The 72089-nt window shown below is 40.2% G+C and overlaps 1 protein-coding gene across 2 annotated transcripts; it reads right to left on the minus strand.

The window, feature by feature from the left end:
- Positions 1-16776: 16776 nt before the first annotated feature.
- Positions 16777-57084, minus strand: KIT (KIT proto-oncogene, receptor tyrosine kinase). 2 transcript variants are annotated; one of them, XM_072124250.1, is made up of 21 exons: positions 56930-57084; positions 38137-38421; positions 37631-37912; positions 35092-35225; positions 31701-31860; positions 30461-30656; positions 29893-30008; positions 29686-29800; positions 29153-29340; positions 28425-28528; positions 28205-28331; positions 27670-27774; positions 27476-27586; positions 24561-24711; positions 22893-22972; positions 22469-22596; positions 21133-21255; positions 19852-19963; positions 19328-19427; positions 18951-19053; positions 16777-18197 (listed from the first exon to the last, which is right to left on the minus strand). In XM_072124250.1, exons 1-21 carry the CDS (start codon positions 56976-56978, stop codon positions 18075-18077), a joined length of 2892 nt encoding a protein of 963 aa, XP_071980351.1. In that variant the 5' UTR covers positions 56979-57084; the 3' UTR covers positions 16777-18074. The 2 variants fall into 2 exon arrangements, with proteins under 2 accessions (XP_071980351.1, XP_071980341.1); XM_072124240.1 differs by having other exon boundaries at positions 28425-28531.
- Between the last annotated feature and the right edge of the window lie 15005 nt (positions 57085-72089).

Raw genomic sequence — 72089 nt, forward strand, 5'->3', positions numbered from 1 at the left:
TTCTGCTTATGTGTATTGTTAATAGTCCTTCCCATATGAATACTTAGAAATTCTTAGATTAAAACCAATGCCAAATCTAAGTATTTAATTATAGATCTAAAAACATGAGGCTTCTCTAAGAGTATATTTTTATCTTGTCCCGATTACCCCTGAGTATATATGTGGTCAATTAATGTATTTGTTTTTAACTGAACAGTATATAAATTATTGATGCTTATATCTGGCGTATAATGTGATAATTGCTTTTTAAATGGTGCAGCCAAATGACTGTTCACATGGTTGAGGAGAACTTTCTTGGCAGCTAGTCAGACGTTAATTATTGACAGTGATCAAACACTTTAATTTAACCCACAAACAGAAACCACAAACAAGGCCAGGAAGGTAAGTCTGGTTATGTAATGAGATTAGCAGTGGGGTGCAACATAATGATATTCTATATTGAATGGGAATAACCAACACAAACCATGATTAGAAAATTGGAAATTCTAAAAATATATTAAATATTATATAACACACCATTCCAGATATAAACCTAACTACTCTAGGATATCCCATCACCATTCATCACACTTCAGATTGTATTCGTAACTTGAACTTAATAAGTGCCGTTTTTACCAAATATTTCATTAGTATCTATGTGTTCTCTTTAATTTATTCTTTCCTTCACTGTTTTAATAGTTTAGTCTTATTATTATTGTTTACATGTCTACTTATGTGTGCCCATGATGCAACTAAAGTACTTGTGTCTTATGTCATCTAGAGCTCTAGATTAGAATATTTGAGTAGCTAGAAAAACCTTCTGTGATTAGAGATGAGCGAACACTAAAATGCTCGGGTACTCGTTATTCGAGACGAACTTTTCCCGATGCTCGAGTGCTCGTCTCGAATAACGAACCCCATTGAAGTCAATGGGAGACTCGAGCATTTTTCAAGGGGACCAAGGCTCTGCACAGGGAAGCTTGGCCAAACACCTGGGAACCTCAGAAAAGGATGGAAACACCACGGAAATGGACAGGAAACAGCAGGGGCAGCATGCATGGATGCCTCTGAGGCTGCATAATCGCACCATTATGCCAAAATTATGGGCAACAGCATGGCCATGACAGAGTGACAGAATGAAGCTAGATAGCATCTAAAACATCCAATAATTGACCCTGACACTATAGGGGACGGCATGCAGAGGCAGCGGCAGCAGGCTAGAGAGTGTCATGGCGACATACCCTAAATGGACTCAGGCTTCAAACCAATGGGTGGCAGAGAGGAACCAAAGGAGGTGAGCAAGAAGCGCTCAAATAATATCGGTACATGATAAAAGTTTGCCAGTATATTTTGTGGATTACACAGCAGGGTGGCGACAAAGTTAACATGGAAGCCATGAAAACAACCCAAAATTCTGCCTGACACAGCTCGTTTGATAAGGGGACCATGTATGGAGGCAGTGAACTAGTAGTAGATTAAAGGTGCTGCAGTTAAAACTATGTTAGTTGGATCTTGGCATGGAGCTGGCGCTCCGCTGCCAGGCGAGCTTTCGCCAATCCAAGCCCCTGTCTCTAGGCTACTCCCCAAACAGCACTTCTAAGAACCTTTTGTATAAGATCAAGTGTAGTAGCGTTCTTATAAGTTTAGGATATGCCGGGTGAGGGGAATGTAAACAGATGCGCAAGAAGCGCTGAAATAATATCCCTAAATGGTAAAAGTTTGCAAGTATATTTTGGGGATTACACAGCAGGGTGGCGACAAAGTTAACAACTTTGATGTGGAATGCCCTGTAATAGCTCTTGGGCGGTGTGCCTTTTATCGCCTAGGCTCAGCAGTTTCAGCACCGCCTGCTGTCGCTTAGCGACGGCACTGCTGCTGTGCCTAGAGCTACCGACTGATGGCGCCATGCCCACGGATGGTAATTCGGAGGAGGAGGAGGTGGAGGAGGGGTGGGAGGAGGTATAGTAGGCCTTTGAGACCTGGACCGAGGTAGGCCCCGCAATTCTCTGCGTCGGCAGTATATGACCAGCCCCAGGGTCAGACTCGGTCCCAGCCTGCACCAAGTTAAGTGTAGTAGCGTTCTCATAAGTTTGGGATATGGCGGGTGAGGGGAATGTAAACAGATGCGCAAGAAGCGCATGATGCGCATGGAGCTGGCGTTCCGCTGCCAGGCGAGCTTTCGCCAATCCAAGCCCCTGTCTCTAGGCTACTCCCCAAACAGCACTTCTAAGAACCTTTTGTATAAGATCAAGTGTAGTAGCGTTCTTATAAGTTTAGGATATGCCGGGTGAGGGGAATGTAAACAGATGCGCAAGAAGCGCTGAAATAATATCCCTAAATGGTAAAAGTTTGCCAGTATATTTTGTGGATAACACAGCAGGGTGGCGACAAAGTTAACAACTTTGATGTGGAATCCATGAAAACAACCCAAATTTCTGCCTGACACACCTCGTTTGATAAAGGGACGATGTATGGAGGCAGCTATATGGACGACTTTTGGAGGTAGCAATGGAGACAACGTGTGGAGGCTGCTATGGAGACAATTTAATTTGGATAGTGCCTGTATGTGGCAGTCCCAAACATTTTTCAAACCAGAGGAGCAGGTAGGTGGCCCTCCAGTAAAATGGGATAGATTGAGTGCCTGTATGTGGCAGTCCCAAAAATGTTTCAAACCAGAGGAGCAGGTAGGTGGCCCTCCAGTAAAATGGAATAGATTGAGTGCCTGTATGTGGCAGTCCCAAAAATTGTTCAAACCAGAGGAGCAGGTAGGTGGCCCTGCAGTAAAATGGAATAGATTGAGTGCCTGTATGTGGCAGTCCCAAAAATTGTTCAAACCAGAGGAGCAGGTAGGTGGCCCTGCAGTAAAATGGAATAGATTGAGTGCCTGTATGTGGCAGTCCCAAAAATTGTTCAAACCAGAGGAGCAGGTAGGTGGCCCTGCAGTAAAATGGAATAGATTGAGTGCCTGTATGTGGCAGTCCCAAAAATTGTTCAAACCAGAGGAGCAGGTAGGTGGCCCTGCAGTAAAATGGAATAGATTGAGTGCCTGTATGTGGCAGTCCCAAAAATGTTTCAAACCAGAGGAGCAGGTAGGTGGCCCTCCAGTAAAATGGAATAGATTGAGTGCCTGTATGTGGCAGTCCCAAAAATTGTTCAAACCAGAGGAGCAGGTAGGTGGCCCTGCAGTAAAATGGAATAGATTGAGTGCCTGTATGTGGCAGTCCCAAAAATGTTTCAAACCAGAGGAGCAGGTAGGTGGCCCTCCAGTAAAATGGAATAGATTGAGTGCCTGTATGTGGCAGTCCCAAAAATTGTTCAAACCAGAGGAGCAGGTAGGTGGCCCTGCAGTAAAATGGAATAGATTGAGTGCCTGTATGTGGCACTCACAAAAATTGTTTCAAACAGAGGACCGGGTAGGTGGCCCTCCAGAAAAATTAAATGCATGAAGTACTATAGCAAGAGCCAGTGGGCCCTGTCAAAAAATAGCCAGTTTCCTCTGCTTTACTGTACAAAGAGGAGGAGAAGGAGGAAAATGAGGAGGAGGAGGAGGAGTGGATCAATTATTCAGGTTGAGCTTCCTTCACCTGGTGGAGATTGGAAATTCTGAGAAATCCAGCCTTTATTCATTTTAATAAGCGTCAGCCTGTCAGCGCTGTCAGTCGACAGGCGTGTACGCTTATCGGTGATGATGCCACCAGCTGCACTGAAAACCCGCTCGGACAAGACGCTAGCGGCAGGGCAGGCAAGAACCTCCAAGGCGTACAGCGCCAGTTCGTGCCACATGTCCAGCTTTGAAACCCAGTAGTTGTAGGGAGCTGTGTGATCATTTAGGACGATGGTATGGTCAGCTACGTACTCCCTCACCATCTTTCTGTAAAGATCAGCCCTACTCTGCCGAGACTGGGGACAGGTGACAGTGTCTTGCTGGGGTGACATAAAGCTGGCAAAAGCCTTGTAAAGCGTACCCTTGCCAGTGCTGGACAAGCTGCCTGCTCGCCTACTCTCCCTCGCTACTTGTCCCGCAGAACTACGCACTCTGCCGCTAGCGCTGTCAGAAGGGAAATACTGTTTCAGCTTGTGCACCAGGGCCTGCTGGTATTCATGCATTCTCACACTCCTTTCCTCTCCAGGGATGAGAGTGGGAAGATTTTGCTTGTACCGTGGGTCCAGGAGAGTGAACACCCAGTAATCGGTGCTGGAATAAATTCTTTGAACGCGAGGGTCACGGGATAGGCAGCCTAGCATGAAATCTGCCATATGCGCCAGAGTACCAACGCGTAAGAATTCACTCCCCTCACTGGCCTGACTGTCCATTTCCTCCTCCTCCAACTCCTCCAACTCCTCTTCTTCTGCCCATACACGCTGAACAGTGAAGGACTCAACAATGGTCCCCTCTTGTGTCTCGCCAACATTCTCCTCCTCTTCCTCCTCATCCTCCTCCACCTCCACCTCCTCCGATATGCGCTGAGAAACAGACCTCAGGGTGCTTTGGCTATCAACAAGGGAATATTCTTCCCCCGTCTCTTGTGACGAGCGCAAAGCTTCCGACTTCATGCTGACCAGAGAGTTTTTCAACAGGCCAAGCAGCGGGATGGTGAGGCTGATGATGGCGGCATCGCCACTGACCATCTGTGTTGACTCCTCAAAGTTACTCAGCACCTGACAGATATCAGACATCCACGTCCACTCCTCATTGTAGACTTGAGGAAGCTGACTGACCTGACTACCAGTTCTGGTGGAAGTTGACATCTGGCAGTCTACAATCGCTCTGCGCTGCTGGTAAACTCTGGATAACATGGTCAGTGTTGAATTCCACCTCGTGGGCACGTCGCACAACAGTCGGTGAGCGGGCAGTTGGAGGCGGCGCTGCGCTGCCCTGAGAGTGGCAGCATCTGGGCTGGACTTCCTGAAATGCGCACAGATGCGGCGCACCTTCGTGAGCAAATCAGACAGATTGGGGTATGTCTTGAGGAAACGCTGCACTATCAGATTTAACACATGGGCCAGGCATGGCACATGTGTCAGTCTGCCGAGTTGCAGAGCCGCCACCAGGTTACGGCCGTTGTCACACACAACCATTCCCGGCTTGAGGTTCAGCGGTGCCAGCCACAGATCAGTCTGCGCCGTGATGCCCTGTAATAGCTCTTGGGCGGTGTGCCTTTTGTCGCCTAGGCTCAGCAGTTTGAGCACCGCCTGCTGTCGCTTAGCGACGGCACTGCTGCTGTGCCTAGAGCTACCGACTGATGGCGCCGTGCCCACGGATGGTAGTTCGGAGGAGGAGGTGGAGGAGGGGTGGGAGGAGGAGGAGGCATAGTAGGCCTGAAACACCTGGACCGAGGTAGGCCCCGCAATCCTCGGCGTCGGCAGTATATGAGCAGCCCCAGGGTCAGACTCGGTCCCAGCCTCCACCAAGTTAACCCAATGTGCCGTCAGCGATATATAGTGGCCCTGCCCGGCAGCACTCGTCCACGTGTCCGTGGTCAGGTGGACCTTGTCAGAAACGGCGTTGGTCAGGGCACGGATGATGTTGTCTGACACGTGCTGGTGCAGGGCTGGGACGGCACATCGGGAAAAGTAGTGGCGGCTGGGGACCGAATACCGAGGGGCGGCCGCCGCCATGAGGTTGCGAAAGGCCTCGGTCTCTACTAGCCTATAGGGCAGCATCTCCAGGCTAAGCAATCTGGAGATGTGCACATTAAGGGCTTGGGCGTGCGGGTGGGTTGCACTATATTTGCGTTTCCGCTCCAGCGTCTGGGGTATGGAGAGCTGAACGCTGGTGGATGCTGTGGAGGATCGTGGAGGCGACGATGGGGTTTTTGTGGCAGGGTCCTGGGCAGGGGGCTGACTAGCAGCTGACACAGGGGAAGGAGCAGTGGTGTGCACGGCCGGAGGTGAACGGGCTTGTTGCCACTGAGTGGGGTGCTTAGCATTCATATGCCTGCGCATACTGGTGGTAGTTAAGCTAGTAGTGGTGGAACCCCTGCTGAGCCTGGTTTGGCAAATGTTGCACACCACAGTCCGTCGGTCATCCGGTGTTTCCTTAAAGAACCTCCACACTTCTGAAGATCTAGCCCTCGCCGCAAGAGCCCTCACCACGGGAGCTTCACTAGTTGACAGTGGCGCTGATGCACCAGCTCTGGCCCTGCCTCTCCGTCTGGCCCCACCACTGCCTCTTCCAACCTGTTCAGGTCGAGGACTCTCCTCCGTCTCAGAAGCACTGTGTTCACCCGGCCTCTCAACCCAGCTTGGGTCTGTCACCTCATCATCCTCCGATCCCTCAGTCTGCTCCCCCCTCGGACTTCCTGCCCTGACAACAACTTCCCCACTGTCTGACAACCGTGTCTCCTCATCGTCGGACACCTCTTTACACACTTCCACTACGTCAAGAAGGTCATCATCACCCACAGACTGTGACTGGTGGAAAACCTGGGCATCGGAAAATTGCTCAGCAGCAACCGGACAAGTGGTTTGTGACTGTGGGAAGGGTCCAGAAAACAGTTCCTCAGAGTATGCCGGTTCAAATGCCAAATTTTCCTGGGAGGGGGCAGACTGGGGGGGAGGAGGCTGAGGTGCAGGAGCTGGAGGAGTGGCGATTTCGGTGACATGGGTGGACTGCGTGGAAGACTGACTGGTGGTGGACAAATTGCTCGAAGCATTGTCAGCAATCCACGACATCACCTGTTCGCACTGTTCTGGCCTCAACAGTGCTCTACCACGAGTCCCAGTAACTTCAGACATGAACCTAGGGAGTGTAGCTCTGCGGCGTTCCCCTGCTCCCTCATCAGCAGGTGGTGTCTCACCCCGCCCAGGACCACGGCCTCTGACCCCTGCAGTAGTTGGACGCCCACGTCCCCGCCCTCGTCCTCTACCCCTAGCCCTCGGGTTAAACATTTTTAAAATGAGAGTTATAACTTTATTTTTTTTTTTACTTTTTTTTGTTTTTTTTTGTGTTTTTTTTTTTTTTTTTGTGTTTTTTGTTTTTTTTTGAGTTTTTAAAACCAAACAATGCTATCCTATTGCTATGGCTATTTTCTAGCCAAGTATCAAAGGAAGCACAGTACTATGCCAGATGAGATGACACTGAGTTATTGCCTAATAGAAATCCAACCCCTACTGAATTTTGCCACTTCGGCCTTTGCTATGGATATGTGCGCCACTAAGCGCAGAACACAGCGGTCGCAAGTCCCACTACAAATTGCTCAGAATTGGCAAGTACATGCACTGCAGAAACTACAGCCACCAGCAGATCAACCAGAAATCAAATATATAGAACGCTACTGTAGGCTTCAAGATCAAGAAGCTGTTTGTATTCTCCTATGGCTATTTTCTAGCCAAGTATCAAAGGAAGCACAGTACTATGCCGGATGAGATGACACTGAGTTATTGCCTAATAGAAATCCAACCCCTACTGAATTTTGCCACTTCGGCCTTTGCTATGGATATGTGCGCCACTAAGCGCAGAACACAGCGGTCGCAAGTCCCACTACAAATTGCTCAGAATTGGCAAGTACATGCACTGCAGAAACTACAGCCACCAGCAGATCAACCAGAAATCAAATATATAGAACGCTACTGTAGGCTTCAAGATCAAGAAGCTGTTTGTATTCTCCTATGGCTATTTTCTAGCCAAGTATCAAAGGAAGCACAGTACTATGCCGGATGAGATGACACTGAGTTATTGCCTAATAGAAATCCAACCCCTACTGAATTTTGCCACTTCGGCCTTTGCTATGGATATGTGCGCCACTAAGCGCAGAACACAGCGGTCGCAAGTCCCACTACAAATTGCTCAGAATTGGCAAGTACATGCACTGCAGAAACTACAGCCACCAGCAGATCAACCAGAAATCAAATATATAGAACGCTACTGTAGGCTTCAAGAAGCTGTTTGTATTCTCCTATGGCTATTTTCTAGCCAAGTATCAAAGGAAGCACAGTACTATGCCAGATGAGATGACACTGAGTTATTGCCTAATAGAAATCCAACCCCTACTGAATTTTGCCACTTCAGCCTTTGCTATGGATATGTGCGCCACTAAGCGCAGAACACAGCGGTCGCAAGTCTCACTACAAATTGCTCAGAATTGGCAAGTACATGCACTGCAGAAACTACAGCCACCAGCAGATCAACCAGAAATCAAATATATAGAACGCTACTGTAGGCTTCAAGAAGCTGTTTGTATTCTCCTATGGCTATTTTCTAGCCAAGTATCAAAGGAAGCACAGTACTATGCCAGATGAGATGACACTGAGTTATTGCCTAATAGAAATCCAACCCCTACTGAATTTTGCCACTTCAGCCTTTGCTATGGATATGTGCGCCACTAAGCGCAGAACACAGCGGTCGCAAGTCTCACTACAAATTGCTCAGAATTGGCAAGTACATGCACTGCAGAAACTACAGCCACCAGCAGATCAACCAGAAATCAAATATATAGAACGCTACTGTAGGCTTCAAGAAGCTGTTTGTATTCTCCTATGGCTATTTTCTAGCCAAGTATCAAAGGAAGCACAGTACTATGCCAGATGAGATGACACTGAGTTATTGCCTAATAGAAATCCAACCCCTACTTAATTTTGCCACTTCAGCCTTTGCTATGGATATGTGCGCCACTAAGCGCAGAACACAGCGGTCGCAAGTCTCACTACAAATTGCTCAGAATTGGCAAGTACATGCACTGCAGAAACTACAGCCACCAGCAGATCAACCAGAAATCAAATATATAGAACGCTACTGTAGGCTTCAAGAAGCTGTTTGTATTCTCCTATGGCTATTTTCTAGCCAAGTATCAAAGGAAGCACAGTACTATGCCAGATGAGATGACACTGAGTTATTGCCTAATAGAAATCCAACCCCTACTGAATTTTGCCACTTCAGCCTTTGCTATGGATATGTGCGCCACTAAGCGCAGAACACAGCGGTCGCAAGTCTCACTACAAATTGCTCAGAATTGGCAAGTACATGCACTGCAGAAACTACAGCCACCAGCAGATCAACCAGAAATCAAATATATAGAACGCTACTGTAGGCTTCAAGAAGCTGTTTGTATTCTCCTATGGCTATTTTCTAGCCAAGTATCAAAGGAAGCACAGTACTATGCCAGATGAGATGACACTGAGTTATTGCCTAATAGAAATCCAACCCCTACTTAATTTTGCCACTTCAGCCTTTGCTATGGATATGTGCGCCACTAAGCGCAGAACACAGCGGTCGCAAGTCTCACTACAAATTGCTCAGAATTGGCAAGTACATGCACTGCAGAAACTACAGCCACCAGCAGATCAACCAGAAATCAAATATATAGAACGCTACTGTAGGCTTCAAGAAGCTGTTTGTATTCTCCTATGGCTATTTTCTAGCCAAGTATCAAAGGAAGCACAGTACTATGCCAGATGAGATGACACTGAGTTATTGCCTAATAGAAATCCAACCCCTACTGAATTTTGCCACTTCAGCCTTTGCTATGGATATGTGCGCCACTAAGCGCAGAACACAGCGGTCGCAAGTCTCACTACAAATTGCTCAGAATTGGCAAGTACATGCACTGCAGAAACTACAGCCACCAGCAGATCAACCAGAAATCAAATATATAGAACGCTACTGTAGGCTTCAAGAAGCTGTTTGTATTCTCCTATGGCTATTTTCTAGCCAAGTATCAAAGGAAGCACACTACTATGCCAGATGAGATGACACTGAGTTATTGCCTAATAGAAATCCAACCCCTACTGAATTTTCCCACTTCGGTCTTTGCTATGGATATGTGTGCCACTAAGAGCTAAACACAACGGTAGCAAGTCCCCCTGCTAATTCCTCACAAAATGGTAAAAGATGCAAATTAAAATAAAAAAAGTAGAACGTTATTGTAGCCCTAAGAAGGGCTGTTGGGTTCTTTGAGAATCACTCCTGCCTAACAGTAAGCTAATAGAACACCCTAACGCTTTCCCTGAGCAGCAGCAGCTCTCTCCCTAGCGGCATCCAGAGACAGAATGATCCGAGCAGCGCGGCCAGCGGCTAGTCTATCCCAGGGTCACCTGATCTGGCCAGCCAACCACTGCTATCGACGTGTAAGGGTACCACGTCATGCTGGGTGGAGTGCAGAGTCTCCTGGCTTGTGATTGGCTCTGTTTCTGGCCGCCAAAAAGCAAAACGGCGGGAGCTGCCATTTTCTCGAGCGGGCGAAGTATTCGTCCGAGTAACGAGCAGTTTCGAGTACCCTAATGCTCGACCGAGCATCAAGCTCGGACGAGCATGTTCGCTCATCTCTATCTGTGATCTTTCTTCAGCTTTTGTGTTTGATCATCTCCACAGTCCTTTCATATAGAAGTTTCTTTTTGAAAAGTGGACCATACACATAACACTACATTCACATGGCATTTTCTTCATACACTAGGAAAGTTGTGTCAATCTTTCTCCATCCTGCTCATCGACATATATACTCAGCGAAGGCCATCGGATCCTATGGGGTAACAAATTGCATCCACCCGCAGCCTAAGAAGAGCACACACTCTGGGAGGTCCCCAGTGATGGAACTGTCCATGTGAGGTCATTAACATGACTAGGTAAAACACCCCAGCAGCCAATCACACTTTTGGGAATAAAGGACAGATCAGGACGATGTATCACATTGTATGCTTCTTAAAGACATGGTGGGAATCCTTCACCAGCAAGCCAAATGCTTGCTCAGGTTGACATCTATGTCATTCAACTTCCCCAGACATATGATATGAAGGTAACAGAGGCTAATCTAAACAAGAACAAAAAGTATTATCTCCACTTACATCTGTGGAGATCACCAACATATAAGGTGATCCAGGTCTATCAAAATCAGCAGATTCAGTTGATGAGTGTGAGAAGTTTATTGCTAGGTTTCCTATCCTGTCTTTCCTTTAGCAAACTATAGACCAGTGGTGGCTGACTTATGGCACGGGTGTCAGTTGTGGCACTCAGAGCCCTCTCTATGGGTACCCGAGCTAGCACTGAGTTTACCAGACCGAACTCAATTAATCTTCCTGCCGTCCTGCAGATTTTTAAACAATACATCAATGAATGCTTTGGACTTCAGGAAGAGTGAGAATGAGTATACTTAGGTTTTTTCATTGGAAGAGGAAACTAAGCCACTGCCAGGCTCCTCTGGTTATAGCTTATATCTTAGGAAAACACAGAATACATGTTCATGGACAACTTTAGATTATTTGGTGTTTTTTACTGTTGAGCTAGTTGGACATAATAAAGCGAAGTCCATTGTTTTGTATATTCCTCTCTTATCATCTGCTCTCACATACGTCTGCTTTATCACATACGTTTAGACAGCTTTAGGGTGCTTTTACAGATTTTCTTGCATACATGTAACTAACTTCTGCAAAAAAATACATTTTCTAATCATAACAAATAACCTTACAATATTTCTGAAAGGCTAATATAGCAGCTTAGATGACATGTAGTAGGTTGGCCAGGATTACTAGGGTTAGCTAGTCACAGATGAAGTGGATGTCTGATAAAGTAAGGGGAATACATCGGAATATAAATAATGTCTCCTATCCATGTTTGAATGGGGCTGGTGTAGTTGTGCACAAGGCTATCATATGACAACGCAGATGAACATCACACAATCACCATTGTACATCATGTGCCATATGAAGGATGATTTACTTTAATTGGGATAGGGACATTTTGCAAGCAGATTTTTTAAGCTCGTGTTACGGGAATGTCAGTGTAATTTTACTCTTCTGGGCACGCAGTAAATGAAGGAAATGATAAGTGCCATTTCTACAGAATAATTTTAATTTGGAATTATATGACTGCACATCCGTGTATGGGAAGATAATAAGTACAGTGAGATTAAGACAGGGTGCCATAAGACTAACACCGCCCATGTTCTAGTTATTGTATTAAAGGGAATGTCCAGCACAACCAGTGATATTTTATTGTGGTTGAAACATACAATACATAACCATTATTGTTTATCCTGCAGTCATCTTCCAGCAGCTCCACTTCCACTTTGGTCCTGATACACCCCTTTGAGCTGTTGATGTGCTCGAGGCCACTGGTTGTCTGTTTCAGTTCAGCACCAAAGCCACCTCTTGTCTCTGCCTTTAAATGACCCCTGAAAGAGACAGGGGCTACTAAAACTATGGAATATATTGGGCTTTTGAGGTCTTGAAACTAGATCAAGGTTATCTCATCCCAATAATGAGGACTGGCAGTGATACAACATGTTTAATAAGTTTAAGTTATTAATAACAGATCTTTATTTCTATAGCACCATTGTATTTGGAAGCGCTGCACAGATCATGGGAAACATATAAAAAGAAAATAAGACATTACAAAATTAATAACATTGTCGGATGGAACACCAGAGAAAGGGTCCTGCTCACAAGAGCTTACAATCTAAAATCTTTAAAGTTTCACAGGATATGCTATAAATGTCCCAATCATGTCAATCTCCCCTCTGGGACCTTCATCCATTTTGAGAGCTCAGTAATTAAAAAGTGTAGCCCATGCCCATTTTTCTCCATTTACTTATACAAAAGTTCCAAGACTGGCTGAGTCTCCCTGTTAGACCTTATTCAGAGGAGCTTTTTTTTTATAGCCAATATGATATTGGTGATTTTTGTGCACCGCATAGCGACCCATTGTTAGTTATGTGGCTATTCACACATCTGTTTTCTTTCATGGATGTGCAGAACATTATAGATAGTTATGGCAAGTACTATTTTTTTCTCGCCTGCCGTCTATATAACATGGTATTGAAAGGTGCTATATTACATAACTTTATGTTAAACCAATTTTTTTTTATACAAAAACACTTTGGCAGTGTATGTACTATGCTCTGTAGGGACTGGGGGAGTGCTAAGAATGGGTCTCCTGGTGACAGGTTCCCTTTAAGAGAACTATTCTTTTCTTAGTAGAGGTAAGCACATTCTTATTTTCCAAAAGCCAGGGACTTGCATAGGACTGACAACAAAACTTACTGGTGGCCTACCAATATTTCCACTGCAGCTAACTCACAGTAATTAAGTCCCATGTACCCCCTGCGTTTTTCCAATATTTTTTTTTTATTTTTTTCCCAGTAGCAGAAAAGCAAAAAAAGTACAACATAAAAAGAATACCTAACTCAACTTTCATTCATTCAATCCCTAGCTTTAGGGGCTTCTGGTTCAGTTCAGACCAAAATGAAGACTTCACAATAATAATAATTCCTTCATTTATTTAGCGTCTAAACATTATGCAGCACTTCACAAAGCTTTTCAAATTGGTCCCTGTCCTCAATGAGGGTCACAGTCTAATCAACCTACCAGTATGTTTTGGAGTGTGGGAGTAAACCCACACAAACACGGAGAGAATATACAAACTCTTTGCAGATGTTGTCCTGGATGGGACTTGAACCCAGGACCCCAGCGCTGCAAGGCTGTAGTGCTGACCGATCTCTGGTCCAATTGGTCACATGTGCATAAACATGACATGACCTCAGAGGCCAGTGATGGCTGAGCATTTATGTAAATAATAGACATTATTGACCTTTCTATTGACAATACGGTAGCTAGTAAAGGGGATTAGCAATAGGAGTAGAACTGTGTACGAAGCGTGGGGGGGACGAGGGGTTAAAGCATAGTCAATCTTTTAAAGTAGTATCATCTTTGTTCAATGAATCTGTGGTAGTTTTCCTTGCCTACTTACACACCGATGTATGCCTTTTAAAGAATGAAGAATAAAGTGTTTTTATCCCGTTGGATGTGCTACAATTTCCTTCCTTTCTAAAGCAGTTGCAAGTTCAAGCCAGAACCTCGTGTGCACTCCGAACATTCGACTTCCACCACCAGCGACAATAGGGTACGTGAAACCTCTACCTATACGGTTTTTTCTCTGTTTTAGTTTTCCTTGAGTAATGTTGTTTTTATTGAATATTAGTAATGTCTTATGTGGTCGTTTATTGCAAAATACAAGAAGTCCATGCAGTGAAATGTAAGACGGTTACAAGTAAAAGACTTCTGTGGTCTCTGCTGCTTCATCTAACGTGTACTAAAAATGTGCAGATTGCAAACCACTGAAAGATGTCAGGCTTATAAAACATGATCATGTTCCTGTTGTGAAAGCAGAAAAGCCCTTTGCAGGATGCCCCACACCTTCCTTGAGATAGAGATCAAGAACCAAGATATCTGTACAAGACATGTGCCTGTAGCTACACAGTCCACTAGCACTATACCAATGCCTTTATATACATCATTTTACAGTATTACCCTCCACTCTGTCACAATTCATAGGGACGAACTGGCAGAGAGTCTCTTTGGGAAGAGTCTGTGGACCCTCAGGGCCACCGCGGGAGATGATGATGGAACTAGACGACACCCGGGACCGGAGTCTAAGTGGCACCTGGTCTTCGCCAGAGCCAGCGGCAAAGCGGGATGGTCTTGCTGCGTCGGGGTGCCACCAGGTCGTTCCATGGGTGTGACTAGGCCCGCGGTGGCAGCCAAGGTAACAATTGCGGGAGACAGTCCAAGCCTGGAGAGACAGCAGGGGCATGGAGGAACAATGGTAACACAGGAACACGGAGGAACACTGCTAAACACTGGAACCCTGGAAGGCACAGGAATAGAGTCCGGGCCAGGGGGCACAGCGCCACTTGGAAGGGCACGGGTGTACCCGCGATCCGTACCAAGGATCGCGGGTTCGGCCGTGACACACTCTTCACTACACATATGAAATGTTTATGCTGATTAACAGGTCAAGCGTGATATTAGAGATGGAAGAATTTTATGTCAATCCTCGGAAAACAGGCAAGAAAGAAAAATGGTGAAGTGTTCTGTATGACCATAGAGGATTAGACTTATCAATATTAGACAGGACTGCTCTGTAGCTGTGAATGTAATATCATCACCTATAGCACATATAAGGCCCAGTTCAGACCTACCATTTGGACTAACATTATTATTCTCTATAAAAAAAAAAATGACAGATTCGTTAAAATATCCTATGATATGGACTTCCATCAAAATGAATCAAGGCACTTTGACTGTGGTAATCATTTATATTTGTTATCCATGGCCTTCTTCCTTCTAAAATCAACTTTTAAAATTATGCTAATGAGTCAGCAGTACTCTGAGCCCCTCTGTGCTATAACTGCACAAGCTGTTACACTGTGCAGGAGCACTCCTCCCAAAAAAGTGCTTAAACTCCCTGGTGCTGTGAGATTACAGCAGGCAGATGGAAGCAGGGAAGTGCTGATGGAACAGTGGTGTGAGAAGTGCTCCTGCACAGTGTGCCAGCCTTTGATGCTACAGCATGGAAGTGCTATGTTAACACCCCAAAACATTTGTGACTCATTAGCATCATTTTAAAAGTTGATTTTTGAAGGAAGGAGGTCATGGATAACAAATATAAGATGATTACCACATCCTTATTCATGCTTGATTTTGATGGCAGTGACGGCCATTTTGCACTTTCATGCTTTTCTTCTGGCACCAAGACAGCAACTTAATGAAGTAAAAAGTCCCATCCTACTGCATTGTAGGAGGTCAGTTAGCCGTGTGTGAGACAAAAACTACAAAGTTCTTCTTTGCAAGAACTTTCATTGAAAGGTGGATTTTGAACCGTAAAACAGGGTTTGATGTGAGTGATCTGTGTACGGCGTCAGAAAATACGTTGGCGCCAACTGAATTTTAAGTGACAGATGAAAATATGTCACCACATTATTGTGTGCTTGTGCTAAGGCATTCAGAATGCGTACAACGTCAGTGATCCTTTAAATGGTCCACCCTGGGGTGGAAAATACAGTCATTTAACTGCTATGGGGAAGCAGTAAATCATATACAATTTCTAAAATCTAAGTCGAAGATTATTATACACAAACATTTAGATCTTTAAAAAAACGTTTTAGTGTACAGAATTCGATATTTCTAAAAATAGAACATAACTGCTACAAAAAGTCGTAAACCTTTTTAGCCTGGTCTGACTGTGACTACACTGTATTTGGTGCAGTAGAAATAAACAATGTAGCCCACTGACATAACACAGGGCAGAATACATTCGCTCTTCAGTTTTGACACATTTTTATAGATTGTTATTGTGTGTGAGATGTTTTTACTAAATGGTTTAGAGACATTTTTGGAAACCTGGAATGACCCTGCAGCTGCAGTCACATAGATAATATAATACGAGCTGATGCTGTAATACATCCGAGGGTAGTGTAGGTATGCGATGGGAAACATTCCTGCCATTTACTTGTGACATAGAGCTCTAATGTGAACAGAGCCTGAAGCGTTCTACAGGTTCTTTTACCTTCACCAGACACATTGAAGTGTCATTTCTTTCTAAAAATATAAAAATAACCAAGAATAAACAAAATAGCTTATACTCCAATACCCTACTTCTCATGGTGTAGAGATCCCTGATGTGCTCCACTACCATTAGAGGATGGAGTTGAGGTGGTCTTTATTGTCTGCCAATGGTTGTCCATGAGACCTCTTTAGATGTTAGTTAGGATTTTTGCTTCTGCCCACCCAGCTGACCCTAGAAAGGTAACATTGCTCAGTTTTAAAAGTATATTGCATAGTTATACAGTAGCTAGTGTTAGGTCCACGTTACATGCTGGACATTCAATCTACAGACCATTTGATATGATATTTAGAGCATAGTACTTCACCCACGTGAGAAAATAGACTTGTCAACATGAACAGAGAAGCAGGAATGCATCACAAACTAAATATGCAATCCTAGCATATTTCAGGCCATGGGGAATTGAAAATATGAGCATCTTTCTTTGATCTAAATATATTGATGTGCAAAAACAGAAGAAAGTGTAACATGACAAAACAGTTTATTATTAACAACTCTTAACAATCAGGCAACATACCCCAAATATGCTGTAACTTGCAACATTAATTACACCTATGTACATACATACATACAAAAATACTTTTCAGTGAAGGGAAGGGGTTAAACTGAAGATATCGCTACATTATTCCATATTTACAGAAACAAAATAACACAAAGTAAAACCAAAGAACGAAATGTTAACATCCAGTCACATTGTAAAGTAACAGTTGCCGTAAAAATGTACAAAAATATAACATCTTAAACCATTCAAATAAAAGTGTAAGACTAAGTGCCCCCAAAAGTACCTTCTGTATCAATGGTTTGGTTAACAAGCACATTTTAAGAGATTTTTTTCCAAGATCATATAGTGGAATCAATACTTAACCCCTCCCTGAACTGCCAGGACCGACAGGTCATAGCCTTACTTTTTTCTCTTTTAGAAAATATTTAACATTTTAAAGGTGCAAAAACAGATAAATGCAGTGCAAATACAGGGTAGTGCCTCTGTGCACCCTTATGTAGAGATCCAGGAAGCTGTAGAGGATACTTGTACGCTATTCATCGGACTTGTTCCTATTATACAATCATCTAAGGATAATGGTAGTTGTAGTTCTGCATTATGTGATTTGTGCTTTGACCCACTCAAGGCAAGGTATCACTCTGGTACTAAAGATGAAGGTAATATATCTAAATAATTTAACTCTAATAACTATATTTGACGTATCTATCAATGTGAATAAGTGCATGAGAATGGTCAATAAATATTTGCAGGAAATATACTGTATAGGAGCAATGAATCAGTAGCGAGACACTGGAAACATCTGCGTGTCACACAGCAGAAGCGGTTCAGCAGGATTCTGGGTTTGCATTCGGTTTGCAACTGCAAGTCATCTCGGCATTTGTGTATTTTACTAATGCTACAATTTAACAACAATGGTTTTAAGTCTCTTCAAAAGTCCCTGGATCTAGGATCTCAGAAGACTACAATCCACAATCTCAAGTCTTCATCCATAGTCCATCTCTGGCCACTGACTAGATTCCATGTGGTAGCTTGTTTCTATAAAGTCTTTAACAACATGTTAGACTACAGATCGAAGTCAGTATGTCTTCAGGTATCACACGGGTCACATGAGACCCAGAACATTTTTGGATCCATCCCCATCGCCAGAGAACACTCTGTCTTGAAATACAGCAGCTCAGTAGGAATGTGACAATGTTGTAACATTGGAAGATGCGAGTGAAGATAAAGTCCACAGGCAGTGGAGGCGACATGAAGGGGTGCTCAACGTTCCCGGTTTGCCAGTAAGGGTTGAGTAGATGATGTGCTGCTCCCCACTGAATTGATCCTCACAGAGTGATCCACTGGGGTATGGTTTGGACACACAGGAGAGCCATTTGAAATCTTCTGTTTTTGGGGGAAAAAAAGACACTATTTTAATATTGCAAATTATTAGTCAGTTAACTGAAAACTATGCCCAGCCCAGGAAAAAAAGTCTCAGGGCAGAGCCACACAACTTATGAAAATTGACCATGACCATGAACAGATCACGAAAACGAGGCTCCATTGAGATGTATGGAGCAGAACAGTCATGGGGAGCGACAAGGGGTCAGACTCAGGTATATTGGACCCCATCGGAGCCCTCATATTCGTGATCTGTGGATGTCACATCATTGAGACCCCCACGATCAGCGGATAGGGTCCAACTCTGATTCATGGGAAAACCCCTTAAATACATTTAATGGCTCAATGCCCAAGGCTGTTATTTTAATGCACCCTGGGGCTGATCAGTTTAAAAGTAAAGCACATCGTAATCAGAACAGAACACTCAGACTATTGAAAACGTATGCCAGACTGATGCAAATGGGCTTGGGGATAGACTGGAACAAAAAGTTTGTCTGCAAGTAGCCTAACAAGACAATGTACTGTACAACCTCCGAACTATGACCTTCATGGATGTCTATGGACTTATAGCAGCACATCAAGGGGATATGGCCACAGTACAATACTCATAGGTAAATATGATGTATGCAAGAAGATATATGAGCGGTGAGAACCTGAGAGCTGAGTGTCTACAATACAGCTATAACAACCTGTCAGTCTTCATGATCTATTATACAATTTAAAGCATTTTACTCTAGTTAATAACATTTCACTTACATGGCCCTTCTCTGAAAGCTGCTGTTCCACCATCTGTACAATCTGTTTAAAGGTAGGTCGCTTCTCTGGGTCGGCATTCCAACAACTCTTCATTATCTCATAGCTGAAAGTGAAGAAAATATATTAATGACTATTGATATAGTATATGTTGATCCTACAATATTTTATTTTCCATCTTTTGCAGCTGCTAACCAGTGAAGAGCGAAGAGCTACATGCAGGAGTCCTATACACCACAGTGTTTCTAAGTCCTGCATGGGGCTCACTGCCCTAGACTACATTATGTAGGAAACCGTAATTTACTTTAGTAAAGTATTATTTCTGTTTATCATGTTTTTAAAAATTTCTAGAGGAAAAACAGTAATAGGCATCTACTTACAGCTCTGCCGGTGCACACTCTGGGCTCATCATGCGATAACCATCCTTTATCATTTTGTAAAACTTGGAGTCCACCGGTATTCGAGGATATGGGCTGCTTCCTGTTCAAGAAGCAAAACAAAGCATTAAGGACAAGAATTACTGAAGAGAAAGGTATTATTATGGTCACATATAATCATTGAAGGAGTTGTGCAATGAACAAAAACTGACCTCCCAATTACAGTTAAGGGATATGTATCTGAATACTGGGGGTCCTACCCCTGGTGTAAAACATGGCATATGTCTACTGTTTTATCCCATCTCTATGGGACTGAAGGGCAATACCTTATAACAAAAGCACTCATCTCTATCAGTCTCATATAGTTGTAAAGAGTAGCATTGAACATGTGCGACCACTGCTTCCGTCAATAGGTGGACATAAGACCCGTATTTATAGTCAAAGCACTTATCTACAATAAGGAGATAAGTCTTGTTTTTGAGACAACCCCTTAAATGTACCGATAAGTGGGAAAATAGCCAACGTACCTAAAGAAAAGATCTCCCAGAGCAGGATGCCATAAGACCAGACGTCACTTTCAAATGTGTAAACACAATGAAAAATGCTTTCAGGTGCCATCCACTTAACCGGTAGTCGAGCCTATAATACAATAATGTTCAAAAATATAGGTTATTTCCATCATCTAAAAGCACATACAGCTATATAAGTACGTAGAATCATAAGACCACCGAATTTCCTATCAGTGTCATATATACGCTTGCACTACAATGAGGACACTGAAATAGGCCACAAAAGTAACACATGTCAACAATAAAAGACCTAATCTGACCTATTAAATGTACTAATCATTCTAATCTGTACCCTGTATCTTTACTACTATAGTGACCCAGATATACTAGAGGCTACATCATACATGTATATATTTTGGTTACCGGATCTCTAGCTAGACTGCTGCTTTTTGGTCTGTGAAGTTGTGTTGATTTTATGAAGAACTGTAGTTAACTATTTGCTTATGTTACCTGACAAATTTGTTCCTCAAACATCAAAAGATAAGAATTTGTCTGGCAAGCCTCTTTGTTACGAGGCCGTAATTTCATGACATGTTATATCTTTTGAAGGGTTGCTGCCTTATCAAGCATCTAGGATCAAAATATTGTTAAAATGGCTTAAAGGGGCAGTCTGATGTAGAAAGTAGTAAAGTAATGATGAGCACACTAGATAGAGAACCCAAAATGTGGATCCACTAAAAAATTTGGACTATGTTACTCAAAACAGAACATTTCATGGAAAAAAACTTTAAAATGAACCAAAAAATACATTATTCATGTAAAAATATATAAGTCCTATTTGCCTGTATAACAAAACCGATCCCTGCAGATGCACAATAGTTTGGGTGATAGTATGGATTGAAGCAAGTAAAACATTACAAGGTTATATTTTCCTCAATAGGGACTGTGCTAAGAAGCTATACACCTTAACACACATCTCCTGATATATTAATGTCATAGCTGAAATATATTATTACCTTTTCCATCAATCGCTAACCAATTTAAGAAGATCGATACATTTCACTTTTTTTCCTCCATAAAAGTGCATTATGTCCAGTACTTCCATTATGTCCAGTAAAAATGTGCCTAATAAGTCTACTGTAGTGTCATTTCTACATGAAATTCTACATTATATCACCAAATCATTATGTTCTCTCCAAGAGAGTGTGTCCTGATGAGATTTGCCCTCTTCTAAGGGTTTTCTACGGGAATTTGAGAACACTGAGTAACGCTAACTGAATTACACCTGCTTAGACTTACATTTCCTTTAACCACATAATTTGAGTCGTTCTTGATATCTCTAGCGAGGCCAAAGTCGCAGATTTTTGTAATACGCCCGTGAGTGAGGAGAATATTTCTTGCAGCAAGGTCTCGGTGGATGCACTAGATTTTTTTGAAGAAAACAAAAATGACAAAATATTACTTATGAGAACAAGATTGCACACGGTAGGAAACATCATATTTTTGACAACACTACATTTTACAACAATTATGAAAGGTTTATTTGCGTTCTCCGTGGGAAGGCCATGCTCAACCTGATGCCCCGTCAATTAGTGACAATGGGAACTGAGATTGTGATTGCTGGGTGATTGCATTTGGACCCCCACAATCAGATTTATATCGCTTAGGCCTTATGCACTCATGAGGCTGGGTCGACATGGTGTGTGGATGTAAGACATGCCGATGTCCATAGGAAATGAGTGGTTGCCCTGCAAATCGGGCACAACGTGGTGAGGCATGGTACATGCAAAATGGGGGCTGTAAATTAGCTACCGTTTTTACAAATAGCTCACGGGGCACCTCCATTTACAGTTGAGGCCTTATCCCGTGGATATCAATCAAACGTAGTTTAACCCCTTTCATTGTTAATAACATAGAACAACATTTATCTACTAGACAACTCACACAAACCATTGTAAGTTGTTTTAAAGACTTAAAGGGGTATTCCCATCTGGGCATTTACATTTACATAAATTCATTTGCCTTATGTAAACATTTCTTCAAATGGATGTTAATTAAAAAAATGTTCCTGTGTGAAGATAATTTCTCATAAATGTAGTCATGTTGTCCCTTAGAAACCACATAGCTTCCTCGGATACGACCACGTCACACTCTGGCAGCGGTGGCCAGACTTGCGCTATAGAGTCCTGTCTGACCACCTGGATTCAGCAATTATTACCATAGGACGGCTGCGCGACATGTAGCAACTCCCGGACATTTCATATACAATAACCTTTTGTTTCTTTGTGCAATCCCTCCAGCAGAGGTGGCCGTATCTGAGGAAGCCATCTGGTTACTAAGGGACAACATAACTACATTTATGAGAAATTATCTTCACACAGGAACATTTTTTTTAATAACATCTAATTGAAGAAATTTTTACGTATGTCAGATTAATGAAACTGAATGTGAATGCCCAGACGAGAATACCCCTTTAAGGCCCAGTTTCTTATTTTAACATTATTTCTGAAAATATACATTTTTGTACATTTTCTGCTGAATTCAACTAAGCCCATGTGAGCAGATCAGTAACTGGATCTTTGTCTTGTATGTCTGTCAAGTACAGATGTGTTTCAGCATCTGTCTAATAACTCACATTTTTAGACGCCAGGAAGTTCATGCCCTGTGCAACTTGATATGAAAAGCTAATCAGATCTTCTGTATCTAGGGCTAAATCATCTTCTTCAGGCATCGCAATGGTGACATCCTGATCAACATAGGAACCTATTTAAGATAAACGGGATAAACATTTAGACAGAAATTTCAAACACCCGTAATATGGGTCAGAGGAATTACTACTTAATTCTTCCAAGCATCCAAACAAAAGCCTTGCTAGACAAACTATGTGAAACATAAACGAAAAAAGACTAAAGTTTAAAGAAAAGCGGTATTTTGGAAAAACTTGAGCTTTTACTGTTTTGCAAGCTTTATTGATAGCAACTGATAAAAATGTAAATGACTACAATCATGATGGTTCCATCTACCATGAAATGAAATTTTAGAGGAGGAATTCTACGCACCTGATTTTCTTTTGTCTGACTTGGTTGGCACCACGTAGGATACTCCGGGCTTCATATCCATGTACTCACTCATTCCATCACTGTAAAATAATAAGAAGAATTGTTTTTCAGAAACATTGCCACTATTTACAGCTCCTTGAATGAAGGATCCCAGAACAAAGACAAGGATATCAATGTTTTACTTGGCAGAGGAACAAGCATAACAACTCTTGACATCCATGTTCTGTAGGAATCACAGCACAGGATGCACGTATAATTACTAAAGATGCGACTGAGGGCAACAACAACACTAACTGGGCTACATTAGAAAAAGGAAATGCTTAATGTCTAACATATTAAATTCTATACTTTAATCCCACCGACACTTACTAAAATCTCCATACTAGCCATATGCTACTTTATTTACACAAAATAGTGACATCAGGTCCACTACCACTTCTTGACATGATTACATATGTTAGGAGCAGAAGTTATACCCATTACACTGTACCAGGAGGGAAAGACGGCAAGTGATGAACAATAGTCAGTCTCCAGGGAAATGTGAAGTCGCTGCAGCTTACATGAGACAAGACCTTAGACAAATGATGTTCAGAGGTCAAGGAGAGCGCTGATTAAGACTACGGCTATTATAGGGGGGGGCAAGGGTCTGTGAACGTAGCACACGTATATATACAAATGATATTCAGTTTTATTTGTAGACGCAGTAATCCTGTTCTATTATTTAAGCCCAATTTCCTTGTCTACATTAGTGCATTTAATCACTGTGGGAGACTGAGTCACTGAATTTGTTACTTAGAAGTTTCTTAACTTTTAAGGTTCATTTGCTAAACTATATAACACTAGGGTTGTCTTACTTTAAACTTGAATGTAGTCCCTTGGTAGAAATATCACAACTGAGAAACCCCAATTTATCATCAAGACAAATTATGTAGCACAATACATGTTAGAGAAGGTATACATATTTCAGTGGGTAAGGGGTATATGCAATTGGAGTATATACTCTTTTAGCTCAACATACTTAAAGGGACAGCAGAAATTGAGCCAATAAACCACTACTAGTATGTGATCAAGCAGCTAGATGCCTAAATAATCAGATTCTTTTCATTGCATCATCCAGACAATTAACTAACTGTGAAGTAAGATGTACAGTAGTTACAAGTTCAAATTGGTGTGGAGTTTTGCACCAAACCCATGCTCTCCACACCATAGAACACTTCCTTTTTTGTAATTGATGGAACTGCTTACAGGGATATCATAACCAGCTCTCCCGAAGTCCAGTGCATGATGGCAATGGAACAGACATAATTTCGAAGGTGATAATTTGGTAGTGATTTATTAGGTCAATTTCTGCTGACAGGTTACCTTGAAATTGGACACATAAGAAAAAGCTTTGTATAGATTGTGAGTTGACGTAACTTTCTTTAATAATTTTTTTTTTTTTTTTACATGTTATTCACTAACTTTGACTACAAGCAATGCACTTGGTTTCAAGATGTTGGCATATCCTTAGGATATCAGTCTGAGGTCTGAATCTCAGCAATGTTTGAACCACAATGATGCTGACCACCAATCAGATATTTATGGCTTATGCTACAGATACACCAACAATACAATCATGTAAAAAATGTAAAAAAAAGATGATACAGAAAAAAAAAATACTCTGCTTACCAAACATGTTCCCTCGAGTTTAGGAGGTTCTTGTAAAGGGCACTTTCTGAATGGTCTTCAAACTTCTGGCAGATGAAAGCATCACGTTTTCGTCGTAGATAATTCAGAAGATCTCCATAACAACAATATTCAGTGATGACAAGAGTTGGACCTGCAAAAATAGAGACCATTTAAATGGCTATAAGCAATGATTCGGAATATAATAATATGATATGATGATGATAATAATAATCATGCTGGGGTCACAAGTTCAGAACCCCATATAGATATGTGCTTTTCTGTGGTTGCAATTACAGCATGGCAGCAAAGTATCATATGCAGCCATTTCTCATTACTTTCTATGTGATTGAGCTAGAAAGATGTCCCAAGCTGCAAGTGATGACTCAAATCAAATTAACCTCTTATTGCAGATTTGACAGCCATTATCATGGGCTACTCTGATGAAGACTCTATAGCATAGGATACAATGTAGTGTCAACGTCTATTTCCTCGTTAATATTGAGTTAAAGTAGGCATATATGTAGAAAAGAACCCTAACCCTATGACACTTATATATTTCCGTAATATAAATTTTTAAACCAGATTCACAAATGATCTATGCACAGGTAAAAGGCTATGCTAAGAAATCTCTAGCACTAATATATACAGGACTGGATTTTTAGTAGCTTCTTCGAGTAATGAAATGACTAATTGCTTAAGAATGCAAATTATACCGTGTGCTACAATGCAGCTGGAGAGCCACATAACGTGTTTCTATTTGAAGAAGTGATCCACTTAAACAGGCTGCCAACAATCTAAAAACAACCTGCCGGGTCACTGCACCCGATTATATAATGTCATCTAATGTGCTATTCCAAATGCTACATTTACCTACTGTGTATACAAAAATTCTTCCCTTTCAGTGAGCAAGATTCCCCTATGATATCATTTTTATTCGACATATTACAGTGATGGGGGAATGTGACAGCAGCTTATAATATTTATATAATGCAAGGTATCACAAGTAATGTTCATATCAAACCAAAAATGTGTCTGCTTATCTGTGGTTTGGGAGGGGGGGGGGGTCTCTGAGTAGAAATCAGTCCCCTTCCCCATCTGGCAGTCAGCAATGTTATCCCTTCTTATATCCCAGCTATACTGCCTATGCTCAGCTTTTCCTTGACAAGCAGGATAGAAAGCTATTCATATTTACTGTTCTGCAGTGAATTTGCCAGTACTAAGTTTATTAAGTGGACACATGCTACACAAGTCTTTGCTAACATTACTATTTTTATTTTAATAGCAGCCAAATGGAAAACAGGCAATTGATTGAAAAGCTTGACATATGAGTCCCACAGAATACAACCCTGAATTCCTTCATGCTTTTCTGATACATGTCAGAAGAATAGCATCATTACTTTGATCAATCTGCCTCACTGTCTACAGACTGGATCAACAAATATGGCATGTAAATACATATACTATGCCTTATATTATATTTAAATGGGATTTGCCCATAATTAACTTTTATAACCTGTCAATCATATACCTGTAACTCCACCTTAAAAGCAGAGAAGAGGCCTGACTGACGTGACATGAAATTTTATTGGATCCAAGTTTTTAATTAACACTAAACCGCATCTCCAGTGTTTTAGTGCCCAAAACAAACCAATAGTAAGTATGTCTATCCCCAAGTTATTTTAGTGCAGTTTTTAGTAGTTGTATGCACTGAACTCACATTGTGTGCTCTTGCTGAAGGCACAGTCCTGTGACAAAGCTGAAGGCAGTAAACCTGCTCATGCACTCAATGTTGAGCACATGCGCAGTGGAGCAGAAGTGTGTTTACTGTGCTGCTGATGGTTTCCCTTTAAATTAGAGTTTTGTATCATCCATGCCCAGAACAGTGACACTTTTAGGTAGAAACAAATCAATTATCCCGATCATTATCCCAAGTTGCACTTGCCATTCTCATGACAATTTCCCTCTCTATGCAGAGTGTAGGATGGTGGAGTGTTCTTGTTATGTGCCAATGCTCATGTTTACTCAGCACATAAGCTGCCGAAGAGAGACATCAAATTAAAGCGTATCACTGCCTGAATTCTACTGAATAGATGATGTGTCTCTGTCTGACGAAGGATGATTGATAATGCATTCACTATGCTCAACATCAACAGCACAAGTCCACATTAGCAGCTCTTCAGTTGTCCCAGGCTCCATAAAGGCTTAGTCACACATGGAGTCTTAAGCCGTACTCGCAATTAAGCGATTATCATTAACCCCTTAGGCAACCAGGTGGCCTACGTATTATAAATATGCTTCAGTCTGTGCGTGGTAATCCTTAAAAAAAAATATCCCAAAACAAAAAACAACAGAATAATTTATAATGTTATCCGATTCTGATCCCCTACAAAGTTTTAGTCCAAACAACCAATTGCGCAAAAAAAAAACGAATGAAAAAATTAACGCACATTGTTTCCTTCTCAAACTTCCTGAGTTGTTACAGAGTTAGGGGTAATGTTTACCGATGTAATAAAAACTCAAATGATACAATGCATTTCATCATACAGGAAGCAAATGTGGGAACCAAGAGCTATTTAGTGACACTGTCATTGTTTATTTGTTTGTTTCTCTTCAGTTGCATATGGAAGCAAATCGTATACCAATTTTTTGGCGGTAAAATAGAATAGACATGTGGAATTTCATTGTTTTCAATGTGGATAAGTCAAAATAGTGGGGGGGACTCACTATTTTGACTTATCTCCATTGAAAACAATGAAATTCAACATGTCCATTCTATTTTACCGCCAAATTATTGGCTGAATGTCTCATACAAAAATTACCCCCCTAATGAAAACATATGAACGCTGCCGGATCGAGTATGGATACATATGACAGCTTCATCAGAAATTGGCTTCCCAAAGCATGCACCTATTTACCTCCTACAGTGCAGGCTCCGAGAAGATTGACAATGTTTTTGTGATGACCAAGATAGCTCAAGACCTTCAACTCCGACATAAGGGCCTCCCTCTCTGTTGCATGGGCACTTGCTGCAAATAGAGAGATTTCATTAAGTGTCACATACACAATGTAAGTCATTCTGGAATATAAAACTAGCCGGAGTAATACTTACGTTTCAGCATCTTAACTGCAACAGTAAGTGCATTGTCCTCTTTCAACAGGCCGTATGCTGTAGCTTCCACCACTTTCCCAAAGGCACCAGCTCCCAGAATCTTACCTATAAAAGGTAATGGATAACTTATAAACACAATTATGAAACGTAGATGTGTACATACAACACCAATGTCAATTTGTATGAGCTGAGGCACTATGTGGGTGGAAGCCTATAGGGTTATTCAGCACTCCGAGACAAGATTGTTTTCTACATAAAGTAACATGGAAGTTACAGAACAGTCTGAAAGTTACCAAAATAACACAAATGGCTACATTGAGTACATGCACTTGCTCAGACCAACTATGGAGTCAATGCATGCCACTTTGTAGTGCTCCATAAGTGGGTTTAGCACCCAGTTATTCCTCTGTTGAAGCACAAACACAGTATCCAATAGCACAATGAAATAAAAATAACATTTTCGTCACGTGCTGTATAGTAAAACATGCTAAAAAAAGAACTGGACAATATAACCCAAATACTCCAAAACACTAACCAAAGCACAGTCTATCCCTCGGGAATTCCCACTTGTTGTCATAAGGAAGTTGTGTTGGATCAATATAAACGTAATTATTTCCATTGATTTCTTCAACCACTTTCCACTGAATTTCATACTTTGGTTTCTGCATCAGGAAAAGAAGAAAATAAACTCAGTAAAAGGAAAACAGATCAACGTAAAATATTGGTTAGGAACATAAGACAATTGTCTGCCGTACCTGCAAGTATTTGTACATGAGGACCGCCATAGCGATGCACAACACAGCCGCTGCTACTATAAATCCTATCAGCAATGGCGTAAATAGCGTATGGGAGTTCCTTTCTGCTAGAAAAAAAAGGCAATTAATATGTATAATATTGTATTATAGAATACCAATGTTTAATTTATAGAGGGAATCATTTCCTAAAAACTAAGCAAATAAGGTTTGAAATGTAGGATAGCAGCTACAATTTTAAAGATGTTCAAACACTAGAAAGTGGCACATACAAATTTCAACAAGCCAGTTCTAATATGGGTGAAAATTTCTATGAGCCAGAGCACATTATGGGTATTAGTAAGATTTTCATCCGTTTTAGCCGAAAACTGGTTTAGCAAATATATAATCCTTCTGACCTCCATATACTGCTGCATGTTGGCCTTGGCCAACAAAACACTAAGAATTTGGTTTTAATGGGAAAAAAGAATGGGTCATACTGAAGCTTTTCAATATCCAATGTGCACAAATCTGTTATCCCCAACATCAAGGAAGAGTTAAGAGGGCCCTCCATACATAAGCTGCCGTTTTAGCCCAGAATAATCTACTATGGCCAACTTTGGTATTTGTTATGGAACACCTTTGTGTCCTATAGGCAATGCCCTAATGGAATCTAACATTCTTCATCTGGTTGTATCAAATAACCTTAATACTATTTTTTGGGGTGCCAAAGAAAGAACAATTTTAATTACCTGTAACGGCAAAACTGAAAATAGATGTAATCCTCTCCACGTCATTGTACGCGATACAGTGTACAGTGCCATTCTTTTCCTTTATAGAGCTCACATCAATGATGCTTTCTACGACCGTCCGCCCTGAAGTGGAGTTTTCCATGCTGTGCTTTGTGTCAACTGGAATTATAGCTGGAGAATCCACACACCTGGAATAACAAAGTCACGTCATACTTTGTTTCTTTATGTAGTCACATTGTTAGACGCAAATGGAAATTACAGATAAAGCTGGGGGGATGGCAATAAGTAGTCTATCTTGCTATTGTTATATGAAATGCAAAGCAGATTACTGTGTCACTCCTAGAGAGATAGGTGACACGTTAACTAGATCCTATGTCAATAATACATGAAAATATAGTCAGCTGCAATGTCTGGCTGTCAATCACTGCATGCCCTGGACACCAAGAGGTGGAAGATTGAGAATCTATCTCATTATTATGAAAATACACATGTATTTATCCATTACTGAATGAGCTTTGGGTAGTGTATGTTACCTCGAATCAGATCCTGGACAGAATAACCAGTCAATGGAAGGCACAGGGAATCCCGTTGCCACACATTGGAGCATATCATTACCAAGTTTCTCAACTATTAGGATTTCAGGCTTTGCTGTAAAAAATACAAAAAAAAAACCCAGGTCATTATTAAAAAAAATCATCAGAAATTCTCCACAATGTAAACGAGTATAAATTAACACTTACTCTTTACTGATATGTTGAAGCCGACTGATGAATTGGCATCGGAGTTTGAGGCATAAAACGTATAGATTCCCTTCTCATTGCCTTTGAGACGGATAAGATGCAGCTCACTAACATATCTTTTGGAGATAAACAATTGACATTCAGTTATGGGAGGTTACTACTAAAGTATTCCTATGTACAAATAAATTATTAACATTTATAAATAGTAGTTTACATATTATAGTATTATTATTACAGGGGGAAATGCCAAAGTTCATAATTATTATAATTATTCTTTATTTATAAAGCGCACACAGATTATGCAGCGCTACACAGAGCTTGCCAAATTGGTCCCTGCCCCCAATGGGGCTCACAATCTACTCCAGCCTACAGGTATGTTTTGGAGTGTGGGAGGAAACCGGAGGACCCTGAAGAAACCCACGCAAACACGGAGAGAAGATACAAACTCTTTGCAGATGTTGACCTGGATGGGACTTCAACCCAGGACCCCAGCGCTGCAAGGCTGTAAAGCTAACCACTGAGCCACCATAGTGCCCCATACATAAATATAAATATGTTACTGCCATACCTATTGTTGCCTTCATCTCGCCACTGTACAAAATGATCTGAGGTGTTGAGAACCGTCTCATTCATGAAGGTCCAGAACACTTCATCTGGCTGAGGATATGCATCAATGTAAACCTTCAGTACAATGTTCTCCCCGGCATTAACAGACACATCAAGTGTGGTGTTGTCCATCACAGTCAGATTGATGTATCCAGTCTCTATTCAGAATAATTGGGAGAGTAACATTTGGTATTATAACTTCAAATTACATCACAAATATTACATTTATATAAAGGTCACTTAGTCAAAAATTACAGGTGGCATGGGACATGAGTAGCCTTCTCTTTGGTTCAATGAGCTGAAGTTTTGAAAAGCAAAGTGAATAAAGATAAGTATAATGCCAGTTACAGGAGGAAAATTTTAAGAGCTATAAACAACTACAATTACTAACAGCCATCAACAGAATCTGGACATTGATAGATCCAGTAGAGATGTAAAGAAATAGAACAAGTAGGGTGCTATAAAAGAAAACTATAAAAGAGTTAAGAAAGAGATACATCTAAATGGATCCTTATTCAATGGCAGTGGCAGCATTGAGACTGCCTTCTATAACACTAGAACCAAGGTACCAAGCCCAATTTGCATCCTTACTGAATGCAGTAGGAACTGAGTGCAAAATATATCCACCAGGTTACCCAGAAAGAATTAATGTGCCCGAATTTATCAATATCATCCGATTAAGAACTCAATGCTGGATGTTGTGGTGCATCCAGCAGAATCAGGCTTAACTAGATGGTAGCCAGCAAGCCAACTTGGCTCCAAGCCTGACCCGTGTATGAATTCCTTCTAACAATACAGGCAATACAGGTCACATAAATGATAGGTTCTCTAGGTTGAATTTGTATGTGAGCCAGAACTGGTATATTTTGTAGGTTGAATTTGTATGTAATCCAGAACTTTTATATTAAGCAAGTGTAACCCCAGATAAAGTATCTTTTTCCCCTGTGATTTTCAAAATTTTGGGATGTCATAGGAACAAAGCTTCATTACAGTCACCTTATAAATCTTATGTGGACTGTTACATCTTGGGGGAAAAAATCAGTAAATTGCCAGCATCCAGAGAGCTTGACCAGAGGTCACAGTGGGCATGGAGGTCCGTGTGCAACTAGGGGTCATCTGTAAGTTGGGTGTTCTTATGTCGGGGACTGCCTGTACATCCATTTATACTATACATTTAGATGTGATGCTAAGTGGGCACTTACCTAGAACATCTAATGTGAACATAGCATCTGTTTCACCAACACTGTTCTTGGCCTGACATGTGTATATTCCAGACTCATTAAGCCGAACAGCGCGGCTGCTTAGAGTGTTGTTCCGCTCAAATTCTGTATCAGATAGGTGCTTGCTTTTTGTTGTGGACTCCTGCAGAAAGAAATTACTAGATTTAATGAGATATCAGCCAGATTCCTCCTAATTACCATTTCTCATGTCAAACTTACAAGTATCCTAAGTATCCAAAATAACCACCTGTCAAACTGTCTAGAAAGTAATATTTTAAGACTGGCTAATGGCAGATGAATGGATAAGTATAACAAAGCAAATCCTGAGTATTGGGACAGTTTATTATTGTGATGTCTCTGATTGGAAATTCACCTTTTTCAGCTTCATTAAAATATGCTAATGACAGAAGAGCGGTCGGCTGTATCTCTATGTGCAGACAAAAGGAACATAATGAAATGACAGATAGGAAATGGAGGATGATGAGCGGGGACTAGGAGAGAGAAGGAAGGAAGGAAGAAGGGGGCTTCAACATTCCTCAAATACAGCTCCATTTTTTCACTCGAAGGAAAAAAAATGCTAATGACTGGTGAAAAAGGTGGGAGGAAATGTTGAAAACCATCTAAATTTAAAGCCATTATGAGTAATGATGTCTCTATATACTTAATATCATCTATATGCTATTATGATATGTAGAGGATTTGTCTTCCTACGGATTCTTGCAAAGGTCAGCAGGACATTGACCCCCTCCCCTATTTTCATGAAACCATCATGTTTACACTGCGCTCCTAACAAAACAATACTCTGACATCACAAACCAGAAGACAACTTCCCGAATAGTAGCAAAAATAAATCCAGTCACCTGTGTTTATAGGGCAAGATGTTTTTAGCAACATACTCAAAAAAGTTTTTGTTTTTAAACTTAAATGTTTAAAGAATTTATCAAACTTAAAAATAGTATTATTAACTTTCAGAAGTTTAAATAACCATTAAAAAGTTAATGGAAATTCATGAGCTGTGACTCAGTTATATGGGAAATCCTTAAAACAATCAATATGGCTCTTTTTTTTTAAAGTTACATATGTTTCCCAAACTCCTGAACAGTACAATTCGTAGCAAAAAAGCAAGCGCTGGATGTTTCCAAAAAGCACAAGATGGTATGAGAGGAAATTGATAGAAATTTTTTTTTAAATGTTATTGTACATGGTGTTCCAAATATCCGAATGTCCCTATGTTGTGTACATATAATGGTAGGTTGTTATGAAATGTCATTCTTAGATAGCTGACAGACAGTAACCTGAGCTCTGAACATCTGATAGCACTGATCAAACAATGACACATACACGGCCACCCCACTGTATTTGCAAACAATACCTGGATGACCTTTGGGCAGATCTTTTAAGAGGAGAGTGACAGACGACATGGACAATGGAATGAAGTTCTCACAGAATATTCAGTCGTACAACCTTTCATGAGCATGGTTACCGTGATGCTGTAAACGGAGATGGCCATAGCAACATGGATGCAGACAGCATGCTTCCTGGTTTTTCTTGAAATGCCCATGGCTAAACAGCTCTAGAAAGTCCTCAAACTGGGTAGATTAGGGCACAGCAATGCTTCAGGGAGAATATAAACCCAAGGCAGCCAGTTCAGGTACCCCAGGGCAAGGAGCTGCAGTATGTTTATTTCCCTAAGTTCTGTTACCTTGGTCTACCGTATAATGGAGCAGTTGATTGAGTAAGTCATAAACCTTTAATAGCTGAAAAAGGCTATTCCACATGACCCCCTTCCCAATACACTTTCATGCCCACGATTGAATCCTTATGGAAGGTGAGTCATTGAAACTCAACAATGCCAGATCCTATATTGCAAATCCTAATGAAGTTCGAAATTCCCTCCATGGCACTCTGGTGCCTGTATCTACTAAGAGGCTCAATAGCCACTCAATAGATACAGGCTACAGTTCAGACCTGTAGACCAAATCTTAACTGGTGGAGTTTTTAGCTCCATGCCCATCCTCCACCCGCCCAAAGTGAAAAACTAGTGAGTACGGGGAGATTAATGTGCCTTTTCTGCCACAAAACTGGCGGAGAAGGTTTAATGAATCTCCACCAATATACTGGAGGCATCATTTGGTACACTACAGAATTATGGTATCAAACGAGTGATAACTGTTAAACAGATTAAGATTAACCTGACAACAACAACTGAAGGTCCTTTATACTAGTAATTCAATTGTTTCTTCAATTCATAGATTGTAAGCTCTTACGAGCAAGGCCCTCATTAGTATTGCTTTATCAGACACTGTTGCTCAGTAATGTCTTAGGCTACATTCACACTACAGTATGGGGGACGTATATACGGCCGACGTATATGCGGCCGATATACGTCCCCCATACACTCCTATGGGCTCACGGCCCTGTACGGGAGCGGTACGGTGCAGCACACGTGCGGCACCGTACCGCTCCGTAGCCTCCGGGAAAGATAGGACCTGTCCTATCTTTCCCCGTATTACGGCGCCGTGCGCCATTAGTTTCTATGGAGAGGGGCGGGGGTGAGCTGCGCTCACCTCCTCCTCCTCTCCCCGCGCTGCCGTGAGCCCGCCGTACTACGGTGCGGCGGGCTCACGGCAGTGTGAATTTAGCCTTAGTTTGTATTAGTGTTCCATGAGCTGTGAAATATGATGGTGCTATAAAAATAAAAATATATTGTTTATATCCATACATGACCAGAATGTATAACTTGCATGAATGGCTGTCATTACATATTGGGGCAATAACAGAGTTGACATTATAATTTATAATTATATAAACCTTCCAAAATAATTGGTGCGTTTGATAAAATGTAAATTTTATTTAAATTTTTGCTTATTTCAGGAGGGCAAATAGTGTGTGGTGTAAATCCCCAGAGAAAAAGATCCTACTTTGTTCCAGTAAAAAATGTCCAGCTTTGTGAAATGTGTCTATGCGTTCATTTGCGGACAATCCCACTATTCTCTTATTTGCTAAGATTGGCTCGCTCTAAACGAAGTTTTCAGAAATACACTCCAGGGCGCCTGCCACTAGATCTACAGACTGGTGTTTATAGTGCACTGAGAATTCAAGACACCCACCAGCTGTCATCACAGAGCAATCCTTCCCTTCATTAAAGGAGCCTTTCAAATCACAAAAGCTTTTATGTGGCCAAAACAGCAAATTAATACGTAAGCGGCACAACCACGTTTTAATAATTCAGTATTGTTTGCAGGCCATTATTCAGAGACGTGTTTTCATTTTGCAAATACAGCATGAGATGTTGTTGAAAGACAAAGTGATTGATATCTTGTGGGAAATGGCACATTCACAACTCATACCATTCACCCAAGCATCTACTTACCATGGTAGGTGCATCTATCCAGTTGACCTCCACAGTGTTAACATCCCTCACCACACAGGTCACCTCAAAGGGTTCCCCTGCTTTAACCACCAGGCTAGATTTTGTTAGGGAAACCCTTGGTCTTCTCTTATGAACTAAAAAAAACAAATATATAAAAAGAGTAAAAATACTGTAACATTCTGTTACCAAATATGTAAGAAAGTTAGAAAATGTATAAATAGCAGCATCTTCCAGGAAATAAAAAAGTTCACATTTGCGCAAAATATTTATTTTATTTCCTTATATCATAGGAACAGAGCGATAAAAGTTACAGCAGTGAGATCAATTACATGACAGATGGAAACAGCAGCACCCCTTTAATGTATAATGGGGTCCATCAAGTATACATTATAGTGTTCATCGTTCTACTGGAAGGCATGCTGCATTTCACTGTTCCAATATATTATTATATTATCTATGTAATATATATATATATATATTCTATATTACTATAAAACTATATTATATATATTTGTATACTTGCAACAGAGTATCCTAACATGGACGTGAACAGAGGTGTATATTGCAGGCAAAAAACTATGTACAGTTATATGGTGAAATCTACATGACCCCTCTCTATGGCACAGGAGTAACAAAGGGCACATTTCTAATTGTTTAAAACATTAGTTTCTCTTTGTGTTATTTAGTATAAAGGATCTGTGCCTAGAAGGAGAACTTAATCTTCATTTGCTTAATATAGGATGGATAGAGTACGCTATACTCCAGGGAAGAATGCAAGATCATTAGTAGCTGGGGTCACGTGTTAATGGATAAGACAGGGCTACAGCTGAAGCACAGCATCATGACTTCATTCTCTGAATGATAAGAAAAGTCATTTTGTAGGCGGCTTGGGAGACTATTACCCTATAAATGTCATATCATTGTAATAACAAAGAAATAAAGGTTTTCCAGTATTAAGAAAAGGATAAAACACCAAGTTCTATACACACACAAATATATATATATATACTCCAATGCTTTTTGAGTATCTCTAGAGCAGCTACCACATACAGTAGCTTGAAGAGAACCTGGAACCACATTTTTACATATACAGCTAGTGACAGTTTCCTATAGAGCCATGTGAACTATCTGACACCCTTCATTTAGCTAAAAATTGTTTCCCTTAAATCCACATAACTCTAATTTATCTTATATTCCTTGGCATCAGTGAAGGCTTGTTCTGGTTGGCCGGTACCTCCCATCTGTCATGTGACCAAGATAACATCATCACAGGTCCTTTAGCCTCATAACATTAGCAAACTGTACATCATGTATATATCTGATCACTTGAAATCACAACATCCTCCTTGGACTTCATCTCCTCCCCATCCTTCATGGAATTTTACTTCTTCTCCATCCTCCATGGAGGGTGCGGTGATTTCATATGGTCAGACACATAGATGAGGTAGATGTTGCAGATGTAATAAGACCTTATATGTCATCCTGGTAAGATTACTTAAGTGCCCAATGATTTAACAGAGCTCTCTCTCTCTCAATGTTTTATATAGCAGCATATATCACTTAGAGCTGTCAATCAGGAACAAGGAGGTGGGGCAATGCAAGTAAATTTTAATATGCATGACTCAATTAGTGTGAATGATGAGTTGCATTTAAGTTTACAAAGTGATTTTTTGTAACATTGAAGCAATGCAAAGGAACCCTTCAGGGATAAGGGCAATGCATTTCAAACATAGCTTTTAATGAAGTCATTATTTTGGGTGAGTTAATTGCCATGACAGGTTCAAGTCACCAACTTCAGTAGGTCCTATTTTTTCACAGATCTGGAAATCTGACCCAGTTTTAGGGAGATAAAAAAATGACTACCTTTGACTTATATCTATGAATAACTGTCAAAAACATATATAAAAGTAATACACCCTAAAAGCCACATTACAGATTAAAAAGGTCGTCAATTATGCACCATTTTGATCCCCAGTAATGTTTTGGAGCTCTCTAATGTAAGACTTTTGGTGTGACGCAGTACTACCTGGCTCTGCTCTCCTCCGCTTCAGCTCCATCAAGAAGCAAGACCAAGAGGAGAAAAAGGGCAGCAGGTTGGGTGGCACCCGGGTTGGACAGGGATGATTTCGGTCTCCATACTGTTCTAGTTTAATTGATTTTGCATCCTACAACTGTATGTATTTCTCATAGTATTCTGTACAGTTGGGTGGAATGTGTTATCAGTAAATTCAACCCTGATTTCCCAAAAATGTGTGTGAAGGGAAGGATTGGGCAGGCAAACACATTGCAAAAGTGGTTTGTATATATTAGAATATATCTTTTTATTACTCTCAAATCTTTAGCACAAGATAAAAAAATGTATATTTGAAAGATTTTCATAAGTCTAGCAGTGTCAACAGTGTAGCAACACCAATAAAGCAACACTCTTCGCTGGAAAACAAGCTTAAGCAAATACCTTTAAGTAAAATCTAGCAAAAAAAAGTCACATATGTAAACAGCAAAAAAAAAAGTCTGATATCAATGCATCAAAATAACTCACCTGGAGTCACCACCAATCTGAACTCATGGGTGGTCTTAACAGCTCCATTTTGATTCACTGAACACATATAGCAATCGCCAAAATTGGTCTGTACTTTTTTTATGGTAATGCCATTCTCAATATCATTTTCATAAACTAAGCCTTTAGGCAGGGGTGATCTGTCACATTTTGTGATGGAATAGTCTGTAACATCCGAGTCAGAGAGCAGACAGATGCCATAAATGTCTTCGCCTTCTTTCACATCGTAATATCCCGGCATGTCGAGGAATGGATTGCTTAAATCTGAAATAAAATGCAAGACGTTATAACAATTTTAAGCACTGTAAATCTTGGTTTCTGGTAATTTCATGTTTTACAAAAAGCAGATAGGGACAGGCCCATCTATGTGAGTTGTCTATAAAGAAACACAACTTTTCTTGTACTAGAAAGCTTGTAAAGTGATAAAATTATGTGTCTTGAAGGTTAACTTAACTTACAGTACAGTGCAGAGAACAGTGTGAACTTACCTTTAACAAAGAGGTAGAAGGCTTGGTTATCTGTAGGGGTGACGCCTTTATTCACACAGATATATTTTCCGGTATGCTTGCGTTCCGCTCTTGAGATTACGAGGTCAACTCCATCAACTGAATTTTGTATTTGAGAACGAGGAACAGACCTTGGCTTCTTACCATGTCCCAGTTTTTGGGTATACCATTCTACTGGGGCAGAATCTTTACAAGACACCCTGAATACACTTCCGGCATTCACAAGTTGCCGCCTTCCAGCAATAGATATCGTGGGAGATGTTTCTGCTGCAAAATGAAAAACAAATATTAAAATCACCAAATGCTGCTGGGGACAGAATTGCCATTTCATATATATATATATATATATATATATATATATATATATATATATATATATATATATATATTTTATACAAAAGGCTGATATGAACCCAAAAGTAAGATCATCTAGAAGTCGGAAAAATACGGTATATGAGGAAGGAAATTAAAGTGTATAGAAACATTTTATATATCATTTTTAGGATAAAATGTCTATGTACTTGAGAAATAACACATATTGTTTAAGCTGTCTTCAGCTCAGTCAGTAAGTTGAGGAAACGTATTTCCCTCATAGTCAGAACATGGAGTAAACAGAAGACCCTGCTTCCCAACTCTCTCAAATATAAAAAAAACATTATAGAGATGAATTATATGTTATCACTATGAATTATGCAGTGGACAATGGGCTGAAGCATGTTGTGAGTGTGCCTATGCTTTTCTTTCACTTGGCTCCTCTCTACTCCCCAGAGCCTTCTATAGATAGCAGTAATATGATAATTTAGTGGGCTAACAGCCTGTCTTTGAAAAGATAAGGGAGACTTATCATAGATGACAGAGTGTTTTGAAGGATTAGGAAGGGGAAGGACAAGAGCCATATAACAGGAGAAAGAAGCATTTTTCTGTGGTCAGATATATGTACAAAAGTTTCTTATAATGACTGTTCTACGAATGTAGGCGAAGATTATTGAAAAGTTCACAACGATTTAAGACCATATCAATAAGATTTACAGGGTAGACATTCAAGGCTTATTTTTCAATATGTTCTCTAGACACGGTTTCTTGTCTGATAATTGGAATAAATTTGTTGTGGATGGGCCAGAAACGGCAGCATATAGCAAGGCACAGACATGAAAATGCAGCCATAAAGGATTTTCCATGGATACTGTATTTTACATTTAGCGAGTTATGCAAACACTCTGGAGTCAAAGAGTCCATCTTGTCAATGGCAGCCATATAGCCTACTACCTAAAGTTCTCAAAAATTAGATGAAGTACATACAATAAGAATAATAACTGGTAGAAACAAAGAATGATAATTCACAGACTTTTTGTTGCTTTTCATCAGCTTCAGCTTTGACTGATAGCAGTTTACAGTAAAAATGTATGTTCAATGTTTACTCATATCCCTTATCTTTACATCCAAGCACAGATATGGCTTACATCTCTGATGGACAACACCACAAAACCAAAAAGCTGAAGACAGATTTATAGCGCTCTACCTTACCAGGAAACTAGCGTCTAGCATCTGTATGACTGTTTTCCTGTAGGGTACACGCCAAACACCAGAGCTGAATGTGTGAAGTTCTATGTAGAAACCCATAGGTAAGGTATTATAAACTGATAAAATCACTATGCATCAACAATCCATGATTGTAAGATTCACATCTAAGCTAACAATGGCCACATTTCTATATTGGAATAAAATCATAGATATGTTCATCACATAAGTTTAGGAAATAGTTCATCAAAATACTAATTAAACACTAAATCCAGGCCCTAATATCCATGTATGCCTAAAAGTCTTTGAATAAACTTCATCTTCCCTTCCATCTGGGGAACAACAGAACTAACATAAGAGTTGCCATAATTCTTTAAGGGCATCCAATGAAGTCAAAGGAAGTTCCAATAACCTTTGCCTGAAAGTGCGCAAAGAAAATAACCAAGGTGAAGCATCATTAGATCAACATCATGAAGATGGTCATCAGCTCTTCTCTTACATCCTCCCTGTTTACTGTTTTGACCTGTTTCCAAGATATTATAAGAAACAATAAAGCACTCTCCTAAAAAAAAGTTTACTAAAAGGCTAACTCAGAATATATGCCTTTCTTAAAGTCAATATATTGTAGGATAATTCCTGAGATGCTGTCACCAACAGGAGTTATCTACAATGAAGCTATAGCTCCAAAATCAAAACTAGGACCAAGATTTTGAGATGCCAACCTAACTTTGCATTAAAAATTGGTATTTTGAGGGATCGTATTCTCAAAGAAGATGACCAACGTATATAATTTCTGGTGGAACTAAAAACCTTTTAGAAAAACCTGGTCTGGATAGAAGAGGTACCACAAATGGAGGTCTGGTTTAAAGTCTTGTATTCATAATTATAACAATTTTTTTTATTCTATCATTTTAATTGCATGCTATACAATTTTACAATATACAGTTTACAAATTAACCAACTTCCTTTTTTAACTTCCATAATTCAACTCAAATTCAATAAAACACCATTGAAATGCTATGAAATAAAAACAGCAGTAACATATGTTACAATACAGTAGCAATAAAGATTAGTTCTCATTTTATTTAGAGCCCTAAACAGTTGGTCTGTCTCAATCTCGATTATCTCAATGGTTGTTAAATGTAGACCCGGTCCTAAAAATAATCATCTCTTATCAATAAAACACTGTTCCCACGAGTTGGCTCTCCTGGTGATTTATTAACCTTACACAGTAACCTCCCCATATTATGTTACGTTGTAAATACTTATACACTGAAAAACTAAACTATGTGGATTATCAAATTCGGAACACACGGATATAAGATATATACACACGGATATGCTGGTCAGGCTAGTGATATCTCTAAGTTCACATGTGACGGCTGCAGCAAAATTAGATCTTTTATATATTCACCATATACAGGCAGTCCCCGGGTTACATACAAGATCTGGGTCTAGGGTCTGTAGGTTTGTTCTTAAGTTGAATTTGTATGTAAGTTGAAACTGTATATTTTATCATTGTAATCCCAGCCAGTACTTTTTTGGTCTCTGTGACAATTGGATTTTTAAAAATGTTGTATTGTCATAAGAACCAGGAGTAACACTAAAGCTTCATTACAGACACCTGTGATAACTGTTACAGCTGATTATTGTAGCCTAGGACTAAAGTACAATAAATTACCAATATCCAGAGGTCCGTTTGTAACTAGGGGTCGTATGTAAGTCGAGTGTTCTTAAGTAGGGGACCGTCTGTAGTTGGTTCTATGAGGCGGCATTCCATAATTTTGATCTATAATGTATAATGTACTGTAACTATGCAGAAGATAATAATGCGGTAAACTACACCAAATAGAGAAAAAAACATCTCTGCCGGCCACTTGTTAACTTTACAATGATGAGAGTCATTCAGGATTTCCACACAATTTGCAATGCACTCAGAAAACCTGGAAAGACCTGAAATGCACAAACTGTTAGACTGGCCCACTGCCCACTCCTCAAACAGACAAACAATACAATAAGGGGGTGGCAGCCAGCGAGGAGGGATGTTACTAAAATTACAACAGGAAATGTATTTTCCTTTTAAAATTAATATATGTTCAGTTCCGGGACATTATAATAACACCAGGCGTCTGTTTCACTTAATTATAACCATAAAAACAAACAAGTTAAATAAATAAACATACCACATTGTGCTAATCCTTCCATGTGGCAGGTATGTACCAAGAACTATATAAGGAATGTACCAGGGACATTACAAATTAAACATTTTTTGTAAAGATTATGTGGCCCGTCTGAAGAATTGGAAAAAACCCCCCACAAAAATAGATGTCCTGCACCTGCGTCTCAGGTCCTGCACTAGGCACAATATCATGTTTCAGTTTTGTCTAGAGTGTTTCTTGAAGTACCGTGGCTAACTAGCAGCCATGTTTTTGCATTGAACCCCCTAAAGTACTATGATTAACTTTAGAGGGGGATAATGTTAGCAAACGTATAATATATATATATATGCTCTCTTCCAAAACCTTCATGACAAGTAAGTTATTAACATTAAGCAATACCACTACCAACCAGGTGTGGTGCTGTTTTTGGAAGAAAAACAGCAATGCTCTCCAAATCCTGTGCAACCCCTTTAACATCCAGCACCTGCTTTATGAATGTTACGGCATTCTGATAGTTTCATACAGAACTTTTGAATCCTTATTTTATTACTGTGTTGCACATTCAATAATCTATAATATGTATATATGTTATACGTTGTATAGATTCATGTCTTTACAACTTAAAGTGATAAAAGAAGCCAACATTGTGATGACGCATATACTCAAGCTATAATAAACAATAATCTTCAGAAACTGTATCTTAAATCCCATGACGAATAGTTTAAAAACACACACAAAACAGGAATGATGAAGAAATCGACCTTTTACGAACTGTAAAATTTGTCATAATTGAAAAAGTCACAGACTGGACAGGTGCCTTAATCCAGTAATAAATTCCCAGCCCTGCACAGTCTACATCTTGCTATTTAATATTATGTAATTCTATCCCAAGCGACAAGCCCTTCAATTTCACATTGAAAATTAGAACTTGTCGAATAGATAGGGACTGCCCACACATATGGGAAACTACTTATTTTACTTGTTTTTTTGTAATTCAAGGTGGGAGGTCAGAGATTATGTCCTGAGATCGTCTTAGGCACACATGCACTTAACATTATGCCTCTTTTGGGGGATATCTATAACTATACAAGTACAATATAAGTTGTCTGACAACACATACAGTATAGACCATTAAAGAGAACCCGTCATGCAGAATAACCCCCCCTAAACTAAATATATTTTCATAAACTGCCATTAGAGAGCATTGCCTCTATCCCTTCATTGTCCCTCTACATGCCTGTAAACCTAAGCAATGAGGTCCTAAAGCTGTATGCAAATGACCTGTGAAATGTCCAATGAAGCATTAGCATATTCAAGCTGTCCACTCTATTCATGAGTGGGAGGCACAGCCACACCCCCAGTGCATGACTGACAGCCTGTATAATGATGTGAGGCTGTATAATGATGTGCTTCCTGGTGCTGGTGGCCACGCCCCCTGCAGCCTGTGTGTGCATGTGTGTGTATATAGGAGAGATACAGCAGCTCCAGGCAGCCATGTTACAGCAGAACATGTCAGATACATGTGTAGCTGATGTCTGTGTACTAGGAGGATGCAGCATGTCAGCAGATGCAGGACACACACTAGCCATGCTTTACTATACATTACACACAGACATGAGCAGGGGGAGGAGAGGGGAGGGGTAACAGGGGTGACATCACTGCCTCTGACCATGTGACCAGCCTCATTTACATGATAAAAAATCGATGATTTTACACTGAATAATGTATGAAATAACTAGATAAAGATCTAGTGAAATAACTAGATGGGATCCTTGTGAGCTGCTCCAACAGGTAGAGGTGACAGGACTAGTGGCAGAGACCTGATGACAGGTGTCCTTTAAAGTAGAATGATGCTTATGCCCAGTGAAACTGCTATTTTTGAAAAAACTTTTAAAAGCTACTTCATTGATGGTTGGCTGTATAAAAGTATATATGGAGAATATTACCATTATATTACCACATCCTGGCAAGACTGTTGTCTAAATTGATTGTATTTTGTAATTGAAAAGCCCTGGATCAAGCATTACTCAACTTCATAGACCTAATTGACCAGTTTAACTATGTGCAGTGACAAAAGGAGTACATAAGTCACTGACCAAGTAGGTCCATAAGTCATCTCGTCCCCATATGACGATAATAGATTATAGTACACAATACATTATAGTTAGGAAGTCCTATATAGAACAGGAGCTACTAAGTGCCCCATGATTGATCTCACCATTAGCAGTGTACCTACTGATATACACTACATTACTGATTGTGAATAAAGTCTGTATTTTAGGAGATAAGCTGTCACATCCAAATCTACAAGGACCCTTATTGACATGTTGGATGAACCTTTCAATGTACATTCAAGTGCAGTCCATATGCATTTCCATCTGAACCTGAATTCCCACAAGAATTGTAATGAACAGCAATGTGATGGAACGCATCCCCATTTCGCATGAGTGTCATACCACCACCTCCGCTATTGACTGGAATTGTTGGATGCTGATAATTCCTAGTAAGATAACGATGACAGCAGATGGCAGATGGATAAATATTACTTCACCTTTTAAATGTACATACATGTAATGGGTGGGAAGGCCAAAAGACCATGCAGAATATTGAATTTCTTGTGATTGACAATCTTATGATCACATAGGCTTGGCTAAAAAAGTTGCTGCCAGAGAGCTCTAAAATCGAACACCCTTATCCTATATGAATCAGCTGACACTGGGGGCTGGTCAACCAATTGTGCCAAAATCAGCAGGTTTAGCGAACATTAATGTATATGGTCAACTTAAAAGTAGAATTTGTTAAAAATACACAGAGTAGCAGGTTAGCCAACAGGGGATTTCTGACACCCACCACACAGCATTTACTCCTTATGTGGCTCCAGCATAAAATCTGAGTTTTCCCAGTTTGAAATTACAGATAACAGAGAAAATTAAATCCAGGAACATATTCTAATGGATCAGGGAGGCTTCTACTGTAATCTTGTCACAATCTTGTGACTCTGTACCGCTGCTCAGTATAAATAGGTGACACGTTTGCCAGCAATCATGTGATAAGTAGGCATTGTTAATGAGCAAACAACAGGCGTCGTGTTTATTTGGTGCACTTGGAACACAGGTGGGAACTACACTTGTAACCGTTCTCATTGTAAAGTATTCACAAATTCGATGTACTCAACTGCCTAAGGACAGTCCAGGCAAAGGAACACGGGAATGAAGAATTGATGAAGGGACCACAACTGACCAAAATTTCTGACTTGTCAAACATTTTAAAAAGGGCCGATTTGCACTTTGAATGTAGAATATATTTATCTATAGGTCATATAGGAGCACTTGTATAGGTTGACTGTACTTTGACATTAGCATTACTTCTCAAATAATAGCATAACTGTTTACTTAAAGCTGACACAAGATCACAAGTTTCCTTTCCGTAGATAATCCAATGTTAATGGTAATCAGGCCCCAGTAAAGACTTCTTTTGTTCTTATGTGAGTGCTTCTTTCATAAACCTTTATAAAGAATTCCATTTCAATCAATTTATATGATGTGTAGAAAGCTCCTTGTATCATGGGCATGGAAAACAAGCTCTGTTCTGTCAACCGCTGTGGACAAGACTTAGATTCTTTTCCGTGCGTGATAATCTACCAGCTCAATATGTACGTGTCATGGGATGAAGGTAACAAACATTGCATGTGTCTTAGAGTTGGGACAAAACATATTTTCATCTATTCTTAGAAAATGTCATCTTATATACTGGTTTTGCTATAAGTAGAATACAAGTGAAGCTTCACTTTTTTCTATTTTATGGTTATTGCACATTTCCAAGGTGGCTGATCCATAAAGGCAGAAAAAGCTTTGTTGGTTTTAACACACCTTAAAATCTTATTCTCACATTTTACTGCTCTTTGAAGGCAACAAACCCTGACTATTTAATCCTAAGAGCACCTCCTCAGTGTTTAGTTTTTTTGTAGTATGTCTGAAATTCTTCCTTCACAGGAGACAAAGATGCACAATCAATACTTACAATAAGCAAGGAAATTACAATAAACAAGCATTTGGTAGACATTCCGAAGACAAAAGTGTTATATATATTGTAAATACTATATGGTATATTGCAGTAAATAAAAGAAGGAAAGATTCCAATTCTGTTACATTCACTAATGAGTAATTGTAGCTAGTGTTGCTATTGAGCTATCTGTCTAGCAACAGAAGAACAGGCAGCAAGTGACAATGCTGACACGCCACGATCTCCTAAGGTTGAAATGATGACCAGCTCGTTGACTATGCAGACTCACCGTGACCTGCTGAATACAAGTGCAGCCGCCTACTAGGCTGAAGATGTGTTTTAAGGTCAAGATGGAAATGATGTACAGCTGGTTACATAGTTTATACGGTTAAAAAAATTTACATGTCCATCAAGTTCACAATAGGGAGGGATTGGATGAGGAAGGGATTTAGGGGAAACAATTCCATATCACATAACCATCAATGTTATTTAGGTGTAAAAAGGATTTAGACCCTTCTTGAAGCTCTCTGCTGCCCCTACTGTGACCAGCGCCTGAGGAAGGCTATTGCACAGATTGACAGTTCTCACAGTAAAAAAGCCCTGTCGCCTCTGGTGATTAAACCTTGTTTTGTCCAGATGGAGACAGTGTCTATTTGCCTTTTGATTTGATTTAACCTGGAACAACTTGTCCAGGTTAAACACAATATTTTTTATATGGACAATTCATATATTTATATAAAATTAATCATGTCCCCTCTTAGTCTTCTCTTTTCCAGACTATACCATGCGTCGATGATCTGCTGAATACTAGTTTAGTCTCTACCATACAGAAGATGTGCCATCTGGCCATGATCTCCTGATTACCAGTGCAGCTTCCTACTACACTAAATATGTGTTTATAAGGTTGAAATGTTGGCATGCTGTTTGCATCTTTTAAGCAACATAAAAAATGCAACAATACAGGCAAAGGGAAACAAGTGCAAACAGAGTGTTGTGTTCATCATTGTCAGAAGTCATCACCCTTAGGATGCAAACGTAGTTTTTGTCTGTGTGCCATTGATTTAACAGATAGAACACAGATAAATTAATTGCATTGGGCTTACACACAGGCCAGTGGTTTTAACAGTCCCATTTTAATACAATTTTGCCTTCCATTTGATAACTGAAGCCTATGCATTGGGAAATTTCCTGGAATATTTCCCCTGTTAAAATAGTTGTCCAACCATGTATATTTTTCCAAACAACCAGTGACTTTAGTATTTTCTCTTCTGATTCCAGAAAACTCCATTGCAAATCAGTTAATTAAAATAAATAAATAAAATGATGCCGGAAATGTTTTTAGTGGCGGGGACACAATGTCCTATAACATTTCTTTATTTGTCTTATTAATGTAAAGGCATTACCAATTACTGATATCATTAGGCGTAATATCTCCAATGAAAGCATCACAATTGAAATGACATTTTTTGGTTCCTAAAATGACTGAAAATAGGGATGGTAATAAGCCAACGCTCCTTATGATTGAACCGACTGAAAGACATTTCCCTCCTAATGTAGACAAGTGCTACTTTAGTAGTAAGAGAGGACTGTTCATCAAGGATGTTATGAATTCTTTGTTTCCTCTTGTCTTTTTTCTATAAAATAAAGTCGGGTGGAAATGACTCAAATTCCTGAAATCTGCCATGAAGGCAAATGGAAAAATTCAAGGTGTAAATATAATGATATCAAATGTAACAGCTGTGGTTTGTGGGCAACATTGGTTTTCTGTTGACTTCTCTAATGCTTACAGTAAAATAAACCATTGTTTTCAATGCTTCACCTTGTTTTCTTTAAAAGTTTTCCCATTTTAAACCTTAAAATGAAAATTAGCCATCCACCTCAATGGTATTATGAACATTTTCAGCATTCATAATATTTTAGTGGACTGAAATCCATCTTGCGGTCCACATTGCACCCTATGGTTGTTCAGCAATTATCCAGCTTGACTCCATCAACCAGACCACATTTTTGTTTTCAAAATGTGTCTGAGAATTATTAACAATATTTTGGATGTTTACAAATTGGCTCCCAAATGGAGACTGGAAAATTATAAGGTTGGGTGTCTATAACACAGTCGTATACTCACCCAGGCTGTACCTGGGCATAGTATATGGAGCTCCTCGCCCATCATCTTTCCATAGGTAGCCAAGCACAATGCCAGAGACTCCCCTCTAGGGGCTGGGATGCAAACACAAATTGTGTGGCCACATAATGGGCCCCTCATATGGTCGTGTTCATGGGGCCTTACACTGGTTTGGTCCAGGCTAATTCTGAAAATCTATAGAGCAATGGGAACAGAATACCATCTCTACAGCATGGGAAGATGAATGCCCTGATTATCCACATGGACAAGCTCCACTCTGCTCTGGTAGCCCACATAAAAACTTTCCCTTACGTTATATGGAAATCTATTATCTTTACTTTTTTCATTCAGTTTCTGAAAGTCTATTAATAGGGCAAACCAAAATCATAGAAACCGTATAGCTTCAAATAAAAAGTGTTAGGAGGTTGATTTGAGGCCACACAGGTTTTGGCAACGCTTACTCCAGTCCAGCTTATGAATACACTAATATATGTCGTAACTAATACAAGACTGGCAAAGTTTTAAATCTTAACCTGTTGGATATTTTTGTATAATAGGGAGGAGATTATAAAGAGACTATAAATGTCAATCCCAAAAAATATAAAATCTTACAAATAATTCTTCGAAAGTGAAGGCATACTTAGAGGCCAAGAAGGTGGTAAAACACTTTGCTGGCGCAGTTAGCAAATGAATTGATTTCATGCTTTTTGTTGGCCATGTAAGTTTAGCCAAATGTGTTACCATTTACCATCAATAACAAATTTACAATTGCTTTCCTTGTAAAGTGTGCCGACCCAGTGCTTTTGGATAGAAAGCGGCTACATGTTGGCCCCACAACAACCGTAACGTGTGCCATCAAATTATATTTTATAAACCGGAATAGTCTTCACAGGCCAATATGATGGCATTACTAAGTTCACAATTCTGGAGCCCTGACAAGGCAGACATGTAAATAGATCTGGTCATGTAGACATTACAGACAACGAGAGGATTTCAAGGCCCAATTAACATTTACTGTCCACTTAACTCTCTCTTCATTGCATAGCAAGATGCTTAGTGGTTTCAGGTCGAGGCCAGCTCCCCTAAAGTCAAATTATGTCATTAAACCAGTGCTCAATTACTACCCATAATAGCATCCGAGAGGCCTCGTGTAGAAGTAGTCATAAAAATAAAACTGCATCACGTTTATGACCAAAAGGTAATCATTCTTACACTAAATGAGGGTCATGATTTCAGAAACACTGGCAAAGTAAAAGCAGTCATTTACGCTGCATGTGATTATAAGTAAGCTGGAAATCAAGCCTCTTGTCTCACATGCTGTCAAAACACAGCCGGAAATATATACCTGTTGTGTTCTGTTAAAAAAAGCAGAAATCATGTAATCAAGGACTATACAGAAATTATGGGAAATGTAAATAATCGGCATGTGAGGAAAAAGCAAAGGGAACTGAGTCCCTGGCACACCTGCCTGGTGTTGGTATTACGGTGTGTATAATGAAACTAATGATTGTTCAGAGATGGAAATTGCGGAATTTTTCTGAACTAAGTTATAAGTCCTTCCATCAGAACCAGATTAAATGACTGGATATAAAAACACAAAGTCATTATATTACACCAGAAAGAAACTTGTAGGAAAAACTCCTGATATAATTCTAATATACATACTAGGTATAATAATATCTTGGTGATAGGATTACACAGTGGTTTACACATACTGTATTATACCTTTACAGTTAATGTCAAATATCAGGGAGAAAATGGAATCCCAATTGTCCCCATCTAGTGTACAATTTTACGCCAAACCTTGCCTGGTGTAAAATTGTGCCATGACCGGCAATTACCTGTGAACTTTAAGTCATGATAATTCATAGGCTATAGTGAGTGCGCAGCTGTGCCCCCCCCCTCGTCCCGCCCATTGCCCACTTGCTAGCAGTTTGCTAGTAATTCCCATTATTTCAGGGTTCGCACCCCAGAAAACTAGCGTACAAGCCCTACTAAATATCCCCCAAAAGGCTTTTTGGAATATGTTATCTGGCAGATTAAAAACTAGGGCAATATGTTATTATCCTCATTCTGGTCCTATTATTTAGCAGAATGACGGAAACCTCCGACACAAATGTGAACATAGTCTTGTCTCCATTTTGTCATCTTGCAGACAAAAGATGCAATAGGAAATTTTACACTATACCTGCATCATGAACAACGGGTCAGTCGTTCTTTGCATACAAGAAGATGAATAAGAACTTGAATTAGGTGCAAAAATGAGTGAATGTCCCAAGAGGATCCTCACAATATTCAGTGACTGAGAAAGGAAAGGATAGGGGGTCTCTAAGTATATTATCCTTTTAAGAAATCATCTTTTAATCAGGATCAAACATGATAAACCAGGTGTACCTATGTATCCAGGCACTGTGACTGTGGTAATCATCTTATATTTGTTATCCATGGCCTCCTTCCTTTTAAAAGTCCCTCCATGCTGTAGCTTCACAGGCTGTTACACTGTGCAGGACCAGCAGGGAGAAGGAGGGGGTAAGTGCGAGACAGTGTAACAGCCCGTGAAGCTACCACATTGATGGGCTCTGGTAACACCCTCTAGAGCCTCTCTGTCTCATTAGCATAATTGTAAAAGTTGATTTGGCCAAGGAGGCCATGGATAATGAATATAAAAAGATTACCACAGTCACGGTACATGGGTCTACGAGTAAGTGCCCTTGGTCTGGTTTTGATGGTAGATTTCCTGTAATCCTGGTGGTTCTCGACTTAAGTACACCGACTTACAGACGACCCCTAGTTACATATGGACCTCTTTACCCACTGTCACCTCTGGTGAAGCTCTCTGGATGCTTTACTTTAGTCCCAGACTGCAATGATCAGCTGTAAGGTGTCTGTAATGAAGCTAATTCATAATCCTTCTTCCAACGACAGCACAAAATTAGCAAAATCCAATTGTCACTGGGACAAAAAATGAATTTGTCTGGAGCTACAACTGTAAAATATACAGTTCCGACTTAAATACAAATTCAACTTAAGAGCCTATCTTGTACATAACCGAACTGTTGTATTAAGGTTATTTGGTTGGATGCATCCAAAATTATTCCAGTGATTTAGATCTGGTTGGGGCTTACATTTGAATACTAAAAGTGTCAATGGGGGTCATTTACTAAGGGCCGAATCGCATTTTTTCGTCGGGTTGGCCAAAAATTACCGATTTGCACCGAATTGCCCCGGGTTTTTGGTGCATGTGATCGGATTGTGGCGCATCGGTGCCGGCATACACGCGACGGTAATCGGGGGGCGTGGCCGTAATAAACCTGGCGGAAAAAACACCGTATTTAGAAAATGTGTTGCTCGACACGCACTTACCTGTACCCAGCATAGATTGGGGAACTCCAGTTAACTCCGACGGATGCAGCGCAGCAGCGACACCTGGTGGACATCGGGCGCACTACCTTAGTGAATCGCCGGAAGACCTGATCAGCTGCCGCTGGATCGCGAATGGACCGGGTAAGTAAATCTGCCCCATTATTTGATTTTGAAAGCCAAAATCAGAAGTGAAACCTACATAGAGAAAAGTTACAATGGAAAGAACTTGATCTCTTCCAGTGCTTATAACCCTCTCCTGGATTTTGCTTACAAATACTGAACAATTACAGATTTCTATTAAGAAGCACAATAGTGAACAAACGTGAGCCAGATTTTCGAATTTACAGTATAAAGTACCTATTTATAGTAAAAAGCTTTCATAATTTGTTTCCCCGTGAAAGCACCTACTCGTGATTAGGGTTCCCCACAGTCAAATGAGATCAGTGAAGAGTTCTCTAATGTCTTGAGCAGAAACAAGCTGTCATTATAGGTATTAAAGTGTTTTTCTGGACTGTATATCAGCATATGGGGGGCTATAAATGTTACAATCGCCTCCCCTGGTGCTGTCCCACGGTCCTGCAAGTCACTGCCATGACAGGCTGGCACTTTTTTTCCCAACTACTTTCGCACACCTGATTCACATGATGTTGTATCAGGCGTGTAAACAAACGGGGCCATGGTTGCGATGGGCCATGGAGTACCGGAGGAGGCGAGTATAAGATTTTTATTGTTTTTGTAGCCCCCCCATGTGCTGATATGCATTTTTGTAAAGCCCGGACAATCCCTTTAAAGGGAGTGCTGATCACAGGAACCCATTGCATACCCCCAACATGTGTGCACAGGGCAGATAACAATTGGCTGTGTAAACCACGGCCACTATTATAACAGATGATCTTTAACCCCACTCCCAGGATCTCGAGCCTTTAGACTTGCTGAATTCTGCAGATTTTCACTAAAGCAAATATTTTAATGAAAATATTTTCAACTCCTTTACAAACACACATTTTGCACACATCGCTCTCATACTGTGTTTACTTTGTTGCAATCAGTTCCTAAAGTGTGATCCTCTCTAGAAATCTACATACCAGATTTTGGAAGGGCAAATAAAGGTGTATCATATAACAGGGAAGGTCTCTTCAGGACGACTTTATAAACCAATAATGACAACAAAAATTACTTTGGAAAGTCATCTAATGAGGATATGATGGTCATTTACAGAGCAATCTTGTTCTGCAGACGTATAGGAGGGTCATTGTTACCAAGCGATTGCTCCCATGAGTGCCCTATACAGCAATGCCTCTAATACATGGCATGACGGGTAGCATTTACTAATCATACCATCAGTGATATGAAATTTATCAATGCGCAATAATGATAGAAATTGTTATAAAATGTTGTTAATGTTCTGTAATTTCATTTACTCTACAGTTGCCACTGAATTTTTATGGAGTAAACTTGGCTATACTCTTTAGGTAGCTGTCAACGAACCCTGTTTAGTTAACCACTATCCAAAAACACATGAAATAGTCTCCTAAAGAGGCAAATTAAAACTACAATCTAACCTACTCTAAGAATCTTCCAAACCCACCTACTAAACAATTGGTCTGCCATATGTTGCTCCCCCTCGCCGGTGATATTGGACATGATGGAAGATGTAGTTCTAGAAGAGAACTCTAGGATGCAGGTCATGACTACATACGTCCTCCATACTTACTAGACCACAGCTGGCTCTATGTCAACTTCTCACTTTGTAGTTGAGTCATTGTAGGACTGTCATGTGGTTCCTGTTTACATCTTCTAACCTATTACACACAATAAAAGCTTATGGGGAATCTAAAATATATTCGTTTTCAGGTGTGTACTGACAGCATACTACCTAAATGATTACAAGGTATGCGAATTTTAGGTACAGAGATTGCTTGTAAATTCCACTCCATATTTGTCTTTCAGATGATTGTAACATGCAAACATGCCTTCCCCTTTGAAGCTTCCATTAGTTGACCCCCTATGTAGGTTATAACCTGCATTTTATGCCTTTATTAACCTGAGGCCTATAATAAAAAATGCGAAATGTTCAAATATACAGACAGAGAAGCATGTAGTCTGGTGGGCAGCTCTGCAGATGTGTAGTTACTGAAGTTACAGAACATACATGGTGAGAAATGGTATCCTTCGATTTTCATTTCATGAAATAATCATATTATTTGTAATAATAATAAGATATATGATGAATCCCAGACAACAGTTAGCCGAGGTGCTTAGACACTTGCTTGTAGGGTGTTTTCAACCTGCACACTAGTTTACTTTTTGGACGGCTGCTGGCCTTTGTTTCAACAGCTATCACGTATCCCTATGTATTTTGATAGGCTCACACAAATGACCGTAGTTTGTAAACAATGCAAAACACGTGGTCCTAGTTCCCAATTGCAAGAATTTCCCTGTAAAAGCATCTGTGATCGGGAGAAACTTCTCGCAGATGTGCTTGAACTATGTTTCTAAACAATTCAAGAGCAGCGTGCGAACGAAGCCTCAATGTCTATGGTAAGGTCCCATTAAGAGTAAATATAATTGGCCTCTGGAATGGACTAAAGGTTACTATATACTTTAGATCGGAGGCTTGTTCAAACAATAGCTACTTCTGCTACCCCTCAATTCACATGCACACTCAGGGTGAGAAACCAGACAACTCTCATGGTAACCCATCACCCCAGAGAATAACAAGAATGGACATTTTTGAAGGGGTTGCACAGGATAAGAATGAGGCTGCTTTTTCCATAAACAGTGACACACCTGTCCACAGGTGGTGTTTGGTATTGCAGCTCCATTTGTATTTTTATGAAGTCACCTGCAATAACATAGACAGGAGCGGTGTTTCTAAACCAAAGCAGCCATATTTTTCTCACACTAGTTTTAGAGTAGATACACACGAACAAGATGAGTCTTGGACCTGAGAACCAGATATTTTCTACCGTTTTTCAAAGCCAACTTAAAGGCTCATAAAGCCTGCAGCATATTCTCTGCCTATGGTTTAGCCACATCGGTACATATAGCACTAATCAGTAAATTCAGAACTATTCTACAGCGAATATGACATATTGCAATTCAACAATGACTTGTAACCTCTGCCAACCATATTGTAGTAGTAGTAGATACATCCCAGAAGGTTTCTACATCCAGGTTAAAAAAAAAAAGATACCTTTCAAAAAACACTTTTCCAAGCTAAGCAGAAAGCCAATACATGTGTATAGTGATTTTATGTAACAACATGGGGTAAATAGCCTAATCCCTGCGCTACTATTACTTGCCGCATCCTAAATTACATACGTGTTTTCTTTACAGACCACTAATCCAGAAATGCTCAAGAGATCTCTAGCAACGAGTGATCCAAAAATAAAACCAAAGTGTACACATTTTATAAGAGCTCCTAGCCTATGCTAACTTGTATCACAGAGGCTCCTTGAGCTATGGAAGCTCTTTTAGAAACGGAGAAGTATGGGCTCAAGGCAGGTCTATTGTAAAAGGTCATTACCTAAGCAGGTAAGGGGCAATTTGTGTTGTTGTCCAAGTCTCTTATCTCCGGTCTGGTCACCGTAACAACATAAGGAAGGTAGTCATTTTCTAGCACCTTGCACATGTCTAAGGTTTCACAAAGTTTTCATTCACTTCCAAGGCAACCGTTCAAGAGGTACAAAACAGACACAAGATGACCAATGCACCAGCTGTGCACACATTCCAGGACTTGTATGATAACACATTCACCCTTTTCTTCAGGTCCAGGACAAACTTATACCTGAATGACCTGAACGTTCAAGCCTCAGCAACACTCTATGGATGAACCGGTGTCACCATGTCAAGTGACAAGAGCTCGTCTCAGCTGATCAATGAATAATGAACGGCACACGATTGCTAATTCATTGACTGTAGGTTGAGTGACATTTGGGTATTAGTATATGATATTGCAGACACACAATGGATAGTCGTTATAAAATGCAAATTTCTACTTGGCAGATATATACACAGCTTCGTCATACTATGTTTAATCATGGCACTTGTAAACTGTGCACAAAAGCAATATGCCCCCTGGCACCAGGAGAGCAGAGTTTACACACAACCATAACTATGTTCCAATAAGTCAAACACAGATATTTTACTACAATGGGAATTACTTTTTTTTTGCAGCATGAAGCTAAACTATGATCCACAGTCAATGTGCTCCTTTTTTTGTATCTTTTTTACTTTTTTCAAATTTCTACAGCAGCTTTAGCCTTACACAAGTCACTGCCACATCTTTCATCCCAGAGCTAGTTACAACCTTTTTTTTTTTTTTCGAAACTGATACATATAGAAAGATATCTTGTGCCACGTTTTAAAGTGATATTGATATAGTGAAGAAAATGACATTGCCCTTTCTGTATACGCTTTTTCTGTTCACATCAGGTTTTATAAGGAACTTAGCAAGCTAGTGCCATCAACATTATCAGAAAGCCTGACCAAAACACCAGCTCCTGAAACGTGAGCAGAGCCTAGGAAAAATATATGATGGCGAAGTACCATTGCCTACAAACAACTTCCTTGTACAAGTGCTGTCCCAGTCTGAATAGTCTGTTACACAATGTGTCTGTGACATATTGATAGTGTCTTGTGTTATGCCTATGTCGGATGTTTTTCCCAGTCTTATCCAAGAAAATCGCAGCATGCACTATTCTGCACCGTGCGGAAATCTTGCCCACGAAGGGTGCACAAAAAAAAACTATGCAAGTAACATCAGTTTTTCACGTAATTGTTTCAAGAAAGGGGCATGTGAGCATCGGAAGTGAAAATTTGAAGCAACTTGGATGATTCTTGGACTGCGAAAATGGATAGTTGTACAGCACTAGGACTGAAATCAGACCAAGCGCAGATCAAAATCTGACTTTTTAAATGAACAATACTGTATAATTTTCTTGGAAAACTAGTCTTCCAAGTGCTGCAGCAAATTTGGAAATATTTATGGTATCAAAGACAATCTGATCATTACTGATCTTTAATAGTTTAAGCTTCACTCCAGCAATAAGTTACCTACATCACAAACTATGAACGCTTTTATATAAAGGATTCCAAGTATTAAATCACTACTCAACCCAAGAGCATCTTCAAGTGAACCCGGAGTGGAACTACAAACACCAAATCTCCTACTGAGGGCATTCTGCACCTTGAAGAGCCACAGGTACATTACAATATGTCATCATAGTAGCAAAAGTAGGTTAATAATTACATGCAGACACAAACAAAAGGTCTAGATAAGGTGATCAATGCAGAAGTTTAACCCTCTCATTGCCAGGAGGATGAGACACTTTTCAAGCACAACTTTATCTAGCAAACCACTTCAATGTAACCAGCATCAATGCGATCTCTAGTTAGCACTTTTGCTTATGAGCACCAAGGGTAAATAAAGTTTGCAGAAAGTTACAGGAGCAGAGGATGCACACATTGCAATGTCTACACAGCATCAGCGACACTTGTAAAGTCTTTTGCACTAGATATTAGATGAAAACAACATCAGCATGCCTGCAATACTTATCACATCCAAATAGTAGTGACATGCAAAATCTGCAGCAGATCCCCGGCTGACCTGTGTGATAGGTGACCAGCAGCAGCAAGCAGAGCACATCCCAGCCCATGATGAGGGAGGCAGCCTCGGACCTCCGCCACTGACTCTACTCCTCTGCGTCTTCTAGGTTTATCCTCTAGCAGCACTTACTACAAGTGACCTCCTCACCAGGAGCCGCAAGGTAGTCAGTGCGAGAGTCCCCGCCCCGACCCCAGTGCACGGCTCCGCCCACCCCCAGCGCTGAGAGCACAGTGAGCTGAGCCTGGAGAAGGAGCGCTGTGTGCCTACACCAGGCTTCTAGTATGGAGAGAGAGCAAACAGAGAGAACATTCACATTACACTCTAATACCCTATTAACTTGTGTAATCCTACGTTCATAGGTCATGATTTGGACTTGATTTGAATGGTTCAACTAGAATTTGGAAAAAAAAAAACTTTGTCATATCCCTAGCGCACATTTTAAATATTCTTTTTCGGTCAGCCATTAAATTATTTTGCCTTTTAAAAGCAACTGGATAACATGGTACAAAACTTTTTTCTTGTCAAAAATCTAAATGACTAGCATCAGTAAGGGCTTATTCACACAGGAATGTCCATCCAGGGTCAGTTAAAATCAGATCTGTTTTATCTACGGGAAATTCATAGATAGCATACTGAGAAAAAAGAAAAACTGATGTGGGAATAAGCCCTCCGTGATAAACGGAAAAAACTCTACGCGAGTTATCGCCATTAGTCCTTGTGTTATTTGCTACATTGTGTACCTCAAAGTGCTCCGTTTTGTTTTAAAAAAAAGGTGATTACACCTATGTTAGGCCCTCCGTAATTTTAGTGGATAGTTGTAATAAAAAAAACGGATGGCTATAAAATGATGAAAAATGGAAACTAACTGACAAAAACAGAAAGCAAAGTATCCATTTTTTTTTAAACGGAACAGATAACAGAATCCGTTAAATAAATGGATACTTTTCTATTAATGTATCTGTATTTTTTTTAGAAAGGGTCAGAATGGGTTAAAAACCTCCACAAATTCTCACCTTACCTATTTTCTGCTGCCCCACTCAAATTTATGGCCCTATTTCAACACATCCGCTCCCCAATCATCACTACTAGGGAAGGGGTTTCACTGAAGGGTTAACTCTTGTGCGTCAAGAGGGACCAAAAAGTAGATACTAGCGGAGATCCAGAATCGGAATGCTAGTAGCTCATTCAGACGATCGGGGTTAGTCGGACCCTGTGCTGGCCGGATTTATCTGACCGTCCTAGTGACATGATGAAAGGAGTCCCTGCTTACATATGGAACAGCAGTGATCATGATTCCAGTTCGGCGCTGTTGTTTTGTAGGGATGTTGTGACTCCTTGCATCACAGATCACTGTTTCTGCCAGTGAAATCCATGTACAGTGGTTGGTTCATGAAATCTGTAATTCACAGACCAGCCACCACTTACATGCCCTAATTTTATAATTTTTGTATTTAGGTTTGTACACAACTAGTTAATTAAGGCCCATCCTGAAAATACTCAATATTGTGGGTAGTATTTTTAGTTGCAATGGTGACACTACTTTTGGCTTCGTTTTTAAAAAAAAATGTCATCCCACAGGATAAATGAAATGGGCCATTAACCTGTAGATGAGCTCAACTACAGCAAATAGATTGTTAAATAAGGGGATTCGATAATAAGCATATATTTGATAAGAACCGGGACCTCTCAGAACGCGTTCACACACGTTTGAATAGCGCTTTGTAACGCAATTCAAAGACTGTGCTACAACGAAAAGCTGTATGAGCGAGATACGCATCAGCCAATACATGAAACTTTTGATGTATTCGCACTTTTAAACCTATGAAGAAACAAAACTATGAAGACTTTTAACTTGATACTGGATAAATTGGTTCTTATGAAGTCAATCACTGCAGGAAGGGGCTTAAGCAGATCGCTTATACGTATCCTCCAACCTGTGGGATTTATTGGCAATCGCAAGTGATTCAATTAAAAAGCATATATGATTGGGCCAAGCCCTTCTCCGTAGCTTTTGAGTTCACGTTCACACGATGCGTTGCGTTCCATTTTTTGTTGCGTTTTTGACACATTCCAAAGCCTCACATCATGATCACATGCTGAGGTAACATTGCCTTTTAGCAAATGCACTGGAAACAGAATGTAACCTCAGCATGTGATCAAGACTGAATCTGTTAGAATGCGTCAAAAACGCATAAAAAAACGTGACGCAACTCATCGTGTGAACACGCCCTGACTCTAGTACGTGAGGGAAAAAAGCAGGTTGGTATATGGTGTGGATGAAAAAAACAAAAGTAGATGCTTATAAGAAGTGCAGAATGTTTAGAAAATTTAAGTATGACCTAAGGCAGTCTGGGATATAATCTTTAATAACATCTGACAGGAAAAGAGACAAAATGGTGCACACAAAGTTTATTTTCCTCAGAATCCGTCTGTCTATTACTAGTATTTCTATCTGTTTGTTTGTTGTTTCTGCTTTTCTGTCAGACCTATTTCTGTTACACATTGCATGACAATTGAAGTTTTCCCTCTCCTCTGCCTTATCTCCCTCCTCTGGAGAGACTACACACTGTCTAGAGAGCCTTTTGTGTGCGGTATTATCTGGCCGCATGTTACACCCTGAGGGGGGCGGCTCAGGCTGTGGAGTTCGCGGGGATAGATGAAGTGTAGGAGGCGGCAGCTCCAGCAGGGGGCGCTGTGCAAGGATTGTCCCCAGTGTGGAGGATTCCTGAGGAGACGCAGCAATGTGGAGGGATGTTCACATTGTGTGCGCTGTCCTCCTCCTCCTCCTCCTCCTAAAGCAAACACATCCCTGCTGTTACACTGCACACGTCTCTTGTCATGTGAAGTTTACGTGTAAACATTGTAGTACAACTCCTCCTCACGATATTGTCTGAGGGAAGGGCAGCAGTTTGTATATACAGGTGTCTGACTGACAGCATGGAGTTATTTCAGCCTGGAATTTTTCTATAGACAGTTAATGGAATCTTCATGGAATAATAAAGATGTCCCCTCGCTCTTTTTAGCTGTTGTTAGTATATTAGGGACCTAGGTGCTATGCCAGAACATATCCTAAAAAATCATTAAGGGGCAGCAATGTGTATGGCTGTATACAGCATTAATGCTTAATATCTGTGGCAAAAAAGAAGCATATGCAGTAACCTGGCATCATGTCATAACTGTGGCACGAGAAGAAGCTTTCTGCTCCATGTATACAGAGCTGAGTATACATGAATCAGGCAATAACCCTGTCCTGCTGTAAAGAAGTTTCTAATGGTGCGGTCTGAGCCCATTCGCATATGCGTTTCCGGTGAAACGCATGCGATTGGTAACAATGCAAGACACCGGGTAATGGCTACCCATCACATGCACTAGTAAGCACAACGCTACTGCCATTTGTGACGGCACCCTAAACGTCATTGTACAGTTCCATTAGAAGTAGCAAATAGTAAAAGGGGTTTTCTTTAATGATAATAATCTTTACTTACATAGCGCCATCATATTCCGTAGCATTTTAAAATCATAGGGGACATTTATAAATAAATAAAGACACAATCGTATGGAAAAATATATAGATGCACTTACCACTCGATCTACCTTTATAGGTAGATCTGTGGTGGTAGGTTTCCTTTAACCCCTTAAGGACACAGGGTTTTTCCGCTCATTTCTCGCTCTCCACCTTCAAAAATCCATAACTTTTTAATTTTTATGTGTACAGACCTGTGTGAGGGCTTATTTTGTGCGTAACAAATTTTACTTTCCAGTATTGTTATTTATTTTAACATGCCGTGTACTGCGAAGCTGTTCTTGTTGGCTCAGTTTTTTACGACTTTGACTGTGCACTCAAAATAACACCTCAGCTTTATTCTTTGGTTTGGTGCGATCGCGGTGATACCAAATTTATACAGGTTTTATTGTGTTTTAATACATTTTCAAAAATTAAACGAATGTGTACAAAAAAGAAAAAAAATTTTTACCATCTTCTGAAGCTAATAACTTTTTAATACTTTGGCACACAGAGCTGTGTGAGGTGTCATTTTTTGCGAAATGAGCCGACGTTTTCATTGCTGCCATTTTGAGGTCTGTGCGACATTTTGATCATTTTTTATTTCATTTTTTATGTGATGTAAAAAGGTGTAAAAGTCTCATTTCGGACATTTGGGCGCCATTTCCCGCCTCGGAGGTCACCGCCGCCTGTAACCGTTTTTATATTTTGATAGATCGGGCATTTTGGGACGCGGCGATACCTAATATGTTTGTGATTTTTACTGTTTATTATGTTTTATATCAGTTCTAATTAAAGGGGGGTGATTTGAACTTTTAATATTTTATTAATTTTTTTTATTTTTTAAACTTTTTTTTTTCATTTTTTTTTCCACTATTTCTAAGACCATCTAGGGTACATTAACCCTCGATGGTCAGATCGCTCCTACCATATACTGCAATACTTCTGTATTGCAATATATGGCATTTTTGCAGCTCATTCATTACAATGAGTCACTGGCTCATTGTAACGAATCTGCAGAAGCAGATTCGTTCAAACGAAGACCCGAGGCTACCATGGCAACCGATCACCGCCCCCTGATGACATTCGGGGGCGTGGCAATCGTCATAAAGATGGCGGCGCCCGGGCGCCGCCGTCTTTTAAATGCTGCCGGAGACGTTGCCGGCGGCAACAGAGAGGTTAATAGCCGCGATCAGTGCAAGCACCGACCGCGTTTATTAACGGTGGGGGTTTTCTGCAATATGCAAAAACCCCCACCTTTATATGAAGAGGACTCAGCGTTAAGGGGTTAAAGTAGAGCGGATCCTAACAAAGGGGACACACACCAGCATGTAAATGTACTTAGCTTATAGTCCATAATCCTGATGGTAGATGTAAAATATGGGACTATAGGGTACAGCAGTTCCGTGTAATTTATGCACAGGAAGGCTGCAAACCGTAGCCCAAAGCTATATGCAGAAACGCTGGGGCAAGCTCCCCTGTCTGTCCTTACACAGGATTTATGTTGATGCCAACAATATTATAGACATTGGTGTTCCACTGGCACTTTCTCCCCCATTCGTAATATAGGCAGTTCCCCCTAATTAATAATAGATAAAGGGCCCCCAAAATTAATATGGGGTTCTCCCTCAATAAATAATAAATACAGCACCTTGGTGTCACAAATTAATATGAGACAGTGCTCCCCAATTAAAAGGAGTATATATGGTGCAGCTGCTAATGAAGGTCTTTTTTTTTAATTGTACAAGGGAAGAGGGGCATAATAGAAGGAGGAGGAGGTCAAAATATATGGAGCAGCAGGAGCACACAATATACGGAAAAGCGGGGGAAGGGGGGCACAATATATGGAGTACCAGAGGCCCACAATATATGGAACACCAGGGAGCATAATAGAAGTAGGAGGTGGCCACAATATATGGAGCACCAAGGGGGCCACAATATATGGAAGGATGGGGTGGGAAAATATATATATATATATATATGGAAGAGCTGGGGGCCATACTATATTGTAGAGCAGGGGGACCTTAATATATGGACGAACAGTTGGGTATATTAGGAGAGGGCCACAATATATGGAGGAGCAGGGAGACCACAGTTTATGAAGGGGGTACAGAAAGGGAATAAAGGGAATAAATAAAAGTATCAAATGAGCTATTATACAGGGGGTGCTATATAGATGCGCCAAATGCAATAGAGCAAAATACTTTGGGGGGGGGGGGGTCACCACAGGGCACATTCTACTGAATGGGAATTTTAGGGGTTGGGTAAAGGACAAGACAAAGGGTGTGGCTTACAGAGAAAAAACTTTTGTCCCTTTTTTGCATTTACTAAAGTTGGAAGATATGATTACACCATATGTACACAAGTCCCGCATGCCAAATAATATAATTTTATCAAGTAATACTTGTATCTTTTTATTATTTTATAATGATTGTTTTCATAACCTTTATCAGCTATAAAACCAATATGTAATGTAAGAGTAATAGAGGGCATTCTGTGGCTACAAATAATGATATACTTACATTCAGCATTGTTCCAAAACTGTAAGTAATTAAACAGCACTTTTCTGTTAGTGGATAGGTCATATGGCAAATTGGAGAAGCTAACCTTTACATTGCTTCAGGGGCATTAAAATACCATCTCAGAAATACATATTGAATTACCTGTTTCTTTTTTATGAAATGTTCATTTCATTATAACTCTATTACTTGTATTGACTCAAATTTATGTCAGATAAGAAAATGTATGCAAAACGTGTAGAAAAGCTGACAAACAGTAAAGTATTTAATATTTCAATTTTTTTGCAGAATTAAAATAGTCCACATTTTTCCTATTGAATTGTATATTGCTACTCTTATTTATATTTTAGAATTTGTTTTATTAACAGTAAGAAGACAGACTTAAATCGGAGCACAGTCCCTGTTCCATAAACAAGTATGGAAAAAATGTACAACATAAAAAACACTCATAATATGAATATAGTCAACCATATTGTGCGCTCATATACATTGTATAAAAAAGGTTCTACGCTCAAGTGGCATCCCTCTCCCGGCCTGCTTTTTTTTATCTTTGAAAAAGATGTAGTAGGAACTTACTGGCCTAATTAGGCCTCCAAATGGGTCCTCAAAAAGAAAAGAAGTAACAGATAAAGAGGGGGAGTGGAAACAAGTGGGAAGGAAAAAGAGGGAGAGAAGTGGAAGGTGTAGGGAGAGGGGGGAGATGACAAATGTCTAGTGGGGGGGCTCTTTAGGCTGCCCAAGTTGGAAGGAAAAAATGGGAGAGAAGTGGAAGGCTTAGGGATAGGAGGGGAGATGACAAATATCCAGTGGGGGGGCTCTTTGGGCTGTCCAAGGGTCTCAAGTTGTCTGTATTCAACAGATTGTTGAAAGAGAATGGATGGATGAAGGGAGGTCCTCCATCTACATAATGTCATTTACCCTGATAATCCAATAATTCGTCTGTGGCACCATCTGTTTCTATAGTATAGTGATGCAGGATCTTGCAGCAATTATCAAAAAGCGTAGAAAAGACGGCTTATATATTCAAGTCAAGACTTCACAATGGTGGAGAAGGAGGAAAGGAGAGTCAAGCCAAATCAGTGAGAAGATTTGCCAAAACGGGGAAAGTACTCTGCAAGACCAAAATACATGAACGAAGGGTTCCCTCCTCTTACCCACATCTTCAACATGTTGCAGAGACCTGCGGGAAAAAAAGTATACAACCTTGAAATCTGGAGCTTACACAAATACTGTGACAAAACTCAAATACTTATTTTGTTAGAGAGATGTTTATGTCTGATTCCCATAGTGCTGGGTAATGAGGGCCAGTGCCATGAGGGATTGATTTTAGGCAAGAATATGCTAATAAAGGCTTTCAAAAGCAGTCCTATCCATAGAGAATTGAGGACAAGGCAGTAAGGGATCTCACAGGTCATCAGTAGGAGAGCGCTTCTGAGACATTTTCAATAACTTAATACGATCAAGCAAATATATAACCGCATGAGCCTTCTCTCTCTTAAGATGTTTCCCATGTATAATCAGTATGCTACAAATATTGTGTTCATTACCCTCCCAAGTAATATAAGGGTCACTTCCCTCTCCAAAAATCCTCTGTGCTGTAGCTTCCTAGGCCTGTAGAGGAGATGAAATTACAGCAGGCAGTGGGAGGGGTGTACTGAGGGAGCAGGGGGATATTCTGTGAAGCCAGAGCACAGAGGGGCTCTGGTTATGTGCCCAGAGCCCTTCTTGTTTATTAGCATACTTTTAAAAGTTGATTTTAGAAGGAAGGAGGCTGTGGACTACAAATAGAAGAATATTACAACAGTAACAGAGCCTGGATCTATGAGTAAGTGCCCCTGGTTTATCATACTAGATTTTAATGGTAGATTTTCATTAACTTAAAGATAACTTCAATAATTCAGGTTCAAATAAATTTTGTGTGCTTCTTTGAGAGAAGATGTAAAAACAAAACTGTTGCATAATGGGACATATGTGCCAGTGTACATTGTCCTGTCCACCAAATCACTGTCATGACTCAAACAAAGCTCTTTAAATGGGACAGCTTTCAGCCATTACAACCACGGCAGAAAACCAATGGTGTCTGCCGCAGTCCTGAATCCCCAGAAATAACTAACATGTAGTATATTTAAAACCAGAAGTAGAACTCTGTTTCCAGCACAGGTTATTATTGCATCATCGGCTCACCTACCCCATGTGTCCTGATCCAAATTCAGCCTTTGAGATCCAGAGATATTTTCTTTTTTGGTGTTTAGCATAGAACTTAACACTAGTTAATTGCTGCTTCAGAGATTGCCTGATACAGTATGTTCCAAACAGTAGCTTAAAAAGTGGAAGATACTTTTATTGAGCAGGGCTATTAAAAATGCTAAATTGTATTGGTAGTCAAATGAGGTGTGTGCTAGAGGGAACTTGGATATTGGCAAACACTAATCCGAGTCAGAAATGTGCACAGAGCAGTTGTCAGTTCCCTTCCCCAACTTCTCCCAACAGGTCATGTGAAGTGCATTACTCAGCATGGGTTACAATGTGCTCAGGGGAAAGTGACTCCCATGCTAATAAGAAATCTTTGTTCTAACCTGCTGCATGATGGCAATGAAAGGATAAATCCATTAAACCTAGAATATTTCCTGTAGCTATTATGGCAATGTTCTAAATAGGAATATTTTCATAATAAAATTGATCTTTCTGTGGTGAACCCCAGATATTTATTGGAATTTACATTAAAAAATTCCGGAACAACACTAAGGGACAGCATAGTTTTTAAGGGGTTGTTCAGGACTCACAACTAATGACCTAGTGCATCAATTGGAAATAAGTGAGGGGTCGACAACCATTTATTTTTGGACAGTGACAGTGCTTCACTATTGCAGCTTATATCTTGTTCATTAGCGCAGCAGGGCCACTAAACAGATGATTGGGTCTCAGGGGTCAAAATCCTGTAAAACTTTATTAAATAAGAATAGTGCATAATTTGTGTGTCCCACACAACCCTTTAAACACTTTAACCCCTTAAGGACAACTTTCACTGAGTGCTCCAAATGACTTGTCTACTTAATTCTTTGGGTCAGTACGATCACGAGGATACCAAATTTGTACAGGTTTTATAATGTTTTCGTACATTTACAAAAATTAAAACCTTCTGTACAAAAAAAAATATCTTCATTTTGCCATGTTCTGGCGCTAATAACTTTTTCATATCTCAGTGCACAGAGCTGTGGGTGGTGTCATTTTTTGTAACTTTTGATGACATTTTCAATGCTATTATTTTGACAACTGTACGGTCTTTTGATCACTTTTTGTAAAAATGTTTATATTTTTTAAAATACTTTCTGAATGAGTATTTACAAATGTTGGGGAAACCCACTTTAAGATCCTCTTATAGAGCATACTACTAAAGTAAACTAATCGATGCCTTATGTCCAGATCAACTTTCTTCATCTGTTTTGCTTTTTAAAAACAAAATGCTTGTCAACTGTTGGCAGTGTAGATTTTTCACAATAGATCTGTAAAATCGTATGATGATGACTGGGGCATTGTTACTCACTTTTATATAGTTGTGATCTTTCCCTAAGGATGAAGACAAACATAACCTGAGATGCAGTGATTATTGAGTGTTCCACTTTACAGTATTTTTGTAGTGCTGCTTAGTCATAAAATCTTTTACAAAAAAGTATTAACATAGAAATATCCTGTACTTGAATCAGCTGCCTACTGTGAAACATGAGCAGTGTTTATAATGGAGATCAGTGCAACCTGATCACCACTGGAAACATTAGTAAGATCTCTATTGTCTGAAGGCTGGCCACACACAAGGCTTCTGAACCTAATTACAATATCTTAATATTTAATGTTTTTATTTGGGACTAAAAAAAGTGGTTGCACTCTTCCACTGTCTGTGGTTCAGAAACATTATTCAACATAATAACTAGTGCCATAGATGTTGCAGTTTTAGGGATTGACTTTGAGCTTTGATTAATTAAGGTATCTTGGGTATGATTTATCAATTCTAGGTTCTTAACTCATTTTGGGGTTTGGTTGATTTAGTGACTACTGTGGTGTCTGAAAGCAAATATAGATTAGGGTTTTAATTAATTTGGAGTTCTCATTTGGAGTTCTTATTAGTTGCAAAGTCCTGTTTGGGCTCTGACTGATTTAGAAGTCTGGTGTGGGGTCTAAAATCATTCAGGGCTCTGATCTATACTCTCCATTAATATAAGGTTCTGGACTGGGGTCTGAATTAGACCCCATGATAAGGACACTATGTTGAGTTGCAACATACATAGATGATTCTGTAGAAGGGAATTCTACAAAAGGAATCAAAACCATATTAACATCAAAAGGTAACTGTAGGGTTACAGTCTATTTTTATGCTATACTTTCTTTTCATGTTTCAAATGTAATATTAGCAGTTTTGCTTTGTAAACTAGAAAGTTAGCTGGTCTTTTTTTAACTTTTTCAATTTTGTGTAGGTGTTCTCAGTTATGGTAAGAAAAGCAAGCATTTTCATAATGTTTAATACCAAATCCAATTATGGTATATTACTAGGCAGACATTGATCTAAGAAATTATTGCAGACTACATTTGCAATACGTTATCAAAAGTCACATTTTTATGTGGGGATGACTGTAGCAAGACTTGGTGAGGTTGTGCAACTAATTTATGATGAGGTCCGCACCACATTAAAAATAGATTCAAGCTGCACTGGGGTAAAGCGGGTATATAGGCACACACCAAACCTGTTACACCCATTCATATACAATTTCTGTTCCTTTTAAATCTGGTCATTGCTCAAAAATAACATGAAAGCTAAATATTTTGCCCATTGTATGTTTTGCTACAGTATCATGACAAAAAATCCCCATCACAAAATCAAAAATCATCCAAAATACTCTCAGATCATGTTTCAGTTTTTGTTGCATAGTTTGTGAAAATAACTAATCAATACAATTGGTTTATAGAGTTTACTTCATAGGACAAATTTCTGCAGCAGTGCATGCATATTCATTATGCCCTAAAAGTTTCAACATTTACACCAGTGAAACATTGACGCTTTTTATGTATGTACATATCTAATTAAACAGCAAAATCACTAAAACATTTCTGTAAACATTGCTGACTCTTCAAGGCAGTGGCGTGCTGTCAATGGAGGCAGACCATGTAGCTGCTATGGGGCCTGTAGTGCAGTGGGGTCTGGGCTACATGACCTGATGCAAAGCTACTCATGCCCAGCTGATCTACTTCATTAGGGCTCATGCACACTAAAGTATGTCCGCTGTGCCGTAGCCCGGCTGGCACATGTTGGCGCTTGGGAGAGGAGAGGCTGGCATAGAAAATAGTAGCCGCACTGCCGTCGATACGGCCAAAAATAGAGCAGGCTCTATCTCTTTGCGGCTACGGCTCTGAAAAGTGAGCGCTTGTTGCACTCACTGTACCAAGCCCATGCACCATAGCCGTCTATGGAGGGCGTATGTACTGCCACAAGCTTGCGGCCATACATACGTCCCCCTGATGGTCGTGTGCCCTTATACTTCTTTCACCATTCAGCCCCTCCCCTTCTTCTCTAAGCTGTGCAGGAGGAAATGGCTGATAGGATGAAGGGAGGGGAAGGAGATGTGCAGGAAGCTGAGCTCTGTGCTTTTGAAGTGATGTAATCCCCTTCTGCAGCCTGTGAGCGCGGAGCCTGATGCAAGTGGGCGGAGAGCGGGCATGACTGGCTGGACTCGGAAGGGGCCATAAACTTGGGTTGAGCTTATTGGGGGGAGGAAATGCAGTGTGAGGTGATAGGGGGTTTAAAATGGGGGGAGGATTTAGTGGGGCTTATAAGGGCTGGCAGGAAGGGCAAGCCTCATTCTGGCCAGAAAAAATTTTGTCCCGCCCACCCTCCCTTAGTTTTCTGTTGTATAGGGACGCGTATGCATGTTTTGGGAGAAGGGATACACATAGTTTCAAAAGCCAATTGTCAGGAGGGGTAGGTTAGGATTAGTTAGGATGCCGGTTGTGAGAGGGCGGGTTCTTGGCAATACCCAGTTAGTGCATTTAAATTTCGGTGGTTATGCAATTTAACAACTATAATAAGGTTGGTTTTTTGAGAACAATAACTGTTTTTCCCCCGGGGGGCTTTACCGGGAGGAAGGTGGTGTTTTAGTCTCCAATGGTTGGTCTAGGGCCACACCTTCGTTCGCCACTGAGCTAGGAGGTTGGCGGCAATTGGAGCTGGGGGTGTGGTTCGCGTGCGCTGAGCGTGCAATTTTGGTTTCTGGAGACTATAACTTATACTGAAAGTTTTTGCGTTTAGTCTGGAAGGCATGCGATTTTAGTGGTGTTGCCAAGAGCTCAGCTATCATTATTTGGTTGTTATTTATATTATGACATTGAGTAACTGTATTTTCTCTATTTCAGATTGTATTCAACAATTATTAATAAAGCTGTGACCATTCATCTTTCCAACAGAAAATTGTCTCTGTGTTTTTATTAGGTAGATGGGTGGTTAGGATAGAAGTGTATGGTTTTTTCCCAGCCCTGGATCTCAGTCATCGCCGGGTCATGCTACTCTGAGAGCAATATATACAAAGAGAAAAAAGAGAACAACAAGAGTAAGAGTGAGCAATACTGCTCACCTGTTTACTACTTTGTGGTATGCAGTGTAATATCCAAAGGAAGGTCCTCAATGTCCAGATCGTTCCTGCAGCTCCACAGCACCCAGAAAGACCAGTGCCCACGGAAATGGACTATTAACTTCATCTGACTGAAAACATGGACAGCACCACTACTGTTGCCATTTGTCCATGTTTTTAGTAAGATGAAGGGATCATTCCCGAAACACGTCACTCTGGACATTAAGTTTTCACTTTTTATTTGTATTGCATACTAATTTGTATTGCTATTTTATCCTCAAAAAAATGTCCATTGCCTTATGGTGTGAGTAGAATCAGTTATTTTTTTAGCATTTCTGGTGTAGACACTCCACCGTATTAAGGCTAGTTTAGCGCCCCACCTATAGCCCCATATTTTGCTCTTTTGCCACTCTAAAAGCAATGTAAGTGTTCATGGAAAAAACCTATATTTGTGTGTATTGTGTGCTGTGTGTGTGCTGCTTGTACTGGGAGTGTACTGTGTGTACTGCTTGTAGCACATGTGTGCTGATTGTTTGATGCATGTAGTGCATGTGTTCGGCATGTACTGTACTCATGCTGTGTATGATGTATGTACACTGTATGTTTGCTGTTTGTACTGTACTGCATATATACTGCTTGTGCGCTCTGTGTATTGTGTGTGAAACCTTGTGTTGTGTGTGCTGTTGTGAGAGCTGCATGTTTTCTGTACTGCGTTTCATCACGCAGGGGTGCAGAGCTCGACCTTTGCATGGCAGAAGTTGATTTCTGTACTGTGATCCACAACAATCATTGATGTGCACTTTAAGGGCTGCAGATCATAAATCAGCTTTTCTGTTTCAGATGTTTTCTGAAACGTCTGTATGGGATTGTTATAAATTCCATGCACTACACTGCTACTGTGTTACACTGCGGATTTAACACATGGAACTGCTGTGCCGCAAATATGCAGGTAATATGCAAAGTGGGAAAGTACCCTAACAACTTTGCTATGGGGGCAAGCCTTTCCTAGGTACGCTCCTGCTTCCAGGCCTTTTAACCCATCATAATGTTTTTTCTATAGCTGCAATAGCTGAAAGCAAATATTTTTCTAATATACTTTTATAATCCTATTTCAGAATTTTTCTCCTATCCTATCTCAGCCCTGTACCATTAACCTGGCATTCTGGTTGCTAAGAATGATCCATAGAGTAAAACAGGAGGGAACAGGAAATGCAATGTGTACAGATTTAGGAGTCACAGAAGGGTAAGGAGGTAGGGCTATGCACTACTTTTGTGTATGCTGTGTATCCTCCATTTTCTGTATACACCATCTGTCACTATCCTGGGATGAAGGAATGCTATGTATCCTCCATTTTCTGTATACCCCATCTCTCACTGTCCTGGGATAAAGGAATCCTATGTATTGTCCATTTTCTGTATACCCCATCTCTCACTGTCCTGGGATAAAGGGATCCTATGTATTGTCCATTTTCTGTATACCCCATCCCTCACTGTCCTGGGTTGAGGTGAGAGTGATAACATCTGCTGAACAAGCTGGCTGACAAATCCATTAGAGCAGGTAGCGTGTATAGTAGTCATAAGGCTGCATTAGATTATAGGTCTATATGTGTAACAGTGCATAGGTGTATATGTACACAAAGTATGTAAGTATGCTAGAACTGCTAGTGGTAGAAAGGAGAGCTCAGCTTTATGGGAAGTGAGGGAAGCTGCTCTGGCCTCAGTGCCCTTGGCTGGTGTCACAACCAGGAAGCGCCCGTTCTCTTCAGGAGAGCTAATGTTTTCATAAGAATGGCTGATAGATATACCAGGGTAGCTATAGTTGGACTTGTTGTCAAAGGCTCACTTCAGCTGTGCTAAAACTATCTTTGTTCGGGTAATAGAGTTACACTTTAAAGAGTGCGACAAACAGAAGTGAGACATGGGAAAGGAAGTGATCTTTGTACAATATTTTCACCTAACTTCAGAAACTGAAACAGGTTTTTTTTCGTTTTGGTTGGGGACAGACTTTTAATTTTTATTTTTTTACTGTAAAAATAGTAACAAGTGGGTGTTGTGTGAGAAGTATTATGAGAAAACTCACATTTTATCAGCACATGAAATATGATATACATGCATCAGTCATTTTTCTGTCTGCTTCATCCTGTTGCCTCATTACATAGTTCTTTTGTCTGTTCATTTACACAGTGCAAATAACACAAATTAAAACAATGAACATTTGTGCAGAGTAGTCATGGAAAGTAATAAATTGTGCCCGTTGTGTTTTCATAAAGTATATTGCCAGCTTTGTCTTGTTTGCTGGCACTCAACTGTTTACTTTAGAAGATCAGCGCGTGCATAAGTATGCAAAGCAGTTCCTTTTAGATCCTAAATATGTAAAAACAGTTGTAATCTTGTTTGGCAGAAGGATAGGTGGATTCTCAGAAGTGGAAAGGGGAAGAAAATACCAAATATGGGATCTATTGGCAATGAAAACATGGGGTTATGTGAGAGAGGTGATCAAAGCACAGAGAAAATTGCATTAATAA

Source organism: Engystomops pustulosus, chromosome 1 (genome assembly GCF_040894005.1).
Source record: "Engystomops pustulosus chromosome 1, aEngPut4.maternal, whole genome shotgun sequence".
Lineage (NCBI taxonomy): Eukaryota > Metazoa > Chordata > Amphibia > Anura > Leptodactylidae > Engystomops > Engystomops pustulosus.

Coding starts and splice junctions, on each gene's coding strand:
- KIT (XM_072124240.1), bottom strand. CDS start 56,978: ATGGGCTGGGATGTGCTCTGCTTGCTGCTGCTGGTCACCTATCACACA. Junction 29,801..29,892: donor CTTCAACATATCAGTAAAGA/GTAAGTGTTAAT, acceptor TATTTTTTACAG/CAAAGCCTGAAATCCTAATA. Junction 22,597..22,892: donor GTCAGACAAAAGAAAATCAG/GTGCGTAGAATT, acceptor TATCTTAAATAG/GTTCCTATGTTGATCAGGAT.